Genomic DNA, 72089 nt, shown 5'->3' on the forward strand with positions numbered 1-72089 from the left:
TCATTGAACCCTCTGCCAGGCACTTTATTGTGAATAGCAGAGTAATCACGTAGATGTAGAAATACACGGACCTTTTTACCCATTTGTTTAATTCCCTCTGCAGTCAGACAATGAACATCTGTAAGGCATTTTGAAGAGTATCTAACGCTACAGTGAGTGAATCCTCTCGCACTTCGAAAACGCTTGCTCCAGCCAAAACGAACGGCACGACACCGCCGACTGAGTCACTGCCACCTACAATCAGTGTTGATTGGCGCCTTTTGTTCTGTAGGTGGTGTCGGCATGCCTTTCTAGAGCAGCTAGTTTCCAGTTTAGCACTGAGCTCATGGTGTGGGTGGAGGGGTGGTCGGTTCGGACGTAGGGGGCGTTGGTCGGGAGGGGCGGGAAGGCGGGTTCTGCGCATGCGCACTCGTATACGCTTAGTAAGGAGAGCCCGCCAGTGTTGTGCAGCGCTGGATGTGCAAGTGGTCAGCCGCCAGCAACCAGCCCCGTCTCGCACCGCCTGTACGCTCAAGGCCGCTCGTGAATCATACCTCGTGCCGTCGGTAAGTCCACTCTTTCTAACTGATTGTGTGTTTAACGCCAATAATTTGAAATCCAAATTGCAACCTTGCAGCTGTCATCCAGTGATATAATGAAGTCTGGTTACTCGTACCATACAGAACAAATAATTTTACTTGCGTTTAGTGTCCTGATTCTGCCTTACAAAACAACACAGATTGTTATAGGTGAAGCGGAAGGATGTTGTTAGGATGCCACTATCCTGCAGTTCATAGACGTGACTATTCAATACCTCTTACGTTATAAAGAGCAAACGTGACACGTCCAACTGGCTGGAATAAAACTGGATTGAAACTCTGATGCAAAAAGTTTGCTCTCAGCATCGTTCAGTCAAGTTTAGTATTTTTATAGTGAATTAGCCTCGTTGCTTTGCCGTGACCAATCGAAAATATCAATTTTTATTAAATTACTGCACAGCTAGAGTATATTTCGCGCGTCTGCTGTGTTGTTTACAAACCTTGAACACCTAAAGCTATTAAACCGAACTGCTGTTTATGGTAAAGCTTTAAAAGTTCGAAGGTGACTGCCAGACAACCATAGTCATTACATAAGATGGCGGAACCAGTGAGAGAAACAAGTTGATGAACGTCATCACTACCTTATTTGTGCGAAAATAGAAGCCAGCATAATGAAGTATGATTCTGTAAGACAGGATACAGAGTGGAATTTTCATATCAATTGTAGCTTCATCAGGGTCCAAACTGACCACAGTTTCGCAAATCTGGACGTATTTCGACACAACCGCCAGAAGCGTGTGACAGATTTGGTTGTAAAAATCATTGCCATGAGTTACATTTGTTGCAATTTAATCTGTGCGTTTAATCAAAGGTACTGCATTTATGTTCGGAAACATCACAACAAAATTTACGCAGCTGAGACATTTCCCGTAAGAGAGGTCACATCTCCGTGGGTTTAAAACTAGTTCGTAGATTATCCAGAAGAGGCGCTGCCACAGCGCTTTACCTATTACCGTTCCTAGTTTTCCTTCCGTTCGCGCCTATATGGAATGGGGTAGCGATGATATTTCCATGCCAGGTTCGTCTTTTTCAAGGATCTTGAATATTTGCCACAGGCGACTCAGATTCGTTTCAAAAATAAGAGAAACACTCATGGCCGATATCTTTCGAAAAATTAGAATGTCAGTTAATCATAAAAGCGGACGTCTCACTAATTGGTTTTAACATGTTACATGCATTTAACACGTGAAAACAGTAAGTTTTAACGAGCTGTACTTAAATATAAACTGTCAGTAAATACTTCACATTACGTGGCAGCTGCCAACTGTTGTCGCGCTAATGAAAGTACAGATACGTCTAAATTGGATGCCTCCAGTATGGACGCATTTTCTTCTACCTTTTATTAATCGACCAGGAAATTGCAAAAACGTGTGTAGGACGGCAAATACCGCCAGAGATCCCCTCACTACCTTTTTCAGTATTAAGCTTTTTTCTGAAAGTGTTCCGTAAAGTAATACAGTTCGAAATGTTAGGGCTGATAACTTATTGAGCTCATGTGAAAATCGTATGGTAGGCGCGTCATAAAATTTCTTTACCTTTATTTTTCGAATCCGTATTTCAGGAAAGGTTCAGCGTCAATGAACTCGAGTTTAGCGCCATTTTCGTCGTCAGATGAAGCCGTCTGCGTAAACATCGGTTATTACCATGCGGTTGCGACGTAGTTATCTGCCATAAGTATGCGTTCTTATCCGTTCGCACACGGTCGTATGTTTGCTTTAAGGTGTCAAGTATACCCGACCAGTCTGCGAAAAGGGATGGTCAGGATACTCTGTTTTACACAATTTTCACTTTTTTGTGCAGCGCAGCTCATCACCTTCGCCCCTCTGAGATATGGAAATACTGTGTTCGACTGCTACCACTTTCGGGCTGCGATCGCCAACCTGCAGACTAGATATTTATATACATTCATAAGGCTCACAATTACTGTTACAAACAGTCTCCCTAAATTCAGCAGAGAACCCCACATGCCACCTATCGTAACAGCTACCACATATATTGGCAATTGCCGGTATGTGTACACTTAAGACAGCTTTCAGATCTTTCTCATTTGTAGGCCTAATTGTCATGCTAAGTCAAAATAAATAAATCTTAATATGTAATAATTTCGAACATATTTTAGTGTTCATAACTTCTATTAAATTTCCCGTTATGATTTAAAGTGCAAGAGACAGAAAAAGAGCTATAAGCAAGGCTAATGGGCGACATATTTAGGAATTCCGGAATACGCCGCACCTCTTAGACGGAGACTACATACAAAACTTTGACCAAAATCGTTCTTGAATAGCGACAGTGTATTAGAGATCATTGTGACACGAATCTTAACGGATGAAAGGAAAGGTATGTGTGTTTAGCTGTTATCGACGGATTTATTACACACCGCGCGCCACTTACTAACTCGTTCTGTCACTTTCCTCTATTAGGAAATTGACGATTCTTTGTTGCCTCAGGATGTCCTATCAACCGCCTTTTTGATAAGTTTTGCCTCAAATTTCGTTTTACCCCAGTTAGCCACTAACCCTTCACTAATCAATCGCTTTACAAATCTCATCTTCTGTAGTGACGTATAGAGTAGCTATTTCTCTTCATTATATTCGATTGTCGGAAGAGAGCGACTGACAATGTTGAAGTTGTCTCCGCCATGCAGAGGACGCCCCTGGAACAGTTGAGGCCGTGCTGGCGGTGTGTAAAGGGGTGCAGTGTTTGTTTGTACACGTGGACAGTAGTGGCTGCAGGGGAAGCTGAGCGGTGCTGCAGGACAGTGCTGTCAGCGCTGCAGGGTGGCCGGAAGACGTCACGCCCGCTCTGCGCACCACGCCGTTCTGACTCACCCTCAAACTTGCGAGGCGAGGCGCCGCTCCCAAGTCGCGCCCCACTGCCTGCGAAGGACACAGCACGCTCTCCGGCTGGTGTCCTTCCAGCCTTCAGCGCTCCTGCCACCAAATGTTGAGTGGAGTGCTGGTCATATTACGAATTATGAAAGAAATGGTTACATGTACACGACACTTTAACTACACAAGTTTTATTGAAGTCTTAATCTTTGAAGTAACTCAGCTCGTAAGAAAGGAAACCCGCAATATTTCCTACAATGAAAAATGTTGGAATACCCATTAGGTGCCGGCCGAAGTGGCCGTGCGGTTCTAGGCGCTGCAGTCTGGAACCGCGAGACCGCTACGGACGCAGGTTCGAATCCTGCATGGATGTCATGTCCTTAGGTTAGTTAGCTTTAACTAGTTCTAAGTTCTAGGGGAATAATGACCTCAGAAGTGGAGTCCCATAGTGCTCAGCCATTTTCCATTGGGTATTAAATTTCAGTGCTGTGCATTTGTGCATTCATTAATCAAAATGTCTGGGTTAAACGGTTGCAAGACTACAAATCCAAAGACCTTGGTTGAGTCGTCTGCCGTTTTTGGGATCTTTTATCACATCATAACATGTCCTATTTCTGACAATGATTTGTAAATGTGAGGTATAGCGAATTACACTTTTGTTCAGAATGACCCTAAAACTGATTAGGTCAATGTGATCTTGTCTCACTGGCCTATTTGTGTTCTTAATTTGTGTCAATGATTTAGTGTTTCACTTCAGTCAGGAGGCATAATTAGGTCTGTTTGCAGATGGCATAAGCATGGTTGTGAAATCTAGCAAAGAAGCACAAACAGTGAAAATATCAAATGTGTTCGTGAGTTACTATCAGCTGTTGCACAAATGGCCTAGCTCATCCACTTTCGTGCAGCTAAAGGTACCCCTCCTCCTATTACTCTAGCTATCCAACAAGAAGTAATAAGCAGGGTAAAAAAATTCTAAATTCACAGCTGTGGATGCTGATGATGTAAAGTGCAAAAATCGTATAGTAAATCTGCAAAAACGTTACGGTTGGCTACCTTTCCCATGAGAATACCTGCCAACTTAGAGATATACACAGCGCAGCACAAAGAATCACTTTTTCGAAACCTCGCAACTGGCTCCCGTTGCGACGTGCAAGTTCGAAATTTGGCTCAAAGATGCCTACAACGTTCCTCTGTAGCGGTGCAAAGGCGTGCTGACCTGTGGCATCATCCTCGGGCGCGATGACGTTTCCAGCAGTGGAGTGTCGACACATGCGAAAGAAAGACGACAGTTGAGACGTTCGTGTGACGTGAAAGGTAAGTTAATGGTGTCACATTGACACCAAATTTCACCACAACAGTGCCCAACGTAACTGCGGACGTGTCAGACTACGGGAAGGTCATCATATGGCCCCTCCACAATGTTTTACCCCTAGTTCGGAGGATTGACAAATGCATGTCCTGTGATCGAGGAGTGGCTTCCTTTGAACGCAGCAATGGTGTAGTGGGTACCCGAATAAATCCTCTCTGCTTGTTGGACAAAATACATGCTTATTTTAATAGTGATGTAAGAAGTTACTGAAAGTAGGGACGTTCTGCAGCTTCAGTATTTTCCCACTTTTAGGGTAATAAATGGACTCCGCGATAAAATTTGAGGTTCTTTTGAGATGATCAACTCGTGGAGCCAATTTCTGACATACTGAAAAGACGAAGTGTTGCTGAGAAAGGCTATGCTGCAGGAATCGAAACATAGTTGAATCGGAAGGGCAATTCTGGCTAATATGGCGCATGGGGTAAGACATACTGAGTCCATTCAAGGTTTCCTTCGTTCCGCTTGCCACATGTGATCTGGCACTGCCATGAAGCAGAATGACTGTGATGCCTCTAAACACATTGCGGGGCGTTTGTCTTTAAAGGCGTGATCCAAATTGACTGCTTCGTAGCGTTCAACATCCATTCGGTGGCGGTGGTGACAGTGGTACACGAAGCACTCTCCACCACACACTGCAGTGCAGCTTGTGGAGCATAGTTGCACATGTTTCAGAATTCATGGTGCACCATTCTGAACAGGAACCTTTGTCAGACACCTCAAAATCTTTGTTCCTGAGTAGTGGAAACATACGCTCAGCATGTCCTACACAGGTTAAAAAAATGGTTCAAATGGCTCTGAGCACTATGGGACTTAACATCTGTGGTCATCAGTCCCCTAGAACTTAGAACTACTTAAACCTAACTAACCTAAGAACATCACACACATCCAAGCCCGAGGCAGGATTCGAACCTGCGACCGTAGCGGTCACGCGGTTCCAGACTGAAGCGCCTAGAACCGCACGGCCACACCGGTCGGCTATACAGGTTAGAGATCCGTAGTTATGGAGAAAATATTCATATTTTTTTTCTAAAACATCACTCTAATTTCTATGAACTGTTACACTTTCACCTCCCTTCATTGTTTTAAAAGACAAGCACAACGAAGTTTGAGTACACGACGTTTAAAATCTTCTGTCACTATTTTCTTCAACCTTATTTGCTATCGATTTTTTGAGTCTTATGACTAATTCGAGTGGGTGAGCCACGAATTCCTCTGCTGTACTTACTCCATCTCAGATCAGCTCTCGCAACCAGTGCCTTCAATTATTTGTTGGATGCTTTCCAGTTTCTGTCTTCCTCCATAGTTTTCAATCTCTACAGCTCCCTCTAGTACCATGGAAGTCATTCCCTGAAGTCTTAACAGATGTCCCATCATGATGTCCCTTCTTGACAGTGTACTACATATTCCTTTCCTCGCCGATTCTACGGAGAAATTCATTTCTTGCCTTACCAGTCCACCCAACTTTCAACATTATTCTATTGCACCACTTCTCAAATGCTTCTAATCTCTTCTGCTTCCGTTTTACCACATTCCATGTCTCACTGACATAGAATGCTGTGCTCCAAATGTACATTCTCAGAAATTTCTTCCTCAAACTAAGACAATTTGATACCAGTACACTTTTCTTGGCCAGGAATGCCCTTTTTGCCAGTGCTAGTACGGTGTTTATGTCGTCCTTACTCCGTCCTCCATGGCTTATTTTGTTGCTAGGTAGCAGAATTATTTAACGTCGTCTACATCGTGACCACCAATTACAGTGTTCGGTTTGTCGCTCTTCCCGTTTCTGCTACTTATTACTTTCATCTTAGACTTACTCTGTCCACACTCTGTACTCAGACATAATTTCATTCAGCAAGTCCTGGAATTCTTAACTTTCACTGAGGATAGCAATGCCATGAGTGAATTTTGAAATTGATACCGTTTCACCATGAATGTTTCTTTTATTTCTGTCATTCTTTCTTCGACGTGTAGATTCCACATCAGGGGTGAAAACTGCCTTTTTGTCTTACCTTTTTAATCCATGCCCTTCGTTTATGGTCTCCCCTCTTTCATTCCCTCTTGGTTCTTGTACGTATTGCACACTGCCCGTCTTTCTCTACCTTATCCCCAGTTTCCTAAGGATTCGTACATCTTGAACCCTCTTACATTGTCGAACGTCTTTTCCAGGTTGGCGAATCTAATGAACGTGTCTTGACTTATCTTAGTTCATGCTTCCATTATCAGCCGCGACGTCAGACTTACCTGTCTAATGCATTTACCATTCCTAAAGCCAAACTGATAGTCATCTAACAGATCCTCGGTTTCCTTTTCCATTCTTAGACATATTATTCTCGTCAGCAATTTGGATGTATGAGCTGTTTAGCTCATTGTGTGATAATTCTCGCACTTGTCGGTTCTTGGTATCTTTGGAATTGTGGGGATATTTTTCCGAAAGTCAGATGGTATATCGCCAGTCTTTCACGTTCTACAACCAACCTGAACAATTGTTTTGTTGCAAGTCTTCCAAAGCTCTTCTAAATTCTATTCTAATACTGGATCCCGCATCTCTTCCCTATCGACTCCCGTTTCTTCTTCCGTCTCATCATCGGATAAGTCTTCTCCCTCAGAGGCCCTCAATATACTCGTTCACCTATCCGCTCTTAATCTTATCGCTCTTCCTTCTAACTTCACCGAAAGTTGTTTCGACTAAATGCTGAGATAGCAGGAATTAAAATTAGTATCAGTTATGTCAGTTTAATTGCGCAGTTAGATACAATGGTACCCATAGATCATTTGCGTGCGCTTCTTTTCAATGGCGGATTCGAACACTTCCTCCGAAAACGCACATCCTCATCCACGCCACCTTGGCTCCAGGCTCAGGTTCGCGTTCACCTTGACCTCAGCTCGCTCCCAAAGGAGGTTACCCCCGGTTCGCTATACCGCTCCCGTTTTGTCGAACTTCGTTCGAAGTTCATTAATATGACCTTCATTTATACAGATTGCTCTAAGACCAATGTCGGGGCACGAAGTTTCAAATACCGGCTACATGGCCATTGTTCGGTCTTCACAGCTGAGCTCTTTGCCCTCTACCAGGCTGTTCTTTACATCTGCCGCCACCGACATTCTGCTTATGTCATCTGCTCCGATTCTCTGAGCGCCATCCAGAGCGTCGGTGATCCGTATCCGGTTCACCCTTCCGTGCACCGGATCCAGCGCTCTCTTTAGCAGCTGGTGGACGACGGGTCTCCAGTTAGCTTTATGTGGGTATCCCTGGGAACGAAGCTGCAGATGCCGCGGCCAAGACTGCGGTTCTCCAACCTCGGACGGCTTCTTGTTGTGTCCCTTCATCAGATTGTAGCAGGGTCATTTGTTGGCGCATTTTATCGCTGTTGCATGTCGATTGGGTTGCACTTACGGACAACAAGCTTCGGGCCTCGAAACCTCTTCCCGCGGCTTGGACGTCCTCTTCACGCCCTTCTCGGCGGGAGGAGGTCGTTTTGGCCCGGTTACGAATTGGACACTGCCGGCTCAGCCATCGCCATCTGCTGACGACTGCACCGGCGCCGTTCCGCCCATGTGGGCACTTGCTGACGGTCCGCCACATTTTAACGTCCTGTCCTGATTTTACTACACTGCGTCTTGATCTTGGCCTGTCAAGTACTCTGGATGCCATTTTAGCGTATGACCCAGGAGCTGCTGCTCGCGTTCTTCGTTTTATCAACTTGACAAACCTGTCTAAGGACGTTTGATTATGCTGTTGTTTTTTAATTTTATGCCTGTTAATACGTCTTTTATAGTGTTGTCCCTTATAGTTGCTGTTTTAACCTTGTTCGTAGCGATACATTCCTAACTTAGTCTGGATGCTAATGACCATTGTAGTTGTGCGCCCTGAAACCACAAAAAAAATCGTCATCTTGTTCGGAAGGGGAAACGTAACTACCGATAGCTAGGGAGAGGTGTGCGTTTTGTGACTTTACGAAATCTAAGCCCAAAATTACTCACTGAATTACTAAAATGTTGTCAAAATTTTGACGTAATTTCCACCCACAATGGAAAACTGGAACATGTTAAAATTCTGTATCATTGATGCGTTTTTTTGCATGTTCGATTTCCTTAGCTGCCGCTACCATTATCGTTTGCTCCATTTTCAGTTTACTCCTAGCTTTCAGAAAGAGTAAGACGGAAAAGCCAGTCATCTATATTCAATCGTGGTAATTGAAGCTGTAATCTGTAAAGGATATGCGGCGCAAGTTCGAACGAATAGTGGACAAAGGAACAAATACATCTACATAAACACTACGCGAGCCACCGTACGGTGCATGACAGAGGGCACTCTGTACCGCTAGCAGTCGTTTCCTTCTCTGTTCCACTCGCAGATGGAGGCAGGGAAAAACTACAGTCCGTATGCCTCCGTATAATCTTATCTCCGTCGTCCTCAAAGGAATGCACGTTGGCTAATAGCATAGTTCTTCACTCAGTCAAATGCCGTTGTCTAAATTTTATCTATAGTGCTCCTACAAAAAGTGGCCTTCCCTCGTATGATTCTCGTTTGAATTCCCGAACAATGTTCGTGCTACATGCGTGTTGTTTGACCCTGCTTGTAACAAATCTAGCAGCCGCTTCTCAATTGCTTGGAAGTCTTCTTGTAATCCGGCCTGGTGCAGATACCAAACACTCGTCAAGCGCTGATCAATGGGTGGCACCAGCGTCCTATATGCCGTCTCCTCCACAGTTACATGAAATTCTCCTAGTAGCCAAAGTCAACCATTCGCCTTTCCTACAACGCCCGGATATTTAATCGACGTGACTGAGTCAAGCGTAAAACTATCAATACTGTGTTCGAAAGTTATGGGTTCATTTTTCCTACTCATCTGCACTAATTTACATTTTTCTACATTTACAGCTATCTGCCGTTCATCAAACCAACTAGAAATTTTGTGCCATCTTGTATCTTCTCAACACCACCTTCCCAAACACCACAGCATCTGCAGCAAACAGCTGCATATTGCTGCTCCCCTGACCGCCATATTACTTACGTATACAGAAGAAAACAGCGGTCTTATCACACTTCCCTGGGGCACTCCTGATGATACCCTTGTCTTTGAACACATGCAGTCGAGAACTGGGTTCCATTACTTAAGAAATCTTAGAGCCACTCGCATACTTGGAAACGTCTTCCGTATGCTTCTACCTTCGTTAACTGTGTGGCAACATGCCAAATGCTCTACGGAAATCTAGAAATATGAAATCCGCCTGCTGCCCTTCATCCATTGTTCGCAGGATCTCATGTGAGAAGAGTGCAAGCTGAACTTCGCTCGAGCGTTGCTTCTTAAGAGTGCTGATTTTTGGACAGAAGCTTTTCCCTCTTAAAGAAATTTATTATATATGAAAGGAGAATATGTTCAAGGATTCTGCAGCAAAGTGAATATGATGGTCTGTAATTTTGCGGTTCCTTTCTTTTATGCTTCCTATGTGCAGGAGTTAATTCCGATTTTTTCCAGTCTCTTGGGACTTAGTACTGCGGGAATGGTTAGCAATAAATTAAAGCTAAGGAAGGGGCCAATGCAGTAGAGTACTCTTTATTAAACCGACTTGGAATCCCATCAGACTTATTAGTTTTCAATTCTTTCACTTGTGTGTCTACACCAGCTACGTTTATTACTATGACCTGCATACGGAAAGTGTGAGCGATGGTGAAACGACCGCAAGTTTGTCCGATTGAGCTGCGCGAATGATTTCGTAAATGCGAAATTTAAAACTGCGACATCGCTTTTTCTGTCTCCTGCTGCCACACAAGACCAACCGACGATTGATTTGACCCAAGCCTCAGATCCCCTCAGCGATTTTACGTAGGGCTAGAATTTTCTCGGGTTCTCGCCAAGGTCTATTATCGAGGTATGACGGTGATAGTTGTTGTAAGATCCGCGTATCCATATTTTTACTGACGCACAAATTTCTATTAACGTTTGTCTGTCGTCATTTGAGTTACCTTCTGAGCGAAGAGTGCAACAGCCTTCGGTTCTGCAGCAGTTTCCGAATTTCGTTGTTAAACTATGGTGGGTCTTTTCCGTCCTTAATACAGTTACTCAGCACACATTTCTTCAGGGTATGATTTACAACCTGTTTAAGCTTTGTCCATAATTCCTCTACGTCTATCGTACAGGAACTAAATGGCAATTTATTTTCTAAGTGGGATGCTAACAACTGTCTAGCTGAAATGCTTTCCCAGCTCTTTGATTTATTAATTTTAGTAACGAAAGCAATTATGATATCATGGTCATTAATCGCTGTCTCTATACAGACGCGGTCGATTAGCTAAGGCCTGTTTGTAGCTACGAGGTCTAAAACATTTCCGTTGTGTTTCCTGTCGAACTAGATGCTCAACACAGTTTACGGAAACTACCCAGATAACATGTGATTGAAACTGGTAAATACAGATAACTGGTCTGCATCAAAAATAGGTTTTTAAGAATGAGCACCTGCTATGCAATATGTAACCCAATATATAAGCAGAAGTTTACTGAAACGCTGTCTTATCAGGACAAGGCGTGAAATCTTCAATAACCAGCATCACAAAATATTCATCTTAAATTTGTCAGTAGTATAAAAAGCAGTGTCAATGCACTTGTGGACCTGACAGAAACCTATATGGAACACAGCAAAATAAAAGCTGAATTAAATGTCCAGAACCAGAAGAACGCCGGACGTAATGTAGACGAACACTGGGAGAAAATACATAACTAGACGAGTAAAATGCTAGTGAAGCATTCTAGTGTTTCATTTGGCAATTTGAACATTTGCGCATGCCCGTACAATCAGAAATAGGAAAAGAGTGACCGAACTAGATGATGATCATAACATATTCCTAAAACCCATATCCTTTGAGAGAAAATCGAAGACACTACGATATGGGTACCATTGAACCATGTATGAGCGGAAAAACAGCTAGACCACATAACAATAAAAATTATCAACTTATTTGTGCAGTCAGATACAGTGGCAACCATAGATCATTTACGCGAGTCTGGGCAGAAATAATGAATGTTTGAATTAATAAGTCCGCAAATATCGAATCAGACCACTACATCTCTGTGGCGAAATTTGAGATTGAACCCGAAGTATATAGAAAATTTAAGAAGGAAACTAACATCCCGAAAAAATGACACTGATAACCTGGAACTGGAAAATTTGAATGCAGTACTTCAAAAATAGTGCTTTAAAACGTGGAACAATGTTACAAATGACGTAATCGAACCCGTTGCCAAAGCGACGCCACCTACTGAATGGAAAAAGACAGTGAATAGCACCATAAGGATCCACAAAAAAGACAGAAAGCGTGACCAAACTGGAATGCAAAACAGTCAGGACAAAGAAACAAACTCCTAGAAAGAAGAAAAGCTATTTTAAGAGAGAATTGTTCATCAAGAATGAGTTACACAAAGTGAAAGAAGACTTTTAAAAGCATAAGATGTTTAAGAAACAACTGATCAAATTTACAACGGCCACTATACAACCTGTATACCCAAAAACAAACCAATGGCTCTCTAAACTGGAAAACTACGATGTTACGTTAAAATTTTTCTAAGATTTACGAAACTGTCATGCACCTGAATCAAAATTTATCGTTAGTAAAGCCTATACCAAAAACGACGCCTCGACAACAACAGATTTAGAAGAAATCAAAGAAATTATGTGCTCACTGTAAAACAGTATGGTAGCCGGTGAGGATGAAGTTAAAGCAGCACTTTTGCCAGTGACATAGAAAACTGTAAAGCACAGCTCGCTTGTTCAGAAGTCTAAGTAGACCCACAACTAGGGGCAAATCTAAAACTACTCCGATATTGACAACTGGGAAGCAGATGCAACAGTTACATTTGTAGATTTCAAGAAAGCTGAAAGAAAATCCCTCAACGACATTGTGAAAGAATTTGCTTTAGATCCAAAAATTCAAACATTTCCCCAGGCACATTAACAAACACTTCATCTAAGTTCAGATTTTGTGGAGAGTTCTCCAGAACTTAGAGATAAAAGCAGGAGTTACGCAGTAGAATGACTGTCACGTTTCCTTTCCAACTGCGCCCTGTAGATCGTGTTTATAGCGGAAGGAAACCGGACATTAAAGGCATCTATGTGGACTGCCTGACATCGCAGATGACGTTGTCTTGGCAACAGTCACCATGAAATGCTGATATCGACATACAAAATCTAATCGAGCAAGCACGAAAAATCGGTTTACAAATTTCCTTTCCAAAGACAGAATTTATAACAAATACTAAAATTGCCCACAGAAATTACCTATAGATCAAAATAAAATTAAGAATATTCAAATATTTAGGTCAGTGGCTTATCATAACCAGCAGTGAGGTGGACAGTATATAAGTGATATCAAATACAGTACTGTGAGAGCTGATGCCCTGTACGGCGCCGAAACAGTAAAACTACGTGGAAAGGTGGCATTCAGACTTCTGAAGATAGAAGCAAGCCTGGTTAGCATTCTTTAACCGAGGACGACTAAACAAGAGACCACGACCTAACAAAGAAATGTGACCTTGTAGAGAACATAATTCACAAAACGCGCAAAAGATGAATGTCTCTTACGCACATTTGGCTAGATTGCATGACAGAGTGGCGAAGTAAATATTTAGTAAAGTTAAGAGGCTGAAAGGACAACCAGCATGATACACAGTAAATGATCTCAAAGAAGCAAACATTAACATAATGAAGACACAACAGGAATTCATTTAGGAACAAAATTCTGAAAGTGATCTTCATGGCCGAACAAGACAGAGACAACAGCCTCGTAGCATCGAACAACTCCGGAAACAGAGATAAGAAAATATGAAACTAATGTGAGCGAAGTGGAAGGGAATGCATATAGAAATAATTGATATGTTAACATGCTCTGTGAAGGGCTATTCGAATAAATAATTATAAAAGCTGAATTCTGTTCCCAAATTTTCCTTTACAACGGGAAAACTAAGGAACCTTGACATAGCAATAACGACTGGTGATGTAGAAAAGTAGCTGAAATGGCTAAGAAGAAGTCAGGGTGCAATGGGATACCTGTTATACACAGAATTTTGCAATGAATTATCTCCATTCTTGATCTATTGCAGACACTTTGGCAGAGATGTTTCCCGTGATTCGAGAAGAGAATAAGAATTCACGTAATACTGAGACCAAGAACTACCGTTCTATATCGCTCACTAGTTGCTGCGTAATTCCAAGACATATTCTGAGGTCAAAAAAATAATCTTCAGTGGGAATCAGCATGAGCTGTTAGGTTTGTCACCCGAAAGTCGACTCGATGTCTTCAGACACGATAACCTCAGGGCGTTTCATAGAGGAAATCAGATTGACGGAACTTCTAAAAGATTTTGACATAGTACTACATCAGGACCTATTGAGGAAAATGTCCCTCTGAGATAAATACTCGTAGTTAGATTTACCACTAGATTTAAAATTATGTCTTATTATTCTGCATGGGGAGTTCTCTCCAGACTGTAAAGTGATATCTGGCATACCAGTTCTATAGTAACAGGACCATTACTGTTAATATTAGACATTGTCAGCGGACACTGTTAGCTGCATTCGTATATTCGCAGCTGATCCTGTTACTTAAGAGGTAATTCCATCCAGTAAAAATTACGATAATATCCAAATCTGATTTTCACAAAGACGAAAAAGGACACAACACGAAGTAATTATCCGAATGCGATGGGAATCTGTAGATATGATGCATGTGTATTCTGAAAATTTGGATGTTTGCGATAATTATGAAAGCTGAAGAAATGATTTAAAATTTGTGCCGTGGTCAGGACTTGAACCTCTGTCTCCCTGCTCACTAAGCAGGCCATTATACCGCTGCAGCACTGTGACTAACATCGCTGCATTGATTACCCAAGTCCAATGCCCTCCTGAACACAAACTTCATATATTCAGCTTATTTTCCTGACTGTGGCAGAAATTTTAATCATTTCTTCAGTTTCCATCATTATCGCAGATAAAGATGACTCAAATATCTCGAGGAAAATTTAACTGTAAGATTTGGTATGATTACAGGAGAGAAATTGCTTCACAAATTGAGCAATTCAATAATGCGTTGGTACCCACTGTCCCTTTTCCCTTTTGCAAGGAGTTATTGTGCTTGCCATTCCTCAGGGGTATTGTGCCAAATTCTGTCGAATTGGCCAGTAATATAGTCAGAATCGCAATGTGGTTGAAACACCCTGCCCATAATGGTCCAAAAGTTCTCAATTTGAGATATTTGATGAACCTGCTGGCCAAGGTAGGGTTTGGCAGACATACAGACAAGCAGTAGATACTCGGGGTGTGGGTGTGACCTTGTTGAAATGTAAGCCCAGGAGGCAACAAAACGTGGTGTGGAATATCGGCGACTTACCGCTGTGTTGTAAGGGTGCTGTGGATGACAAAGGGGTCCTGCTATGAAACGAAATGCCACCCCACACCATTACTCCTGGTTGTCAGGCCATATGGCGGGCGACGGTCGGCTTGGTACCCCTTCCTTGGGAACATGTCTGGGGAATTACTGCGAATGTTCCGCATTCTGTCACTGATGTACAAACAGTCGTAACTTTAGTTTTGGCTCCCTTTTCCTGTCTTCGCTTCCCTTATTTCTCGTTCCTCCAGCATTTGAGGATCCTCTTTCTTTTTCCTACCTATGCATTCCTGAAGGACAGCTCACGCGGCTGGCGCACAACAGGTGACTGGGTAACGCTTAATTCCCAGCCCTGGATCGACAGGTAGAGTTCGCACATACCCCCTGGTACAGGCCAGACCCTGGGCGGAATGACTGCCTGAGGTGCAACCTTCCCAAATTGCCGACTGGTCCCTTTGTCAGATATTTCGGAGTTACGACTTCAGGTGTAAACGATCACCTAAGGCAGGTGCGCCCCTGTGTGAAGGGGGCGCCCAGTTGGAAGAAGTGCGCCATCGGAGACACTGGCAATCGTGTGGATTGTCTCGCAATGAGCCACTCATCTTAACAATAAACATCCCCAAAACGTAAACATAATGAGGCTATCGATTCGAAAACCCTTCCCTCTGCACCAAGATTCCTTGTGATCTCATATATGGAAGAGTCAGTACTTCGCCACAGTCGATCCGTTTATTATTCAGAAAAGTGTTGATGCAGTTGCTAGCCCTGTCTAATCCTGCTCTCGTTTACGGAATGGCACTTTGCTTTTGGAGACAGCTTCTGATTCTGACACCTGCTTGCTGTCTCGCTTCTCCACGGCTACCCTGTTCATGTCGAGGCCCACAGCAGGCTGCTTGACGATCTAGCTGAGGCCGAAATACACTCTCTGATCAGGGTGTCATTGACGTCTATTGTGTAATGAAAAAGGTAGATTCCTCCATAGTGCCCACCCACACTTTCCCTCATCTGTGATAGGGTGATGCTGCCATCCAAGCGCAAAGCAGGCAATGAAATTATCACAGTCCAACTGTACATTCCAAATCCGATGTGCTGCTACGAGTGTCATCGTTTTAAACACACAAGAACATCTTGTCGACACGCAGCCAAATATGTAATCTGTGGCAGGGATGCATACGAGAGCAACTGTCAGCCTTCTCCTTCCCGCTGTATGAACTGCAATGGTTTCCATGCCACCGCCTCTCAGGAGTGTCCTGTGTATTTAGATGAACGGGCCATTCAAGAGATTCAGATAAAGGAAAAAGTGCCTTACCCAGTAGCTCGCAAATTACTGGCTAGTCGCAAACCCTGTGTTCTCCTGTCCGGCACCTACAGTTCTGTTCTTATTGGCCCTAGCCCCATGAACGACATGACCATGCAGATGTGTGAATTCAAATTTAGCTCTGAGGTTGTGAAATCGCCCAGTGTCAAGGTATCAGTGCCATCCTCCTGTCCCACTGTGCAAGAAACCGTCACTCTCACCTCAAGGGGCTAGGTGACTGACTACACAACCAGTAGACAGGAAAGGACACAAGAAGTACTCCTGTGAAGACTTCCTCCAGCCAAACACCACCTGAGTCTTCCTCTAACTGCAAAGACTCGGAGTCCGCTAAAGGCAAACGGTCTTCTCCATCCTGTTAGACAATGTCGCCATGTGGTATCTTAGCCCAGCCAGCTTCTATCTCGCCGATGTGCACCAACAACAGTTGCTCAGTGCAGGACTTCACGGACCGACCACACAAGCAAGCCAGTGCTTCTGTGGACCCCTTGGAGCACGATCCTCCTCCTGTGCCCTATAGCAGCGACTCCGGCTGTCACTCGGTGGCCTCCTCATGACTGTCCTACAATGAAACGTTCATGGCCTTCGGTCCCACAAAGAGGATTTATGGCTGCTTTCAGCATCCCCTTTTATTCTGCATTCAGGGAACCAAATTGTGCCCTCACGACTGCTTTGAGCTTTCACATTCTTACTGGTTTGTTTTGGCCTTCCCCTGAGGTCAGCATTCCATCTCACGGGGGTGTCATGCTGCTCATATGGGATGACATTCATAGTCAACCCAACTCCCTGACTAATCATCTTCAAATTGTTGCAGTTCACCTTTTCCTTCTCTGCCTGACTTTCTCCCTCTGTACCATTTATATACCTCTGTTAGATGTCACCAGGGTAGACTTCCTTCAGCTTATTGGGCAGTTACTTCTCCCATTTTTGCTAATGCGCAGTATCCCCTCTGGGGTTCTCCCAGGACCTGACAGAGGTGATCCCTTGGCTTACATTCTTAACCAACTCAACCTCTTCTGCCTTAACACTAGAGCACCTACTTTCCTTTCCAACTCCTTGCACACCTATTCCCATTTGGACCTAACCTTTGCACTGCGCAGCTTGCCCTTTGTTTTGAGTGGTCTGTTCTGACTCAAGCGACCATTTCCTGTTTGCTATCTGTTGCTAACTCCTACCCCATCCGCTTGCACGCCCAAATGGCAGCTCACTAAGGCTGACTGAGAGCTTTACTCCTCCCTGGCGACCTTCACAGGAGAAGATTTCCGCCGTTCTGATGGCTGGGTCGACTATCTCACCATTCTCCTTACTGCTGCAGAACATTCTATTTCTCACACTTCCTGTTTGATATGTTCCAGTCCCGTGGTGGACTGAGGCATGCCACGATGCAATTTGCGCATGGAGATGTGCTCTTTGTGCTTTTAACTGCCATCCTACGGTGGCAAACTGCATTCATTATAAACAGATGCATGCAAAGTGTTGTCGCATCCTTTGGGATGGTAGCAAGCTTTCATTCATTAGTTCTTTTAACAAGTCCACCCCTTCCTCTGTCGTGTGGGCCAACCTCCGATGCTCTCTGGGACCAAGATCCATTCCCCAATATCTGGCCTGACACTAGCAGACAATGTTATCGTGGACCCTATTGCTGTCTCCAACACCTTCGGTCGCAATTTTGCGGAAGTTTCAAGCTCTTCAGACTACCACCCTGCTTTCCTCCATCGAAAACGAGCAGAGGAGGCTTGGGCAATACCCTTCTCTTCGCCGAATCGTGAACGCTACAATGCCGCCTTTACTATGAGGGAGCTCGATCGTGCTCTGTTCATCCTGACCCTTAGCCCCAGGGCGAGACACCATCCACATTCAGATGGTGGAGTCGCTTTCTCTTGCTGGCAAGCTCTTTCTGCTTAACACGTACAACCACATCTGAGCAGAGGGCACATTTCCTGGACGTTGGCGTGAAGCCACCGTCGTACCCATATCTAAACCTTGGCAAGAACAAAAACCTTACTTTTAGCTATTGCTCCATCTCTCTTACCAGTTAGGTTTGCAAGGTGATGGAACATATGATTCATGCCTGGCTGATATGGCGGCTTGAGTCTTGTAATTTACTGATGAATGCATAGTGATTACGAGCACGATGTTTTGCAATTGACCATCATTACTTTGTCCACCCACATCATGAATGGCTTTCTGGGGAAATCCCAGACTGCGGACGTGTTTTTCGATTTGGAGATGGCCTAAGACACCAGCTGGAGAACTGCTGTCCACCGTAACGTGGGGCTTCCGTATCTGCCTGCCTTGTTTCCTTCAGGTATTTGTGCAAGATCGAGGTTTCAAGGTGCCTGTGGGTTGTGACGTGTCGGACACCTTTATCCAGGTATACAGTGTGCCTCAGGGTTCTGTCCTGAGTGTCATCCTCTTTGCTATCGCCATTAGCCCTGTCATGGCCTGTCTCCCGTTGGGAGTCCCCAGCTCTCTTTCAGTTGATGATTTTGCCATCTATTGCAGCTCTCCACGGACCTGTATGAGCAACGCCTTTAACGGTGTCTCTATCGTTTTTACTCCTGGAGCATCGACAATGGCGTCCCCTGACAACTGTCTGTATGAATTTCTGGCGGCGTAAATGGTTTCTCCCACCATCTCTACATCTTGAGCATGTTGCCCTTCCATTCGTTGAAATTACTAGATTCCTGGAGCTCATGCTCAATAAGAAACTCTTTTGCTCCTCCCATTTGTCTTCCCTGGTCACCTGCTGTATATGGTCCCTCAATCTCATATGTATCCTCAATGGCACTTCCTGGGGTGCCAATAAAAACCCCATCCTCCATTTGTATAGGTCCCTTCTCGTCCGTTCAAACCTTGGCTATGGGTGCATCTGCACACCTATCCCTCTTACGCCATCTCAACGCTATCCACCATCGTGGCGTCCATTCGGCTATGGGCTCCTTTTACACCAGCCCGGTTGAGTCTGTATGCTGAAGCTGCTGAACTACTGCTGTCCTACCACTGACTTCCTCCTCAGCAGGTGTATGCATGCCATTTGTCTGCCATGTGTGGCCACCTCTTCTATGCCTCTTTTTTGATGATTCCTTTGACTGTCAGTATGGGGCTTGCCCCTCTTCTGTTACCTGCTGGAGCCCGCTTCTGGCACTTGCTTTGCTGCTTAACTTCACACTACCTGCAAGTTTCCCAGTGGGTGTGAACCCCTCACCACCTTGGCTTCGTGAGGTGGCCCACGTTAACCTTGGCCTTCATTCGATTCCCAAGATCACTACTCCAGCCTTGCTCTAGCGCCTTCAGTTTCACGACCTTCTCATGGAACTTCAGGATAGTACCTTTGTCTACACTGATGGCTCTTGAACTGACCTTGTGGTTTGGTGTGCCTTCGTCATTGGCACCTGTGTCTTTCGATATCGGCTTCCGGCACACTCCACAGTATTTACAGCTGAGATCTTCACCTTGTATCAGGCCACGGAGTACATCCAGCGACACAGCATTCCCAATTGTCTTTCGCTCAGACTCTGTGGTCTCCAAAGCCTATGTGCACTGTACACTAGCCATCCCTTAGTGCAGCGGGCCCAGGAAAACTGTCACTCACTCTTTGTGGAGCCAGTGTCACGTTTCTGTGGGTCCCTGGTCATGTCAGATGCCAGGAAGCGAGGCTGCTGACGCTGCTGCCAAGAGAGCAGTACTCATACCTCAGCCTGCGAGTGCCTATAATCCATCCGATGCTCTCTGCTTTGCCGTCTGTCAGGAGGTGGTGTGCCTTTGGCATCGCGTGGTCCTCACTTCACAAGAATAAGCTTCAGCTTATTAAACCACTGTCAGCCCCCTTGGACGACCTCCTCGCGCCCCCCCCCCCCCCCCCCCCCCCGGTCGGGAGGAGATTATTTTAACTCGGATGCGTGTTGGGCACTGCCTTCTTATCTATCGTCATTTGATAAGTGGCACTACCCCACCACTTTTTACACATTGTGCCCAAATTTTAACTGCCCCCACTTCCTGCTGGAATGCCCTATTTTTTAACAATTTACCTTCCACTTTTGGTTTGCAGTCTGATTTATCAGCCATTTTAGCGAATGACGTGCGAGCTGTTCACCGCATTTTACTTTTTATCCGTCGAAGCAATATGACGGAGGCAATTTCATTTTTACTTTGGACCTCCATTTCCGTATGGTGTTCTTCTAGCCCCTTTTTCCACGTGCCTGTTTTTAGCTGTTTCCTATTGACGTATAGTCGTTTAATTCCTCACTGTGTTCGTGTTCTATGGTTTTGACTTGGGCCCGTATGACCTCAGTTGTTTCTTGCGCACTAAAGCAAAACAAACAGTTATACTTCTTACCAGGGTGTGAACCAGCGTTGCCAAGCTGCAAGATTGCTTTGGAAGGCAAGCACTTCTTTTTTAGGTATCTTTTGGTGTCTGGAAAAATCTTCGAAAAACGCTTCTTAGAAATATTTTTGTTCATCCGAGCCGATTTTTGGTAGTCATAGGTAACAGATAGTGCAGAAGCAGTGATATTTTTAAAGCTCTAGACTTAGCAGACTTCCCTATTACCTGTTCATGGTTTCCAATTGTATTCGATGCAGCAAGAAATGTTAACTTCTCTTTACGTTTTTTGTGGCCCAGGGCAGACTTTTCCTCTCTTGAGCTTAGTTTTAGACGGAAGAATTTTGTTATTTAGCCCTGTTTCACAGTTAACCTATACAGTTGGTCAGGAGTGAGATTTGCTTCTTGTAAAATTTTTCTTAATTTATCACAAAGTTTTGTATCTTTGAGAACCCGCACAAAGTTTTCCACAGGAAGTTTCAAGCTGCCTTAAGCCGTATCGCTTCTTCCTTATTTCCAACCATCCTGAAATAGTGGTGAAATCGTCTTTACCTTAAACTCATTTGTAAAAAAACAGATTTCTCTTGCAGAACAGGCCCTGAAATTGGATTTTCTTTTTGTCTTTGTCGAGTAAACCAAACAAAGTTTCACTCTTATTTCTTCACTGACTGCCGTTCAAATGACGAAATAAAGCATTTGTTTGATGAAAAGTTCTCGATTTTGACTCTGTTTCTACGGCATTCTCCAATTCCATATTCAGTTGAAAGTTTTTTAATGTTTCTATACAATAAAATTGACGTACACAGGTGGGCCCACTGCAGTGCAGATGTTACTAGACAGGAACTATTGTACAAACAACAATGGTCAGCCAATGTTGTTACAGTGCGTGCTGCATTTTAATGATCACTGTTGCTGAGTAGGTACAGCAATAGGAGTAACAGCAAGAATGTTATGCACTCTAGAACTGTCATGCTGCCCCAATTAGAGAAGTCGACAAAGAAAGAGTAAGCACACTACTCGAAACCTATCCATCTGTAATAGAAATGCATCAGTAGGCTGAGGCTAGGGTTATTTCTGTGAATTTTAAAGAAAACCCCCAAGTGTGACAGTTTCACCTGTGTTGTACATGGAAATTTGAAATAAAGCTGAAAATGTAATACATCCGAAAGTGTGTAAAACTTACATGTGGACAGCATATGAAAACTGGTTTTTACTATAGTTTTATGCAAAATTTTTCATTTCTTGAGACCAGCTCAAATCGAGCTTGAATTATACGGAACCTCGAAAAACTGGGCTTTAGCGTCTTACAATGCGGCGGCCGCTTTCCCTGAATGGGGCCTCCCGGCCAACAATGCCGTATGATCATTTTTTTTTCATACGGACGGCTAACGAAAAACGAGACAATTCGCGTTCCATGCGTATTGTCAGTAGATAGGGACAGTCAACTAAATAAGGGACGATACCATTAAATATGGGACTTCTGGTCGCCCTTCCCTAGTCAGTCTGACAAAGTATCAGCGCCTGCCCTGGACAGGGACGATAGTGGACCCCCGACTCCACCCATGTGCAACTGTGGCCGGCTGTGGTGTTGAACCCTGCCACTGGTGATGGCGAGGTAGCCATCTCTCCCAGTAGCGGCTGCATTTGCTGAGTAGCGTGCACAAAATCTACATCAGACTTGCGCCAGATGTGACTTTACCGTACACAGGGAACTGAGAGGGAACGTCATGGACGCCATCTATCCGTATGACCGACCTCCTTACGAGCTGAAATGCTGCGGAATTTATGTAGCAAATTAGTGCTAGTGTTGACCCGACGTGACTCTTCATGACAGCGTAAGTCTTGCTGTTACAAAGGTATCAGCGATTCTCACTCTGTTCTTGTTGTTTGTTTTTTATATTGTACGACACGTTCGTAAAAGCTCTTGGTACGTGCTGTTGCATTAGCAACAGATTTTCGCTCGTCACGTAAGGAAGATGTGATCCTGTCCAGCTACTTTGCCCCACTAAATTTCTGCTGAGGTCTGCTGTCTGGTCCTGCAGAAGCGCTGATGTTTTCCCCTCTCGGTGTTGAAATGTTGTTCTCCGCGCCTGCCTCGTGTCGACACCGCCGTAATGCAAGCGAGGTAACTTCGCTCTGGAGCTCTGAAAATTTAACCGTTTACTGCACTGTACGATGCGGTGCAACGTCAGGTTAGTGTGACGAGCAGGCTGGCCAGTGGTGCCGCGGTACAGCTGTTGTCCCTTACTGTCGCTCAGTCGATTTGCGCGTAACGAACAGGATCAAACGTATCCCTATTTTCGTACTTCAGTGTACTCGAGACGGCTTCCACCCCACGTGAAACGAAATCTAGCGGATTCCAGCAAACGCGGAAGGATACATGGTGTAATGTGTACTTAGTTTATTCTTATGAGAAACACAATATACTGTCTATGATCTTTCCTCTTCCGGAAGGATATGTCATTTGTTCAAACATTCAGATACCTGATTGTAAGTGCCCCTAGCAGAGTTGAGGCCGTCATAAAGGAGAGTGGTGTACATAGTCCCGTATTAATGTCCAGTAATAACTGTGGAGATATTTTTGATTGTAAAGTGTATTATCGCAGTTTCAGCTCGTCCAGTTTCCTACGGTAGCTGACGTGACTTTAACGCAGGTCGTCGCGGGCGGTAGTCGGCAATGTACACGGACGTGTTGGAGTGCGGCGGCGGCCTGCTGCTCGTGGTGGGGCAGGGTGTGGAGGCGCTGTGCGTCTCGGAGCGCGACCTGCTGGCGCCGGCCTCTCTGGCGCAGCTCGAGCTGTTCGCGCGCCACCAGTTGGCCGCCGCGGCCGCCTGCTGCTGCTGGGGCCACTCCGCGGGCGGCGTGGGCGTGGCCTGCGCGCCGGCGCATGCGCAGAGCCCGCCCGGGCCCCGGCCCTGGCGCCCCTGCACGCCCACGCCGCCTCCGCAACGCCACCTGTGCTGCCCGCCTCCTCCCCCACCTCCACCGCCGCCCCTGCCAGCACCCTACGGCGTGGTTGGCAGCCCGGCGCGGCCCGTCCAGCCGCAGTCCGTTCTCGCTACGAAACGAGAGTTTAGTTCGGCCGTGCGTCGCCTCGCGGCTTTCCTGGTGAGTACAGACTGACTCCTACTTTGACTTGACACTTCAGGAGGAGAGACAGGGCAGAGGACACATTCCGAAAGGAACAGCATGCATCTTGAATTTTCATTCTGCTATTTCAACCGCGAAAACTACCCAACGTAGGATAAGGTCGGCTGAATTGAGTCAAAATTTGTTAGTCTACATAAAAGGCATATTTTCACATGAACAAATTCTGATTGTAAATATTTAAGAACTATGCCCTTTGGCCTACTAATTCTAATATACCGGGTGGTCCATTGATCGTGACCGGGCCAAATATCTCACTAAATAAGCGTCAAACGAAAAAACTACAGAGAACGAAACTTGTCTAGCTTGAAGGGGGAACCAGATGGCGCTATGGTTGACCAGCTAGATGGCGCTGCCATAGGTCAAACGGATACTAACTGCGTTTTTTTAAAAATAGGAACTCCCATTTTTATTACATACTCGTGTAGTACGTAAAGAGATATGAATGTTTTAATTAGACCACTTTTTGCTTTGTGATAGATAGCGCTTAGTGGTCATAAACATATAGCTCACAAGTTTAGACCAACAGTTGGTAAGAGGTAGTTTTTTAAATCAAAATACCGAACGTCGGTACGTTTGAACATTTTATTTCGGTTGTTCCAATGTGATACGTGTACGTTTCTGAACTTATCATATCTGAGAACGCATGCCGTTACAGCGTGATTACCTGTAAATACCACATTAATGCAATAAATGCTCAAAATGATGTCCGTTAACCTCAATGCATTTGGCAATACGTGTAACGACATTGCTCTCTACAGCGAGTAGTTCGCCTTCCTTACTGTTCGTACATGGACTGACAATGCGTTGACTCATGTTGTCAGGCGTTGTCGGTGGATCGCGATAGCAAGTGTCCTTCAACTTCCCCCACAGAAAGAACTCCGGGGACCTCAGATCCGGTGAACGTGCGGGCCATGGTATGGTGCTTCCACGATCAATCCACCTTTCATGATACACGCTATTCAATGCCGCTTCAACTGCACGCGACCTATGTGCCGGACATCCAACATGTTGGAAGTACATCGCCATTCTATCATGCAGTGAAACATCTTGTAGTAACATCGGTAGAACATTAGCATTCTCAACACCGACGTTTTTGAGATTCCCGATTGTCGCGCAATTTGTCTGCTACTGATTTGCGGATTAGCCGCGACAGCAGCTAAAACACCTACTTGGGCATCATCATTTGTTGCAGGTCGTGGTTTACGTTTCACGTGTGGCTGAACACTTCGTTTCTTTAAATAACGTAACTATCCGGCGAACGGTGCGGTCATTTGAAGGATACCGAGCAGCGTACATAGCACACACCCGTTGGGCATTTTGATCACAATAGCCATACATCAACACGATATCGACCTTTTCCGCAATTGGTAAACGGTCCGTTTTAACCCGGGTAATGTATCACTAAACAAATACCGTCCGCACTGACGGAATGTTACGTGAAAGCACGTACTTAAACGTTTGTGACTATTGCAGCGCAATTTGTCTCAAATCGAGAAAAGTGGTCCAACTAAACCATTCATATTTCTTTACGTACTACACGAATATGTAATAAAAATGGGGGTTCCTATTTAAAAGAAACTTAGTTGATATCCGTTTGACCTATGGGAGCGCCATCTATCTGGCCAACCATAGCGCCATCTGGTTTCCCCTTCAAGCTAGACAAGTTTCGTTCTCTGTATTTTTTTTCGTTTGACGCTTATTTCGCGAGATATTTGGCCCGGTCACTATCAATGGACCACCCTGTATAATACTACGTAATGAGCTGCATTCCCTGTAGGGTCAGTTCAAAAATGTGTACGTCACATTAAAACAGCAACACATTTTACACAAATAAACCTCTTCTTCCCTGATGCACCAACACGGTTCTCATGGTACCATTCCATGCAATTGCCTTGACACTGAATCCATTCACGAAGTTCCGCCGATATTGGATCGCTGTACTTAACCCCGCACAGTTCCCAAGATCTGTCCATTATCGGCCTCTGTTTCTTCGGAGGATTCTGATGACCCTGAAGCTGGTGATTCACTCTGTAGGTATTGTCTGATCTTAGCCTGGTGTTCCTTCACACTGTCCAGCTAGGGTGACATTTTCCTCTTCTTTGCCATTTTTTTTTTTTTTTTGCGTTCATATTTTCTGAGAATGTAAGCAGTAGTGCTTTGTTTCCTAGCAAAAGATTTTGCTGTTGTCTTCTTTGGAGACGGCAACACGCCATGCAGTGAAACAGAAGACTTCATTGTTTGGCCTGCCATGAACTGAACTAGCCGGAGAACAGACAGTCTGAAGTTGTTTCCTTTGGTGTGCTTACTTGGCTCGACGATTTTTTTTTAGTCACCAGTCTTGTAACTGGTTTGATGCGGTCCGCCACAAATTCCTCTTCTGTGCCAACCTCTTCATCTCATAGTAGCACTTGAAACCAACGTCCGCAATTACCTACTGGATGTACTAGTCAGGAGGACCTCGTGTTCAGCCACTGCGTTTTCCTTCAACGGAAAAACGCCAGTTTAACGAAATCCTTTGTCAGCAATCGCTGGTATTGTCGCTCTCATCCATGCAGCCTTGAAAATGTTTCCAAATATGACATTCTTCATCTTCTTTGTATTTCTTGTTACGTATGTTCATACATTCACTGTCGTAATATGATTCCAGTGGCTTAAAAAATGACCTGACTAATGGCGCAGGCGTGTGGCTTGGTAGGCATATCATACTTACGTTTTTATGGAGCTCTACTCAAGTTTAGTGAGAAGCATGACCATCCACAAGTAAAATGGAGTGTCCAGTCATCCAGTGTGATTGAAAATGTTTCAGGCATTTGAGGAATGCTCCTTCATCAATCGATACGGAATCTGTCACTGTTAGCACAGACGCGTTTGGAAAACCTTCGTCAAATTCAGGTAAAATATGTGCCCTTTAAATATGGTCATAGGAGGAATAATGTTTCCTGCAATATTAGCATAAGATCTTTCTAGGGAAGTCTGTGCATAAACAGCATTGCTCCAGTTTCCATCAAAAACTTGTCTTGTGGGGTCGTTGTTCATTTGGCAATCTGATTCATCAGCACTATAAATCAGCTTAGGATTGCCCAGTATATAAAGGTCCTCCATACATTTCATCAAAGAAAAGAAGCCAGCCATATCTTCTTTATTCAAACCACTGCCATTGAATAGGGAAAGCCCTTCCGCTTTTCTCAACGACAAATTATGGTTTCGTTCCCTGAACCCTTTTAGCCACTTCGTTGGCGTCTGAAAATGTATGCTTTATTTTGTTGGATTCTGTGAACTCGTAAGTACCCTCCTTACAAGATTTTGAATCCAGCGGGAAGCTACATGCACATAAGCTCAGGATTCTTGTGATGAGTTTTTTCTTGTCCCTTATTAAATATTGTATGACCACCTTTTACCTTTGCTGGAGAATGTTTTCCACTTTGAAGTCGTCTTTGTAGATAAGAATGCGGCACCCCAAACGACTCCACTCCTTGGCGCTGATTTCTCCCCACCCGTAAGCTTTAATTGTATCTTGCATGTCATCCTCGGACCACAAACAGTTTTCCTGTGATATTTTCCCATCTGTAATAAAAATGAAAATAAAATAGTACAAAACGAAAACATAATTCCAATGACTAGAAATAAAAGTATGGACCCTTTTCACTCGGATTGGATAGAACGAATTTAACGAAAGTGGAGAATATTTTTTTCTCTACATAGTTAGTCCTGCGCAAGAATTTTTGCGCCGGTAACACAACATATTCTCCAGTATATTAACTTATTGTGCAACGAATACTTAACAAATTACTAAACGAATATCACATCATGTATTTGAATCAAAAGCTATTTTACAAAGTGGAATATTTCCAGAACTTACCACAAGCAGCACAGATTTTTACACAACACACCCCTAACAATGTTTTTCACTTTCCAATTCTTAGTTCACTCACCGCTGTGTGACAGCACTTCCTATAACACTTCTTGTGTGACGATCAGACGGGGATTTGTAAAATCGAACCGTTCATTTCCCGATCCGCTTAGGTCGATCTTACCCTTAGAGGGAGCGTTCCATAAGTAACGTAAGACATTTTTTCTCGGCCATTTTCTGTTGAAAAATGCAGACTTCGTTGGGTCATCCTGAAATACACAGAGGTAACAAGTGGTGGGATAGCGATATGCGAGTATACGGTAGTGCTAGTATCGCGTACACGAGACGTAAAGAGGCAGAGCGCTGGCGCAGCTGTCACTGGCACTCAGGTGACTCGTCTGGAAACGTCTCCCACGTGGTTATGGCAGGACAACGGGAACTAAGGCTTCGATCGCGGAGTGGTAGTTGCAGCTAGACGCAGGACACATTCCGCCTCCGGAATCGTTAGGAAATTCAGTATTCAGAGATCCCCAGCGCCGGGAATACAAAATTTCACACATTAGCTGTCACTACGGGCAACACAGTGGCTGACGCCCTTCAGTTAACGGCCGAGGGCAGCGGCATTTGCTTAAAATTGTCAGTGCTAACAGATTAGCAGCACCGCGTGAAGTAACCGCAGAAAAACTCTGCGGTCATGTACAGTGGCAGCAGGCGACCAACCCGAATGCTTCTGCTGACAGCACGAGATGGCCTGCAGTGCCTCTCTTGCGCTCGTGACCGTATCGGTTGCACAGTAAACGACTGGAAATCCATGGCCTGGTCAGTCCCGATTTCAGCTGATAAGGGTTAGTGTAGCGCAGACCCCACGAAACCACAGACCTCGGTTGTCAACAAGGCAATGTGCAAGCTGGCAGTGGCTCAATAATGGTGTGGGCTGTTTTTACATGGAAAGAACTGGGTCCTCTGGTCCAACTGAATCGGTCATTAACTGGAAATGGTTACGTTCGGCTACTTACGGACCATTTGCAGCCTTTCATGGGATCGATGTTACCATGGCTATGAGAAATTTCACCAGGCCACAATTGTTCACGATTGGTTTGAAGAACATTGTGGACAATTTCTGAGTGATTTTGGCCCCTCATACCGCCAGACATGGAATCCCATCGAACGTTTATGGGACATAATTGAAGTCACTTCGTGCACAAAATCCTGGTGCGGCAAGACTTCAGCAATTATGGACGGCTACACAGGCAGTATGGCTCAGTATCTGTGCAGGGACCTCCCAACGACTTGAGTCCACACCACGCCGAGCTGCTGCACTACGCGGCGCAAATGGTGGTCCGAGACGACGTCTGGAGGCGTCGCGTGACTTTTGTCACATCAGTGTATTCTCATTTCAGCCTCTACGATTTCATGAAGTTCCCATACGTGGCACCGCTACACGTAGCCTTCAAAATGGCGTCTTTAATACAGGCGCGTTGCAGGGAGATAGTTGTCAGAGAGACTCGCAGACATTCGTAGGTGATTCCAGAATGTTTACGGAGACGTGGCATTGAACAAAAGCATGTGAGGGTCGGGCGAGGCTTCTGTCGTCTCCACAGTAAAGTCGTGCCAATCTGTCTGATCTCCAGAGTGAATGGAGTGCTGTTTCTTTTCATACCCCTTTAGTTGAATCCGTGACACCCTTACAGCACAGTGACACGTCGACGATATTCTGTGCTACGTTTTGTTGCCCTTCGTGGCAAGCCGTCCTGGGCCTACATTTCAGCAAGATAATGCCTTCCCGCACACGGCGAGTTTCTACTGCTTATCTTTGTGCTTGCCAAACCCTTCCTTCGCCACCAATTTCACCGAATATCTCCCAGACAAATAACGTTTGGAGCATTATGGGCAGGGTCCTTGAACCGTCTCGGGATTTTGACGGTATAACTGGCCAATTTAGTAGAATCTGACACGATATCCCTTAGGAAGACAACCAACGACATTACCAATCAACGAATAGTCGAACAGATGCTTGCATAAGGGCCAGTAACAGGGCGCACCGACTTTAATGAAAATTTCATCGTTTTTAGGGAACATGAAGTCCAAGCAGCCAAACATAACCGTTTCCAGCCAATAATCGGTTCAATTGGACCAGAGGACCCAGTTCATTCCACACAGTTAGGGAGCCACCACCAGCTTGCACAATGCCTTGTTGACAACTTAGGTTTATGGCTTCGTGGGTTCTGCACCATCCTTGAACTTACCATACCCTCTGACCAACTTAAATCGAGATTAGTCTGACCAGGCCACGGTTTTCCAATCGTCTACCGTCCAACCGATACGTTCTGGAGCCCAGTAGAGGCGTTGAAGGTGATGTCGGCACTTAGGAAGGGCTCACGCGTCGGTCGTCTGCTGCCATAACCCACTGAAGCCAAATTTCGCCACACTGTCCGTAATAAGTTTCTCGTACGTCCCACATTGATTTCTGCAGTTACGTAACGCAGTGTTTCTTCTCTGTTAGCACTAACAGCCCCACGCAAACGCCGCTCCTTGCGGTTGTTAAGTGAAGGCCGTCGACCACTGCGTGGTCCGTGGTGAGAAGTAGTGCCTTACATTCGGTGTTCTCGGTACACTCTCTACAATGTAGATCCCGGAGTACTGAATTCCCTAGCGATTTCCGAAATGGAATGTCAGTTGCGCCTAGCTCCAACTACTATCCCGCGTTCAAATTTTGTTAATTTCCATCGTGAGGCCATAATCACGCCAGAAACGTTTTCACATGGTTCATCTCAGTACAAATCACAGTTCTGCAAATGCACTGTCCTTTTATACCTCATGTGCGTGATACTACCGCTATATATATATATATATATATATCGCTGTCCCTTGGCTTGTTACCCCAGTGCAACGAATAAAACAAAATGGAAAACTGTTTATATCGGCTCCCTAGAGCTATACCTTTACATCTTATCTGCTCAGACGTCGACCAGTACAAATTTGGAATGTTCGACATTCAAGGTACTCCCAGTCTCAAACCTATTTTCCCAAGCTGGGTCTATTAATTTATCAGTGTTTTTGGGGAGCCATCAGAAATGTGGCGTAATTCTAACTGTACATTGTCGACCCGCATGGATGTCTGAGTAGTGCTATTATATTATTCATATTTCGCATACAGTCGCTGCTCCGTTACACTACCCAGATGCTGTCTCTATCAACTACTCAGTACTAAGAATTAATGCAATTTTATATATTCTAAATTTTTCCACTGTACTTCGTACGGTGATAGTGGTCGCCGAAATCTATTTAGTGTCTTCATCAGTGTTAACCTGGATTTATATCTTGTACTCCAGATATTACTGTAAATTAAATCTCAAATTTGGTATAAGACAGCGGCAACGGTACAAAACAGGCTACAGTCGTTTCTGTTGACACCCCGCCAAATCCGTGACCTTGGCGAAGTTTATTACGTTGTTTCAAGTTTTTTTTTTTCTTTCCAAATTACTTTGATGATGGGAAATAAGGCGGTGGTGTAGGATACTGAATTGGCGGATTTGTAGAAAATCTTTTCAGCGTGGAGTGTTGTGGGGAGAACATCGGGAAAACAAGAGGCTCTCCCCTGTAACTATAAAGTACGCAGCAGGAATATTTTGATTGAGGAACAGTAAGGGAAAGTCTGTATCATTCAGGCGCAGTTGAAAGAAGCAAAGAAGGAATTGGTCAAGATCAAGGGAGACAGATCAGTGGAGGGAGTTGGGAACTGGCAATTGGTAGGGAGGCAGGGTGATAGAGAACGCGGCCCAATAGTTTCATTATAAACATTTAACACGGGTATGAACTACTGCCGGAGTTAAGTGGAGAAGAGCTTCAGGTAGAATTAGTAGTATGAAATGTGCAGCAACTTTTACTGTGATCAGAACGCCTAAGAGTGTGAAAAAGTTAAGAATAAACAAGAGCTCCTTCTCGGTGTTAGCAGTCGGAGACTTCGTGTTTCAGGAACGCTTAGAAGAGCGTACCAGCCCACCAGCATATTCAAACCAAATGCAGGGCTAAGTCAAGTGATAGAGAAATTACGGGCTTTATGTAAAGATTTCACAAGAAAGGGACCATGTAGTGATTGTGGGTGGGGCGGAAAGCAGTTTGATCACGGATGGGACATGACACAGGACAATAGTGTTTCCCTTACTTCACTAGTGCACGTTTTGTCGAGCCGTTCCTGCATAATGATTGGCCACGACTTGATGGAGATGTAAGAGGGATTAATGTGGGGTTTAAAGTGGCCCTAATTGCAGGTGACTTTGCTCATGTTGCTCTAGTATCAGTCTGTATTGTAAATAAATGGAGTTCCAGTAGACATAGCCCGCACCTAAACAGGACAAGGGAAGGAAGATTATTACAGCTGATTCACGAAATTATAAGAGAATACGCTGATTTCGTTTCTATTATATACGTTTAGTATGTAATATAGCTTTTATTTCATAAGAGGTCTCACGGACTCTTTGCACCCAGATTTGACTGTGCGGGATGGTTTACACACTAAACCAATGCTTCTCCAGTTAATGGAATTAGAGGTTATAGAGTCCCCTGATCAGTTTACGTGGATGAGGATGAAGGGTAATACCGTTAACCCTCGACAACTCTGGCCCGAAGCTGAAATGAGATTGACAGATACGCAAATCAAAACAGGTCTGAGAAACTCAGATTACAAAAGAGAAGTAGAAAAGCTGGGTCCATAGTGCGCTAACTTCAAATTTTAAACCTTTTCCTGGTACGAGTTTTTGCACATACGTTGATCAAACTTCTGTGGAAATTTGAGTTGCTTTCTGATGATCTCTCACAATTCCTAGTCGGAGGCAAACAACTATCCTCTTCCTAACCCTAATCATTACTTTTTCAATTGTTTTCTTACACGTATAGATAATGCATACAAGCTATTATTTGACCTTTCTCGGTTTTTGTGTGAATGTAACTTGACGTGTCCGTATGGACACCCTGGTCACTTAGATGCGTATTTTAAATTCTTTCTGTGACTTTTAAATTACAGATACTGTTGTTAAGCACATTTTAATACAAATAAGGCATAATTCGAAGAAAATAATCCTTATAAGCCAATTTTTAACAATAAACACAAATTAATTCGCAATCATTTGATTTAATTACATTTGTGGTATACTCAAAACACTGGACACACACCCTACGTCACAATTCTTACATTTTCTGTGAACTGATGACGATTTCCATTTGCTGTACAAACCTACACACCACCTTTTTTCTCTGTTTTCCTGATAGTATTTCATACCATTCTATGTTACAGTAAATGACACGTGAATTCTATCCCCATATAACACTGCCCGCTCCTTTTCCAGGACTCATCTCTTTAGGCAAACTTGTACAGTTTCCCTCCCGCAGTCAAGGTGAGTGGTCTTAGCTTCTGAGCTTCCTTTATATATGTCAAACTGTCAGGAAAGTAAAGCTCAGTCCTGTTTCTTGTTTCACCCATCCTATCCACTCCCTCCGTGTGTTTACTGTAAGTTGCAATAATACCAAGACATCCTTGAATTATCTTCTCTTCTGCGGGGTCTCTTTTCCAGATGATACAGATTCCTCTCCTTCACAGGCAGATGTTACAGCAACCACTGGATCCTCCAACTTTGTGACAATGCCATCATTATTGAAATGCGAAGATTCAAAGTAACCCCCTTCCTTTTCAACTAGTTCTTGCTTTGAAGAAATAGAGGTTTCGGCAACTCTTTTCTCTAATAGTGCTGTTCCTCGATAACCTTATCTTGAAAAGACTGAATAGCAAATCCTATAAAGATGTCATAGAAGAAGAAATGAAATAGCAATTGCTTTACTTCCAGTGCTAAATCGCTTATCATTTGGATGAGTGGGGCAGCAGCCTCATCAAAATGTTCTCTATATGCTTTATTTGTATTTTCTGATTTTTAATACCAACAAGCAAGCTGTGTGAATGAAAATTTTTCAGGTATTGCAAAGACATTACAACCGGCTAATATGAAGTACCAATCTATGTACCGAAACTGTGCTTAGAGTATGAAAGTTACCTTAATAAACATGCCATTCGCATGTGGGAGTTTCTAAAGTATTTAGTACAAGTAGGTGTTACGCCTCTGCTAAAGAAGGGCAATGCGGAAAGCCAGAGGCACATTTGCCTACCGTTAAGTTTCTCATATATAATAGAATCAATTACGAAAGATAAAGGACTGCAACCTTTCAAGCGAATCACTGTTTGAGTTCCGAAGTGGTGGTACAGTGTCACCCATAGCAGAATTCACGCTAGTGGTGCTTGACGCTTGTGGCAAGAATGTGTGTGGCACGGACAACTCTTAGATCTTACTACGGTTTTTAATTTTAATTATTTTCCAGTAATCAGTCTTCTGACTGTTTGATGGGGCCCGCGACAAAATTCTCTCCTGTGTCAACCTATTCATCTCAGAGTAGCACTTGCAACATACATCCTCAATTATTTGCTGGATGTATTCCAATCTCTATCTTCCTCTACAGTTTTTGCCCTCTACAGCTCCCTCTAGTATCCTGGAAGTTATTCCCTCGTGTCTTAATCGGCGGGGTCAGATATTTTCTCTGCCTCATGATGATTGGGTGTTGTGTGATGTCCTTAGGTTAGTTAGGTTTAAGTAGTTCTAAGTTCTAGAGGACTGATGACCATAGATGTTAAGTCCCATAATGCTCAGAACCATTTGAACCATGTCTTAACAGATGTCCTAACATCCTGTCCCTTCTCCTTATCGTTGTTTTCCACATTCCTTTCCTCTCCGCTTCTGCGCAGAACCACCTCATTCGTTACCTTATCAGTTCACCTAATTTTCGACATTCGTCGGTAGCACCACATTTCAAATGCTTCGATTCTCTCCTCACACTTCCATAAAATGCTGTGCTCCAAATGTAAATTCTCGGAAATTTCTTCCTGAAATTAAGGCCTATGTTTGATACTAGTAGACTTCTCTGACCCTTACTGCCAGTGCTAGTCTGCTTTTGATGTCCTCCTTCCTTCCTCCGTCCGTCATTGCTTATTTTGCTGCGTAGGTAGAATAATTCTTTCACTTCGTGACTATCAATCCTGATCTTAAGTTTCTTGCTGGTCTCATTTCTGCTACTTCTCACTACTTTCATCTGTTTTCGATTTACTCTCAATCCATATTCTGTACTCAATAGACTGTTCATTCCATTCAGCATAGCCCGTAATACTTAATTTTACTCAAGACAGCAATGTAATCAGCGAATAGTATCATTGATATCTTTTCTCCTTGACTTTTAATTACACTCCTGAACTTTTCTTTTATTTCCATCATTGCTTCTTCGATGCACAGCAAAAGACAACCTCCCTGTCTTGCACCCTTTTTAATCCGACCACTTAGTTTTTGGTAGTCTACTCTTACTCTTTCTTTTTGGCTCTTGTACATATTGTACATTACCGTCTCTCCAGATAGCTTACCCCCGGTTTTCTTAGAATTTCGATCATCATGCACCAATTTACATTGTCCAACTCTTTTCCCAGGTCGATAAATCCTATGAAAGTCTTGATTTTTCTTTATTCTTGCTTCCATTATCAATCGCAACCTCAGAATTGCCTCTTGTGCATTTATCTTTCCCAAAACTAAACTGATCATCTGGCACATCCTAAACTTTCTTTTCCATTCTTCTATATATTATTCTTGTCAGCAACTTAAGATGCATGAGCTGTTAAGCTGATTGTGCAATAATTCTCGTATTTGGAGTCTTCGGAATTGTGTGGATGATATTTTTCCGAAAGTCAGATGGCATGTTGCCAGACTCATACATTCTACACACCAACGTGAATAGCTGTTTTTGTTCCCCCCCACCCCCACCCCCCCCAATGACTTAAGAAATTTTGATGGAATGTTATCGATCCCTTCTGCCTTATTCGATCTCCAAAGCTGTCTTAAATTCTGATTCTAATACTGGATCCCCCACTTCTTCTAAATCGGCTCATGTTTCTTCTTCCACACCAGACAAATCTTCCCCTCATAGACGCCTTACATATACTCTTTTTCACCTGTCCGCGCTCTCCTCTGCATTTAAGTGGAATTCCTGTTGCAGCCTCAATGTAACCGTCATTGCTTTTAATATCAACAAAGGTTGTTTTGACTTTCCTATATGCTAAGTCAGTCCTTCTGAAAATCGCTTCTTCGATTTCTTCACATTTTTCATGCAGCCATTTCGTCTTAGCTTCCATGCACTTTATATCTATTCCATTGATCAGCGACACACATTTCTGTATTCCTGAATTTCCCTGAATATTTTTGTGCTTTCTTCTTTTATCGACCAACTGAACTATTTTCTGTTACCCATGGTTTCTTCAGTTACCTTATTTGTACTTGCGTTTTCATTTCCAGCTTCTGTGATTGACCGTCTTAGAGAAGTCAACTGTACTGCCTACTGAGCTATTCTTTATTGGTGCATAGCCTTCAAGCGTATCTCGTCATTCCTTAGTACTCCCGCGTCCCACTTCTTTGCGTATCGATTCTTCCTAACTAAAATCTTAAACTTAAGCCTACTCTTCATCACTAAGACATTGTGATCTGAGTAGGCCTTACAATCCACTATCTGATTTCCGTGCTTAACCATGATGTAATCTCGGTTCCCGTATCACCTGGCCTTTTCCAATATACCTCCTCCTCCTGTGGTTGTTGAACAGAGTATTCGCTATTACTACCTGAAATTTATTACGGAACTCAATTGGTCTTTATCCTCTTTCATTCCTTGTCCCAAGCCCATCTTCTCCTGTAACCTTGCCTTCTAGTCCTTTCCCTACAACTGCATTCCCGTCCCCTATAACAATTATATCATCCTATTCATAACGAATCCTAATCCCGTTATACCATGTTCTGCTAATTTTGATATTGCCCTATACTCACCTGACCAGAAATCCCTGTCTTTACCTTTCACTCCCCTGACTCCTATAACTAGTTTGAGCCCTTGCATTTCCATTTCCAGATTTTTCTAACTTGCGTTCCACTTTCAGGCTTCTGACATTCCACACCTCGACCAGCAGAACGTTATCCTTTCGTTGGTTTCTAAGTCTTTTTCTCATGGTCCCTTCCCCCTTGGCAGTTACTCACGGAGATCCGAATGGGGAACTAGTCGCGAATCTTCTGCCAATGGAGAGATCATCATGACACTTTCAGTTACAGGCTTCGTGTCCTGTGGATACACGTTCTCTCTTTAATGCAACTGTTTCCATTGCTTTCTGCAACTTCATGCCGGTGATAGTTGCTGATTCTTCTGCAGTTGCTTTACAGGCAGTTTCCCATACCAAGGACAAGAGTGCCCTAAACCTCTGACCGCTCCTCCGCACTCTTCGACAAGGCCGTTTGCAGAATTAGCGTGACTTAATATTCCGGAAGTCTTCGGCTGCCAAAGCTGAGTAGTAATTAAAATTTAAGCGATGGCAGATTTCGAACCTGGTGTCTAGGGCATTTTGTTTACTAATAGAAAACGCTACCTTTAGACCAGGTTTTTGATACTGTTGACATAATACTCTACTAAGCTAGTCATTAGGAATAAAAGGCATAACTAACGACTATTGCCGATCGTACCTAGCAAGTAGAGCACAAATAATAGATAACTAAAACTCTAAAATTTGTGCTTAACCGCTTACCAGAACCAAAATACATTAAAGTTCCTCAGGGCAGTATATTAGAACCAAGACTGTCCTGATGTAAGTAAACTACTTTCGCCAATAGTTTTACTAATGGGAAAAAGTCTTTGCTTATGGCAGCATTATTACAGTCGCCGAGAAAAAAAAACTCATTGCAGAGAAAACAAATGAGACCCTCGACGACATTAAGTCAGTATGCAACGATCCGTTAAGTATAAAGAAAAAGATGCCATGAATTAGTTTGAAGAGTACGAAAGGACACTGTTAGATTCAATAGAGGCACTTCTATAGACTGTGTGCAAACACACAATTTCTGTAAGTGGCTGTTGATTCACAACTGGAGGGGGAGGAACACATACAGAATACCATCAGCATGTTTTGTCCTTAAGTTTGTATCAGGTACTGTCTGTTTGGTATTGTTTGTGTGTACTATAAATTCTTAACTGTTGAACTATTTTCTGGGGAACAAATACACGAAGTACAGAAAAGGTACTAATGAAGAATAACCACACATTGCTCATTGTGAAGATCTGTTCAAAAGTTTTGTCTACATCATGTGAATATATTTACCAGTTATGCACATTAAATATAACTTTCATAATTACTACACAAACAACTCTATCCATGACAATGAAGCAGGACAAGGACTTTACTTATACTTGCCAAGAAAGAATTAACAAAATTCAAAGCAGAATTTTCTATCAAGGAATAAAATTGCATATAATTACCCAAAGAGGTAAAACAAATTTATTTCAAAAGTTACGAAGTACCTTTTGAAGAATACGAGCTATACAGTGAACGGTTACTTCGATGATACATACTAGAAGTATCGTAAAACACATTACCCAAGTAACCAATAGCCGGCCGTGGTGGCCGATCGGTTCTAGGCGCTTCCGTCTGAAACCGCGCGACCGCTACGGTCGCAGGTTCAAATCCTACCTCGGGCATGAATGTGTATGATGTCCTTAGGTTAGTTACGTTTAAGAAGTTCTAAGTCTAGGGAACTGGTGGCCTCAGATGTCAAGTCCCATAGTGTTTAGAGCCATTTGATCCCATTTGAACCAAGTAACCAGTAGTAATAAAAGGCAGCCACACAGCACTTACGCACTTTTTTTCTTGTTCATTTCCGGAAAAATCTTACTCCCAAAGCCCTCCTACGTAAAATGCAAATTTTTGAGGTCCGAGGTCCTAAACACATTACACAGGGGTTCTTAGTCAGTTTTTCAGGCAAGGGAATGATGATTTGTGATAAACAGAATGGAAACCAAATATTGCAATGATCGTGATGATAGCTGATCGTCTAGTGTTACACTATGTGATAAAAAGTACCCGGACACCAGGATGAAAATGACTTGTTCGTGACGCCCTCCATCGGTAATGCTGGAATTCAGTAGGGTGATGGCCAACCCTTAGCCTTTGACAGGTTCCGCTCTATCAGTCATACGTTCAATCAGGTGTTGGAAGGTTTCTTGGGGAATGGCAGCCCATTGCTCACGGAGTGCTGGACTGAGGAGAGGTACCGTTATCGATCGCTGATGTCTGGCAAGAAGTCGGCATTCCAAAACATCTCAAATGTGTTCTATAGGATTCAGCTCATGACTATGTACAGGCCACTCCATTACAGTGATGTTGCTGTCGTGTAACCACTCCGCCACAGGCCGTGCATTACGAACAGGTGCTCGGTCGTGTTGAAAGATGTACTCGCCACCCCCGAATTACTCTTCAGCAGTGAGAAGCAAATTGGTGCTTAAAACATCAATGTAGGCCTGTGCTGTGATAGTGCCAGGCAAAACAAGGGGTGCAGGCCCCCCTCAACAATTAATGATCACACAATGGCAGCACCGCCTCCGAATTTCACTACTGGCACTACACACGCTGGCAGATGACGTCAACCAGGCATTCGCCATATCCAAACCCTGCCATTGGAGCGCCACATTGCGTGCCTTATTTGTCACTGCAAACAACGTTTTTTCACTGTTCAATGTTTACGCTCCTTACACCAAGAGAGGCATCGTTTGGCATTTACAATGGTGATGTGGCGCTTATGAGCAGCCGCTCGACCATGAAATCCTTTTCTCACTTCCCACCTAATTGTCATAGTACTTGAAGTGGATCCTGATGCATTTTGTAATTCCTGTGTGATGGTCGGGATAGATGTCTGCCTATTTATAACGTATGACTCCCTTCAGCTGTCGGCGGTCTGTCACTCAACAGACGAGGACGGCCTGTACGCTTTTGTGCTGTGCGTGTTCCTTCACGTCTCCACTTCACTATCACGTCGGAAACAGTGGACCTAGGGATGTTTAGGAGTGTGGAAACCTCACGTACAGACGTATGACGCAAGTGCCACCCAATGACCAGACCACGTTCGAAGTCCGTGAGTTCCGCGGAGCGCCCCGTTCTGCTCCCTCACTATGTCTACCGAGGTCGCTGATATGGTGTACCTGGTAGTGGGTGGCAACACAAAGCACCTAATATGAAAAACGTTTGTTTTTTGGGGTGTCAGGATACTGTTGGTCACCTAGTGTACGTTTTGTAATGTGTAAAATAATTCGTAGTAAAATGTATGGACAATGTAGCACTAGATTCTTAGGTGAATAACAAGACAATGTTCTATACTAGGGATAAACCAAATGAAGATGAGCTATTTGAAAGAGGCTGACCTTTTATTCGACAAGATAAGGGCTGGAAATGCCATCCAGTCATCCTGGTTTAGGTTGTCCATTGCTTCCTTGAATTGAGGCAAATGTCAGAATAGATCTACATTCCTTCCATCCTTGTAAAACTGGACCTGTAAATACTTGTATATAAGGATGTTTTCGTGCTCCTTTTAAAAGTTGAATACCATGACGTGTCCAGTATCTTTATTAAAAGTAATCTACAGAAAAATGAAAGTGCCACTAGTAATACACATTTCCTGACTGATGCATATGGATAACTTGAAGTTAACACCACAGCCTATTTCCACGATCACAACATTTTAATTTTTTGCTTGTTACCTTCCATAGATGTGGGTAATTCATCTAAAAGTGTATGTGTGGCCCACACGACCAAGTTTGTCTGCGAGATTTGATCTGGAACCACAAATCTGAATAATTTCCTCAGACGTGCAACTGCATGTTCCGACTTCACAATAACCTCATACTTGCGAAGACTTCAGATGTAGAGCCTATGATTTGCTTGTGCAGCTGTGATGTATATGGACGTCTGTGCAGGCAAAGCGCAGTGATGTCACCATGAACTTTATCTAGTGAACAACACAGATCCAGTATCTGGCGGGACACACATGGTGACTGAGTCTGCTTTCTGTCTACAGGGGCCGGACAGCCCGCCGATACATGAGCCAGACCTACGTGCGCTGCTGCAGCAGCCGCGGCTGTTGGAGCCACCACCCACATCTTCACACGCTCGTCGGTAGCTGAGCCAGCTGCTGCCTCTGGCGTCGACAAACGCCTGTTCATACCGTCCCAGGTAGCTGAGAGATCCCCAATGTGGGGTGGGGATGGGGGCATCAAGTGCCTCCTCAAACTCCCCAGAATTAATGACTGAATCCCGCCACTGCTGCCTTATCAAGTGACTCTTCACACACTACCTGGTAGCTGCAGCAACTTCCACAGTTGGCTTACCACATGCCTCTACACACACTTTCCAGCACTAGAAGCCACTGTTAACACACACACACACACACACACACACACACACACACACACACACACACTCTTACTCCACAGTGGTTTCCTTAAGCCTACATTACAGGATTACTAAACATCTCTCACACATTACCTAGCAGTTGCACCAGTTTCTGCTACTGGCTTCCACACAGCTCTACACACACCCATATACTCTAGCGGCTGCAACAGTCAGCACTGCCAACTTCCCATGTGCCCCATCATACTCTCACAATCTGGGCGACCCATCTCTTTCCACTTTCTCTTCACACACTGCCCTGTAGTTTCTCTGGGCTACAACATTGGCTTACCACGTGACTCTTCACACTCACGCTGGAAGCTGTACTAAGCTCTGCTGCTGGCTTACCATGTGCCTTGCACACTGTCGTTGGTACCTGTGTCAGCCCAACTGCTGGCTCACCATGTGCCTTTCCGCACACTCCCTGGCAGCTGTGCCAGCCACTACTGCTGCCCTATCGCACAACTTTTCATGTGCTACGCAGTAGCTGTGCCTGTCTCCACTGCTGGTTTATCATACATCTTCCACACAGTATCTGGTAGTTGCGTCAGTTACTGCTACTGCCTTCTGGCTGTATCATTTGCCTTATCACGTACCTCTTCACACTTTTTCTGGTAACTGGGTCAGCCTTCACTGTTGGATTATTAAACCTCTTCACACATTCTCCAGCAGCTGCACCTATTTCTGTTGCTTGTTTACCTTGCACACTGCACACATTCACTTTTAACTACCTTAAAACAGTTCTTGATACTCTCTCCAATACGTGGCTTATCACGAACCTCTGCACACACTTCCCAACTTCACCAGCTTCTGCTGCTGGTAACCCCATGGACCTTGCCACACAACTCCAGAAACAACGCTACTTGGTGCTTCTAGTGCCCATTTGGCTCTTTCCACAACATGTGTTAGCAGTGTTGGAAGCAACTCACTTTGCTTCATTCTCCCAGGTAGCTGCGGCTGCTGTTACTGTAACGACAGTTTGATGCCAGACACAGAAGTCGATGTACGCAGTTTGTACATTCAGATGGACTTTCCACCCTCCCAGTGTTTCGTCACACATCTTTTTTATATGTTACTTTGTGATAAGTAGATGTCTCCCAAAGTGACAATAGAGTAGTTTATTCAGTAAAGCCACATTGCATGTTCCCTTTGATGGTCATACTTCATAGTTTGACCACTGGCTCTAACATGAACTTAAACTGATCTGCCCTATCTTTTAGTAACAATTCAACTAAACATTTACGCCATAAGCCACAGTATGTTGGATGGAAATGCACAGTAGTGTCCCACAGTCATTCCCCTCCCCTCCCCTCCCCTCACCCACCCGCTTCCCATTCCGTTTGTCACGAAATAAAGTGTGACATTACACAGATCAGGCAGCTAAAATCGGTGTTTGGAATACTAGGCTCTACATTATGGCAGGATATTTGGGTGTGCAGATCAACCAGTGAGATATGTCACGCACGAAGAGCAAATTCACAACACTCTGGGGCTCTTTAATAGCCTGGATCTGTATCATCATTTTCAACTAGCCTTGGTGACTTGGGTAAAGACCTGGTGAGTGGGCTCATTAACTACATGTAGCGAAGCATTCTGTTATAATGCGAAGCGGTAAGCTTAACATTATTTTAAAATGTTTCAGTATTCGCCACCACATCAGCAGATGATTTGCTGGTTATGGATGTATGCCCATTAGACCTGATAATCAGGCACACAGCAGCAGTTTACCGACTAATGAAAAACAGATTTGATAGTCAAATGAGATATGGGACGCACATATCAAAATATCTAGAATATAAAGAATAAAACTATACATCTTAACTAAATAAAATTTTAGATTTGTTTTTTTAGCATGGTCAGATGATGCCGTTCTGAGTAAGGTGACGGAGTTTCTACTTCGGCATGGGTGTTGTCAGTTCTCTTCTGTATAGGACCCCACATATTGGAGCAATATTCTAGGAAAGATCACACGAGAATTGACTCAAGTAATCTTCATAGGGTGGCAGTGTTTTCCTGGTATCATGCCAATGGTATGGCCTAGTATCATCCTATACAATAGTAAGATAACAACTATATCTACAATAGAGCCTACATGATTGTTCCATTTCACAGCTATACAAATTCTTACTCATGTATTTGTATGAGTTGAATGATTGAAGTTGTAACTCATTGTTATTGTAGTCACAATGTTTCTGTATTTTGTGGACTGTACAAGTTTGAATTTTTTTCAACTTATACAGTAAGTTACCGGTATCTCCACCACTCGGAAGTACACCAGCTGATGAATAGTATTCGGACACACCTATGTATAGAGAGAGAGAGAGAGAGAGAGAGAGAGAGAGAGAGAGAGAGAGAGAGAGAGAGAGAGAGAGGGGGGGGGTTAGGTCTCATCGACAGTAGGATCATTAGAGTCGGAGCACAGTCTCGGCTTGAGAAAGGATGGAGGAGGAGGAGATAGGCCATGCCCTTTCGAAGGAACCATCCCGGCATTTGGCTTAAGCGATTTTCGGAAATTACAGCTGCAGAATTGGTCGGTCAGGAGAGCTGACGGAATTTGAGTGGGGACTAGTTATTTTACGTCACCTAAGTAACACTTGTAAAGCTGCCCGAGTCGATGTGATTGTGAAATGTAAAAGCGAAGGCGCAACTACAGCTAGACAGGTAGACATCACGTACTGACGCACAGGGAACATAGAGGACTGCGGAGGATGGTTGTAAAAAATATGAAATCAGCACAAGGAATCTTCGTGAGTTCCAAGTTGCTGCCAGCAGTCAAACTAGCACAATGGCTGTCCACAGGTAACCAAGAATAATGGGGTACAACGGTCGACCGGAAGACACATTTTCGTAGCCAGTGCGAAGCGACACTTGAGGTGATGTAAAGAAAGACGTCTCTGGTCAGTGGACTAAGAGCAACGTGCGATTTGGAGTGCCGAATCTCATTGTACCCCGTAGCAACCCCACGGAATATGCCCATAGATTGTTACCTGCCGTCATGTATAGTGCCATCAACGAAGTACCGAGGAAGCGAGTTATTGGTTGGGGGTGTTCACTGTGGTTATGGGGTGGTCCAGTTATTGCGCCGAAGAAAACGTTAAATGCAGGACGGCTTAAACTCATTTTACAACATAGAGTACTGTGTACAGTACAGTGACATTTGAAGCGATAATTGTATCAGCATCACAGGGCACCCTTTCATAAAGCATCGTCTGTAGTCAACGGTATGTGGGCAGTAAAAGTCCTTAAATGGACTGGCCTATCTTGAGTTCCGAGCTGAACTCAATGGCATCTCCCTGACTAGTTAAAACTTGGACTTCGCTCCAGACCCTGACGTCCATCACCATTACTTCATCCAGCCTCGGCTCTTGAGGAATGGACTGCCACTCCTCCACCTCGTACCCAGAAGAGAGCAAGTAGTCGTATAGGCGAATGGTGCACGCATTCATCGTTATTGTCCGCTAATAGGTGTGGTGCATAATGAGTGGGAGAGCTAGGTCGTGAGATGGGTGTGATACATTCTTTCAAAATGCATTGCAAATTTATTACATTAAAAATACCCCTTAAAAAAAGATATTCATAAACCCTCATCCAATCATAGTTTAGGACAACATTTAATTTTAAGCAATTAAATGGATGTGCCTACACAACTTTCTCAGCAAATACAAAATGCAACTGCAGTAATTTCAGAAAACGCACCATAGTAAAACAATATACTTAAAACTCGTAATCTATATATTCTCCATAATCCATGCATGGAAAATACTGACCAGACGGAACTGAATTAAACCTCTACAAAACTGAGTTTTACATAGGCGAAGAAACATCTTTAGGAACACAGTTAATAAGTTTCACAATATTGCTCATGACTTGTTCCGTAACTGAGCTGCGATTACACACAGCAAACCAGCAAATTCACTCATAAACCCTGAACACAGTGAAGTTGCCTCAGGCTTGCTACAGCAACGCTTTTCTGAATCACAACCAGACCATTTCTGGACAACAATCGAGGCCACGCAGCACGCACTCCGCGTGCAGCCGGGTACACTGGGGTTCACAACCTGTAACAATCAATCTTAACACGATGGCTCATTCGATAGTAGAGGCCGCTGTTGACGCAAAGCCGGGGAAAAGTAGCACATCCAGGGTATGCAGAAGGCGTACTCCGGCGGGATGGGCTTGCTCAGCGGTCGTTAGGGTAGCAGACGAAGCCCTCTGTTGTCAGTCCAAGGCGGGCTGTTTCGTTTAGGAGGCGCCACAGTCGCTTCGCAACGCCCAAAACGCCGTTCAACACGACACTCGGCGGAGGCGTGTTGCGTGTCTTGAAAAGGCGATGCAGCTGGGACGACTGAGTCTGCACAATGTGTCCGGATACTTTTGATCAGATAGTGTATTACAAAAAATCTGACAACGTTTGTGTCTTTTCCAAGTTAGTGAGAAACTTTATATCACAACCATCGGCACGAAAAATGAAGTACCGATTTTTAATATTAACTGTACAAGGAGGCCAATGATCCGTATATGTGAAGAGTGGTAAAATGAAGTAGAAGCATTCAGATTCATAACACTGTTTCATTCTCTATCACGCATTAGTCGCCAACACCTGAACATCTAAAACTTCAGCAGCTACCAACCTCTGCCCTGCCTACTGATCAGGTGCTATGGTAGAAACGACACTAACACCATTACGTGAAATAACATTCTAGGGCCTTTCATGATTACATTGTTCATTTGCAGTAAAACGTGCATACTGGGCAGCTACAATGCAACAACCGCTAGGTCGATGATGTGATAAACGAAAATCAAAGTAACGTGGCAACGAAGTCAATAAATAACGTTCTATACCGGCATCGTTATTTCGCTAACTTTTCGGTAAGTGTAACTCTGTGGTCATTTGCTGCCATTACCAAAAAATTTGAAGTAAGTTCCTATTTTTAATTTCTACATTTAGTATAACTAAGACTTCAGACTTACCTTATTATGTGGAAACTAACTTTTTTATGGTACGCGTAGGAGAAATCCAGCTGGTCAAAGTGTAATACGCAGAGCTAGACGGACATAATATTGCTTAGAGAAAGTAATAGCAGTGAGGACATTCATGATGATGCATCTGTCACTTATCGATCATATTAGTATGTGAGCACCGAAAATTGAAGTACTGATTTTTAAAATTAATTATACAAGCAGGCCAATTAAATTTATATAATTCGAAAGGAACTTTGCCGTAGATGTGTACACACAGCCATTACGAGAGGCCAAAGTAAGTACACACACTGAAATTTTCCTTTGTCTCTGACATTGCTACCAGTTTGTACCACGTTAACGGTCGGGTGCTGTCGTAGAAACGACACACTAAAGGAACCACTTTTCGTGAAGTTTCACTCTAGGGTCGTTCATACTTAAATGTTTCAGACAGTTCATCAGCAATAACACACGTGTACCGGGTAGCTACTCTACCGCAACTGCTATTTCGTTGATGTTGTCAACAGCGGAAAACAAAACGCAGTAACAAAGCCGTAGTATGTCCATTATAATTATCCGGGCTGACTAGCGAGCCAGTGGGTGTGTTGGACCTTCCATCGAACTACGGACCCCCCTTGAAGATGTCTCCCGCAATCGGAGACGAAACGTTGGGAATTGACACAGAATTCATCAACCAACCACGGCATAACAGCCCGGATAATTATATTGGACATGATATTTCCGACCGTGAAAGTCTACATTTTAGTATCAAAAGCCGTAATAGACAACAAACGTTGTTTATTTGGCCTTTTTTTCACTTTGGTCTAAGAGCAAATGGAAACAATTCTATTCGTTTGCCACCGTCACCACAAAATTGTGTTCCTGATTTTCAGTATCTTCATTCTGAGTGGCTATAACGTCTATCACTATAAGGAAACGGTGTTATAGACTATGTCTCGAAAAGGAATATTAACGTGTCGGAATGAAAGTGCTAGAGAGTTTTTCTGTAGAGAAGGGAAGAGGAATAATGGAGATGCTGGTAATGGTAATTCTATCATCGTTCTGAAAGATACATTTGAATGTGCACTGAACGTAATTCCATTCTGGTAGCTGTAATTACGGTTTGAAGAATTTATAGTGCACATTTTGAAATGCAAATCATTTCGCGTCTGTGGTCACTTAACGCGATTCAACGGCGTTCACATTGTGTTGTTATAAGGGAAAAGTTGATTTGCTGCCATTAACACACAATTTATTTTTCAACACAGCGTATCAAAAACTGCCTTTAAATGATCGAACAGTTAAGGAGAAATCAAAGAATTATCTTAAGAATACACTTAACTACAATGCAGCACTTGCCACGGATCAGCTCTGCAGCCAAAATTTCAAACAGTTTAAGATATGACATTTGCTGTCACAGATCACGTCCACTAACGCAACTGGTCGAATTTTGACCACAGGCGATACTAGTTACTATTAATATCTTGTCAATAATTTAAGTGTGTAACGTATCTATACCCTCCAGCGTATAGCAGCTTTTGCGCCACGTGTACCTGATGTTCCTTGTTAATGGAAACAAGGTATCAGTTCCGAAGAAGAAAGTTTAACGACAGAATACAGATAGCTATACACTGAGGTGGCAAAGGTCATGGAATGTCTCATGTCATGTAGGACATTTTGCTCGGTGTCGTGCAGCAAATCGGCGTGGCATGGACTCAAGTCGTTAGAAGTCCCCTGCACAAATATTGAGCCTTGCTCCCTATATAGATATCTATAATTACGAAAGTGTTGCCGATGAAGGATTTTGTGCACGAACTGACTTCTCGATTAGATCCCATAAATGTTCGCGGGATTCATGTCGGGCGATCTGGATAGCTAAATCAGTCGTTCGAAATGTTCAGAATGTTCCAACCAGTCGCTAACTACTGTGGCCCAGTGACGTGACGCTTTGTCATGCACAAAAATTCCATCGTTTTTTGGGGACAGAAGTCCACGAATGGCTACAAATCCTCATCCAGAAGACCCTGTCAGCTCCTTATAAACACAGCCTACATCATTGTGGAGCCACCACCAGCTTTTGCAATGTCTTGTCGACAACTTGGGTCCATAGCCAGTGGGGTGTGCGCCACATTCGAATCCTGCCATCAGCAGTCCAACTAAAATCGGGACTCACTTGACCAGGCCACGGAATTCATCTAGGGTCCAACCGATACGGACGCTAGCCGCGCTGCAGGCGATTTCGTGCTGTTAGCAAAGGGACTCGCGTCGGGCCTCTGCTGCCACAACCCATTAACGCCAAATGTCGCGTCACTGTCCTAACGGATACATTCGTCGTGTGCCCCACATTGATTTCCGGTGTTATCACGTCGGTAACCTTTTTATGTGAATCACCCGAGTGCAAATAACAGCTCCGCCAATGCACTGCCCAAAAATACCTTGTGTAGCCGGTACTACCGCCATCTGTATATGTGCATACTGCTGCTGCATAATTTTTGTCACCTCAGTCTATCCTGATCGTTACCACGCGGTATTTTGTCAGCGCAACAACGATCGAAATAGAGAAATAATAATAAATTACTGGTGCTCTGTAGGTAGCAATAATTTTCAATAATTTGGTTGAAAAAATTTAGACTGCAGAATACTTACGATCACCAGCTCAAAAGCAGAAGATAAATTTAGTTAATGACTGACATGACTTCTGAATCACGTAATAACTAGGTTTGAATAATGCAACAACTGAACAAAAAGCATTTGCTCCAGACTAGATTCAAAGAAACGTGTTACGAACACCAATAACGGGTAAAAAGCAGCAACACTTTAAGGAAACTGTACTAAATTACATAACTTAACAGTAATTCTGTGTTTGAAAATATGGAAAAACTTGATCGAAACTAATTCCTGTTCTATAATAATTGCTTCTCAAATTACAGTCCTAAAAGGTTTCATTTATGGTAAGAACCATTTGCCAATGTCAATATTAGGAGGATATATACACATGAAATTATTTATAAAACATAAAATGATAAAATGTTCAACGTTTTATTGAGGATAACCAGTAAACACACCTATTAATTTCATAAATGCTATATATTTACGAGACGGGGAGTTTACGGATGGAGAAAGTAACTTATACAAGCACCACAGTAAAGACAGTCGGCAAGTTGGCAATACACGTGGAGGGGCTTGTAAGAGAGTTCAGGACCCTAGCAGTGAGAATATTCGTTTTCAGATATTGATCTCTTACGTCACTGCCAACTGACATCGCTTGGTGAAACTTGCTCCATACGTAGAAAGTACTACTGTAATGTAATACAGAAGGTAATTGAAAGAACTACGCCATGAGACGCACGGAAGTGACACTCCCATTCAAAGACATTAATTCCACTGAAGTCACCACGATTTCTGATGGTCTTCTGAACATTAAAAAAGGCAGTAGTCTAAACGGTTCCTTACATAGCGAGATCATTGCGGATAGCAATGCACGCTCTGCAACGTGCTCCCACGCTGGCCACAACGTTGTTAAGTGGTTCTTTGTGGCAGGGCGTTCCATTCTTTCACCAATGCCTGTGTCAACTTTAGGATCACCGTTGGTGCACGTGGAATTGCTCCAATACGTCTCCCCAACGCATGCCACACGCGTTGGATGGGATTTAAGACGGGGGTACGGGATGGATAGCCCATTAGTAGCATTTTGCTCTCGTTCCAATTGCTTATTCACCTGCAATGCGGTGGCGCATTCTTAGCCAATGAAATTAAGTCGGGGCCGAATCTTCCTCCGAAAAGACGCCTGTCGGGAAGGAGTGCAGTGTTACAATTACGTCGACCTGATAGTGTACCACGTTCAAAGATCTGGAAGTCAGTACGCCCATACAACAATTTGCCTCCGTACACCTTAACACCTGAATCACCAAAACGATCGTATTCGTCATCGTTCCTTCTTGCATTAGGTACTCTCATACAGAGAGGTAAAACCCGTATATGTTAAGACCGGTGTCTGTCTGGTCCTGCCAAGTGTTTAGCTCGTCAGATGGTCTGCTAATGTCTTACTTCATATAGTGCAATACAATCTTTAAAACGGATCGTAAGCTTCTGACAGTCTGGGCTAAATAGTGTTCAGGACTGACGTTGCATTTAACTTTTAGACACCCGATCCACTAAACTAATAACTTGTATTATTTGTACCAGACTTAATTTTAAAACTAAACCTATGACTTGACGAAAGCTAATCCGAACCCAGTTTTCGAAATCCTTGCGCTGTATCTCTCTCTCTTCCTCTGTATTCAGTAGGTATACAGATGTTGCTCGTTTGACGTAATATCTTTTCTCTGCCTGTTTTAATTTTTTAAAAATATTTTCGTGGCTACTTAAGCATCTGAGCCATTACTTACAGTGACTATCCTGCTCATTTAATGATAGTTTAAGTAACTTGTTAGTTCCTGAATTAAAATAATAATCTTGTATGTAGTTGGATGACATAATGTAGACTCCGTGATGAGATCTGTGCGAGATGGTTTCCTGTAAATGCTGAATTTGGGTTTCATATTCTTCAGCAATGGTTTGGTAAAGTGAATTTACCTTCATTACATTCATGTTGAACAGAAGGGCTTACTTTGGGTGAAAAGGACTGAGCTCCGAGGTAGCCTCATTAATCCCGTTGTCCACAACTCGTGGTCAAGTGGGGATTTTCTGTCGGGGGCTGGGTGTTGGTGTTGTCTTCATGTCATTATTCGTGGAAGTGGCTAAACTGGAGTGTGTAGAGACTGGGACTTGTACGGGCGCTCATGACCGTGCAGTTGAGCGTCACACATACCAAAACGTCATTAATCTCAAAGGCATTCCTTTTTAACAATAAAACGGAATCTTTAACATAACGTTAATAATACAGTATTTCATTAGCTAACTCAATGATTTTATCAAACATTTTTGCTGCATATCGTTAATGAAATTTTCAGCCATGCTACAGACTGTCGTTTTTCTGTGCTCAGCTTTCATTTACAGGGTGTTAAAAATGTCATACATTTCTACAGGAGATAGTAGTCAAAACTAGAAGGAAATTTCCCATAATTATGCCGGGAAGCCATTAATGACAAGTAATGTGTAGTATTTACAGATAAGGTAGGATTCGCAAGAGATGCCATAATACAAGGGATGTTCAATAAATACCGCGACATTTTTCTTTCCTCGGCCAATTTCGGTTGGAAAAATGCCGAATTTCTTGTGACAAGTCGTGGAACATTTCCCCTTCAGCCCCGAAGTTCAGCTACAGTAAGGCGTGGCGCCTGTAACGGAGCACCGTTCAAAGCAGAGAACTGTCATAGAGTTCCTTTTCGCGGAAAGCCAGAGCGTCAGATATCCATAGGGAGGCTGTGTTGAAAAATATGGTTTTGTAGTTTTAAGAGTGCAGAATTTGACTCCCGAATTAAACCAACCAACTTAAAAAAAAAAACGTTGTATTGCTTAATTATCGCAGTATACACGTGTAGGTAGATTCAAATGCTCGAGTGATCATGAAAGTGAGACAAACGCACCGAAATTCTTCCAATCCATATGTGGCAAACCAGTTCTTAACAGTATTGGTTAAAAACGGTCTTGGTTGCAATTTTAGTTCAACTACGCGTTTCGCCTTATTTAGGCATATTCAGGTTGAACTTAACTTGGTATTTCTTAGAACTATCGTTTAGACTAGCCAAAGGGCATCGTCGAATACGACAGGCCAACATGGCCTTCGTTAAACTCGGTAAACTTTTCTAGATGGACGCGAGTGACTCAGACCTGCATAACGCGTTCCCGTTCACAGGAGCGATTCTGTTACCTGTGAACGGGAACGCGTTATGAAGGTCTTTGAGTCACTCGCGTCCGTTTAGAAAAGTTTTTACCGAGTTTAACGAAGGCGATGTTGGCCTGCCCTTTGGCTATACTGTCTAAACGATCGTTCTAAGAAATACCAAATTAAGATTAACCTGGAGATGCCTAAATAAGGCGAATCGCGTAGTTTGAAGATAAAGATCTTAATTTGCAACCAAGATTGTTTTTAACCAATACATACGCATCGCTTTAGTGTCAAAGTATATTCAGGAATTGTCAGTTACATGGGGCCATAAAATTTATCAGACTAACAGGTGATGGATATCACTGACTTCTGTGCAATTTGTTACCAGCACTTCTGGACACGATTACCCTTGCAGAAAAACACTTGTCTAAGCACACATCCTATCTTCATGGGTATTGCGACAGTACCTCACTTTTTATGGACAATGGCCGAAAGAGGTCTGGTCCCATAAGACTTCTGGCTGTAGGGAAATTATTGTATGCTCATCCAATAGATAACGTGTAAACATTGCAGGAGCACGAGATCAATACATGTGACGCAATCCATTGTTTGACAGACGTTGTGATTCATAGTAAAGAAGGGCTGAAGGGTGTAAGGATTTGTAGTAACCACTTGCAGCACTGCCTATAGTATCTACTATAGTAACGTAAGGCAGATGGGAATGAGACGACTGGTTGGCCCTTACTTCATATGTTAAGTTACTTGGCATAAAATTATAGGAACGATTCTGCTAATATTGGGAAATACTGCTCCTGTAGCAATATGGACACTTTTTAAACCCCCATTATAATAAACTTTCAGTGTCAGAGATGCAAAGGCACGTGTTCCACGAATGATGAAAACAGTAGATTGACTGAGAACCAACCGAATTTCTAGTATTGCTATTATACACGGTGATTCAGCTGCCGCTACAGCTGGGTTTTATGCAGCCCGCAATGCATGCGAATACCACACACAATGTTTCCATATTCGGTTGCTCGCTATGCACAAGCTCTTAGTCCTACAGAAAAAGTGGACCTTTTTGTAGGAAGTTTAATGTAATTAAATTTTGTACTAAGATAAGTTTTCGTTGGAGGCCACATTTTTTCGAGCTATTCAAGAACGCATTTGAAAGTAACGCTTGTACGTTTTTCTTGAATAATTCCGAAACTTACATCTCTAGCGAAAACCCATCCAAGTACAAATTTTAACTAAGATTTCCTACTAAAAGGTCCTGTTCATTTTTCTGTAGAACTAATAGTCGGCATGTAGTGAGCGACAGAACATAAAAATGTTAAATGTGTGTATACAAGAAAAAGTACCACCACAGCTGTATCGTGAGAATGACATAAATACTGAGGAAAGATAGCCCACGAGTACTAGTAAAAAGTACTCCGTAATGAATGTACCAAGGAAATCTAATACTCAATTGGCAACGGTGGGTCCTGAGGATGACGACAATGTGCTGTTGAAACTAATCGTGTGAGACAGTCACTCAAGCTACAGCTGTGGTGGTTCTTTTTCTGATATATACCATCAGCTGAAGTCCCTCATCCATGCAATAGAATGGACGTCCATAAATGTTGCATGTGGTATTCGAAGGCGTTGCGGGTTGCATAAAACATAATGGTAGGGGCAGATGAATCAACCACTATGAATGGTGTCTGTTCTTTCTGACACGTCCCATAAAACACACTACACACAAATCTTTACGTCTTGATCGTATTTTATATCTGATACATATTCAGTGTGGATGCACCCTGTGTCTGACTTCTTGCAGGAAGTGCTGCGTGCAGTGATGATGGCGGACAGGAGGGGCGCTACGAAAGTAGTGTGCGACAAGTTGGGCGCTTGGGTTGAACGGGAAGCGTTATCGGATGGCCGAGGCGCCTAAGGCGACCACTGGAGTAGAGGAGAAATCCGGGTTCGAGTCCCTGTCCGGCGTAAGTTTTCACTTGCCGCTACTGAATTATTTCAATGCCCTCATGTGGTTAAGGTAGATATTTTTCCGTCATCGCGAATTTTTAGTATCCAGACTCTTCTGAAGTTACTTCAGTTTGCCTATACAATACAGTGCAACGTATTATATTCGTAAAGTTTTCTAACATTTCATCATCTTTTAAATCAGACATTCGCTTATGACGCTTAGGAAATCTACATTGGTTTGCCTGCTACATCTTAAACTGTCAATAAATAACGTAAGAATTACTGGCTGTTACTGTCTTCATATGGATACTTTCTAACGTTAAGTTCCCTTCATCAAAATATGTGACGGATGTCAATTATGATGCAACTGATTTTCATTCATTGGTAATTATTTTCAGAACTGGACGCAGCCAGGCGTTCAAAATTAATAACGGAAACGCAGCAATAGTGTCTTCTTGATACAAACCTTCCTTCGAGGGACGAACAACTCCTGTTAAAAGATCCCGGTGGCCGGACCAGGTGAAAAGTCGCTCCTGTTGTACCTGAGTGGGAGGCTGCCGGCCTGGCCTGGCATTGCAGTGGTGCCTTTGCACGTTCTCTGGTGCAAAGCGGTGCACCGCAGTCAAGTCAACGAACTGCAGTCTCGTACCACACCTGCCTGTGCAAACTAACTTTTCTATCGTTTCAAACGTTTAAAATCTAATCATAAGATGAAGGTAAAATGAAAAATAAAACCTGCCTTGTATTTTACTCCTAGTCCATTCCCTCATGGTTACTTCCCCTATAATTTGATTCTAATAAGCCCTGAGGAAATCAATTATATCTGTAAAATTTGTCATTCAGAACCGAAAGAAAAATTATAGTACAGATATCCTTCCCACAAAGCCCTTTGACATTTCGCATAGTCAACTGAAAAATTGTATCGGATGAAAAAAATTTGTATCACTTTTACCAAAAGTTCATGAAACGGACTGTAGTTACCGTATTAAAGTGTGGCAATGTCCTCTCATGGTGGCCATGTGTAGAGGAACAGCTTTAAGCCGTGTTTAACAATCAAAATGGTGACATAGTTGCCACGCCAAATTTCTGGAAAATAAAAAATCTAGAGTTGTTCTGCTTCTGTGTGGGTATCATAAAGTACTACAGAGTACTGGCACATGTCAGCCATAATTTTCGCTAGTAATTTGTTTCCAACTAAAAGTAGTTAACAGATTGTGGCATGCTTTACCATTGTTACGCATCACACAGCATGAGACAGCAATCTCACACAGTAGCTTTTCTGAAATATATAGTACACTCATGCACCAAAGGCACTATAGCACTTACCAGAGGTTATGAGAAAAAAGAACTCGACAATCACCTCTACTTCAAACGCTGATTCACAACGCTATTACGCTTGGCAATCACACAACACAAAACTGCTAGTGCAGCAACAAGAACGAGCAGTAGTTAGTAAGCACGTATATGTGATGTACTGACCCGACACAGTTCATTATTTCAGCTGTAACGTGACTGGTGTAATGTAGAGCGATTTTTTTAATATGCAGTTTAGTTAAGCCCTCGACGCAGGTGACATGCATACAGTGTGCCATCGCGTGTTACGGACTCGTCTTCCAGCGAGATGATACCCGATTCAGATTGGAAGAGGGAAAGTAAAGCAAGCGTTTCTCATCCTTATCTTCTGGACCAGCACTGGTTAACTCTGAAGTACGTATTTGTTTTGGTTACGTTTTGACTTAGAAATTATTCATGATTTTTGAATAATGTCTTAAGTCACATTTTTTCTTGCTTTATTAAATTGCACGAAGCTTTTCTGAGCCCGTCGGTACGTCTTCAGGTGAAAATCGTCCAATACACATTTACATTACCTCTTGAGTGAGGTAAAATGCCTTTTCCTGTTACGATAAAGTTAGACATCATATTTTGTATTTCATGAATCAAAGACGATACCTAACGAGAAACAGTGGTAAAACAGTGAAAATTATCGAAAAATAGTGACATTTTTAACCTTTTGAGATCAGCTTACGTTAGTTTCTTCATTTTGTCATGAACGTGACGTTATGCACCATGACAGAATGGAAGCTCTTAAAAATTCTGCGACATCCAGAAGCAGATGGTCCCAGAAGACCAATATCGATATTTTTTTTTAGAGGTGCATATAGGACCTGAAGATAGCATTTGAATTGCCGAAACTGGTAATGAAAGTAAAATAAAATAACTTCTTAATTTGCACGGCTGTTTGGTGAATTTTTTTGTTAAATATTTCACCAGCCGTTGTCCCATGACCACAATAGATCAGCAGAGAATGGATAAATCTACGTATGCTGAACTCAAAACGTCAAAAACGTCCTTTCCTGTTTGGTAGGTTCTAAACCCATTCGTCTGCTGTTATATTTTCCGCTCTATATTCACGAAATATATGATCTGACATCACATCGTTCAGAATACACACACAGACTACGAAAATCTTATCAGTAAACTGCTGAAGTATATGTAACAAAGTTCCCGAATTTAGTGCCATCCAGGAAAGTTCTCGCGCTCAAATTATTCTTGGGACCGAGACCTGCTGTAACCCGAGGTGGAGAACTGAGATATTTAGCGAGTTACGGAAGGTATACAAGAAAGACTAGTTACAAGTCATGACCTTACCGACAGTGTCGGTATAGAAACAGGAACTAGCGATCGTCATATTGTGGCAACTATGATTACGAAAGTTAATAAATCAGACAAGAAGGCTAGGAGAGTGGTTCTGCTAGATAAAGCAGATAAGCAGTTGTCATTTCACTGTCCGAGATGCTAACATCACTTAGTTCCAGTAAGATGAATGTAGATAAATTATGGGCGAAGTTTGAGCACATTGTAAATCCTGATCTGGAGAATCGTGTGCCTGTTGCACTCTGGGTTCAAATGAGAGCGCACAAACGACAAGCGAAGTTTAGGTTAGTACGTCTATGAAAGGATACGTGCTCGAAGCGTACAAGTACCACCGTCAGATGTAGAGAACGCAAGAAGATTCTGTCCTATGTAAAATCGCTGACTGGATATAAGGTTTCCTTTCGGTCGTTTTTTTTGACCAGTCTGGTGTGAAAGTTGAAGATAGAAAACGAAAGGGGCAGTTTTAAATTTCACGTTCAAGAAATCGCTTACACAGGCCAATATCGCCATTTGACCAACGGACAGACGCCCGTATGGACGAAATAGTAATAAACATCTGGTTTTTAGCAACTGGCATGTCAAGACTTCAATTCATATAGGACGAACAAGTAGAAATTTCAATATTAGGCCCACAGAAGAGCAATAAAAAGTGACAGCTGTCGCTCTACATTCGCAAAACATCTTTTGGGTATGGACCACAGTCCAATATCCATCAGCACTGACTAAAAATTTCTCAAATACAGCGACAGCCGCCCACAGAAACTAATACCTGAATAAAACAAGTAAGTTTAACTGCAACAGTCTAACATTCCCACTAGTAAATTTTCTATGCAAATGTGTTTTATATTTGAGTTTTCTGTGGTTGCAAACGAAAAACTGAGAAAGAAAAACAGCTGTAATACAAAAACCTATAATCCACAGTAACCACTGCATGCTTTGTCAGGTAAGTTATTCCTGCTTTCAAATTTGTGAGTGATTTACAAATAAACTGAAATTCTATATGCACAAATAGAAATTTTTCCCTTTATTTAGAAGGCAAATGATTATGATGTAAAGTCAACGAAACGTGGCTGCGTAGGACCGAAGAAAACTTTGTATGCTCGAAGCAGAAACAATACAAAAACGAATTAGCGAGCAAACACGACTACAAGAATGAGCTTCAACCTAAAGTGTTGTAAGTCACATACACACCCGAAAAAATGCTTGTATGTGGAGCAGAAGTATTGCACATGCGCCATTTCATCGTGAATATTTCCGCTCTCAGGGGAAAAGTCTAATATACTGCTCGTACAAGGCATGTTAAACTTAGTTCCAAAAAGATGATAAAGCTGTTTAAGTTGTTCATTTCGCAGTAGTTATTTATCCAGTCCAGTCCAATCCAATCCTAGTAAACGAAGAATGGTAATGGAGAACGTTCTAAGTGCTTTTCTTTTTTCTAAGAAAAATAGCATTTTTAGTGCTATTGTGTTCATGGTATTCGATTGCATGCCCGTGGATTTGTCAAGTGCTAAATCATAGAGAATGTTTAAATTAATAAACATTCATTTGTCAAACAGTGCTTCTCCCAGGATTTCTAAACGCTATTGCAATGCATACAACTGGAGTCTTCGATTTTAAAGACTCTTCTCAAACGTTGTCAATACAGGCTTGTAAGAACTCCAAATGCAGTATGATTGAAATATCTCATACCCAACTGTCTCAAATAGCTATTAAAAATTCTTACTCTCAAACAGAAGATTGGGAAAATGTCTACGTATTCAAGAGGAAAGACGGCGGATGCAAACTGTGCTCTACTGGTACTTTATGTGAAAGGCTAGCGATGTTTATCAGTCGTAAGACAGAAAGACCTGTTGACGATGTTGCCATTTCCTAAACAGCTCGGAGGTTTTACAGTAAATTTTGCCATATCTGATCTCAGGAATGGAGTTGTATAAGATACAGAAGTCAACACAGATTTTTGCTGAATTTAATTTCATCTTGTAAACATGTGTAAAAACGAATTTTTTTGTTGACTAGTTCTGCTACTTAAAATATGTCTGCTGTACTACTGTATTTCTACTGTCATAAATAAAATGTGGTGCCTCTGTATTAATGGCACTTAGAAGTAGTGCGTTTCGTGGTGTGGCAATTGAAATCCATAATGAATTATTTTCAAATTTGTCACTATTTTTTTCTTTTTTGCAGTGATGAGGCGATCACCATAGTTCTATGCTACGAGAACACTTCCTCAGTATTGCGGATAGAAATAAGTTATGCTCAAAGAGAATTTTTTTTTTCTTCTCCCGACATATTTGAGATTTGGCTGAAAGTTTTCTACTTCCACTTTTAATGTATCGAGTAACTAAAAATTTTAGCTCTGAAAGACATATTTAGCATCAAATGTTATAAAAACAAGTGTAGATTACTACCTAAAATTTAGTGAATGTCTAATGTAAGGTTATACAATTACACGGCAAATAAGTTAAGGAGACTAAAATAAAACGTTTGTGGCAAATAAAATTTCAGTTATAACTAAGTTAAGATGTAGATTATTTCATCTTCTAATTTGATATATTGTATATTGAAACATATTGTAAATAATTCTATATTAAAAATATACAAATTTTTTTTCTAATGTTTCATGTGTAAAATCTGTCGAACTTTGAAACAGTTCCCAGTGGAAGTTTACTTGTTGGGGATATTTCTTACTCTTAAAACTTTACTTATTTATACCCACCAGATTCAGGGCGCTGTGAAGTTGTAGAAACTAAGAAACTCTTAGGAAAATTGTGGCCTCACAAAAGCAGTATGAAAGATGACATTATACCGCGACATCCAAATAGATTCACTGCCTGTGTGCTGAAGAGACGCTTGAAGGTCAGTTTACATGTTTATAGAACGAACAACGGACTCACCATGGGCCTACTAAACATTATTAGTTCAATGGTGGTTAAAACCAGCCGATCAGTAGAAAGTAGGAAAGATTACGAGGCATGAATGTGATGGAAAGAAAAAAAAATGTCATGTAAGTCTTTGCAACACATAGTAACGGAGCGCAGATTCATGGAGTGAAAAAAATGACTGATAAGAAATCATTAGAAGAGCGGAAGATAAAACGTGAATTCACGAAGAGATTGTGGGAGATGGAAAGGTAGACGCCATTAAAGCAACTGCCAAGCCTTAACGCGCTCCCTACCTTTTAAACGTAGGTGGTAGCCACACGGTGTGACCTCAGCACCTATTGCCCATACATCCTTTGAAACAAATTTGGACTGCGGCTGACGAAGTTGGCAATCGATAGAAATACATACAGTATCGCACAAAACTTTTTGAACATTCGTGATTTTGAGGTAAAAATGGAAATTAGAACCATGAATGTTAGAAATACTAACAAATCATATTTCGAATAATCTTATTGAAACAAAGTACACGCAGTCAAATTTACGCTCTTCAGAGTAGCCTCCTTTGGCTTTAGTCACTGCTCTGCATACGCGAAGCATTTCTGCTGTAAGCTTCATGAGGGTTTCTTCGGTGATATGCCACCATTCCTCTTGTAGTCTGCCCCAGAGGTGATGGACGTTGATAATGATTCAACTGTTCTGTCCAAGTGATCACAGAGCAGTTCAATAGGGTTACAGTCGGCGGATTGGAGGGGCCAGATCATATTTTTCAGTTCCTTCTATTTTTATGATTTTTCCAAATATGCTTTCACAGTTTTGAAGTGTGTTTAGGGTAATTATCTCGCCGTAGGACGAATCCCTTGCCAATAAAACGTCTTCCACATACCTGTAGAACGCTATGGTAACCCTGTTTCTTCATTGTTCCGTTCATTTGTACAAGATCACCTGTCATACCGCTGCCAAAACAATCCCCAGACCATGAGTGAACCCTTTCCATGCTTTTGTGATGGAGATACACATTGTTGTAACATTCGTTATCTGGCAACCAGCGAACAAACCTGTGTCACTTTGTAACAAAGACCCCATATTTTGATTCTTGGATTTGTCATTGAAAGTACCTCTTTCCACTGATTTACTGCCCAGCGTTCATGTTGTCTTCCCCTGTGCAGCCTCTTCTGCCTATTAACAGTCGTTAGTAATGGTTTCCCAGCCGCCACACTCCCGTGAAGCTTCACTGCCGGAAAAGGTCTTTTCGCAGTACTTACTCATTGTCTTTTTCTCTATCACGGTTAAGTTCTGCTGTTAAAACTGACGCAGATTTGAAGCGACCACGGTTACTTGTGACTACTGTATATTTGTAATCATTGATGTGACTTATAGCCTTTCTATCGAGGTCAGTCCATATTCTGGCCAGTATCGGCGTGCCTCTGCAAGGTATAATAGACATATCCCAAGGAAATATGTTCTCAATATGCTAATTGTCGCATAGTAACCCCGGCTGCACGTAAAGACACAATTTCAGAACGTTTTTCTTTTGAAAGCGCCTTTCTTCGTCCCATCATCGATGTTTACACTGAGCACTCACTGAAGTTCACCTTTTGATATCTCTCTATAACTACACACCAATTTATTACATGAAACAGTGTTTACAGATTTGTTGACGTCCTGTGAACACCATCAGGTGAGGAAAGATTCATTATCCTGCAATGCTTGGAACCTGAATAGCATAAGAACAGGAAGTTTTGTTTTGAACGATTTTATTTTTAAAAACCTGGAACACTACTCCTAAACGTTATATTGAGCATGACACTGAGGAAACAATACGGCTAACTCTTATCTGCATCTGGTAACCAGCTTTTTTTTATCTTACTTTCAGGGCGTTCAAAAATTTTTGAGAGATAGTGTATTACTACTATTTAATTTGCAAATTGTTTCCTATTGTTACTTTTCCTGTGTAACACAGAATTAATTTTATGTTGAAAAAGGTAAGTACATGTTGACAAATTTCTGTTCGGAAGAAGGACGTACAGGTATCCTTAACGATAAAAATAATGCTCTTCCTTGTGTGATGGGCAGCTGAATAACTATTTTTTTTCGAATTTTTATTGGGAGTGAGTGAGTGAGTGAGTGAGTGAGAGAGAGAGAGAGAGAGAGAGGAGCTGTTTTTATACGGGCTGCAAAAGAATTACTAAACCCACGTGTCCGTAGCTGAGTGGTCAGCGTGCCTGACTGCCACGCAGCGGGCCCTCGTTTGGTTTGTGGCCGCGTGGGAGATTTTATTCGCTCAGGGTTGCTTAACAGAACATCATTTCTTCTTCATCGTCGACGGGAAAGTCGCCAAAGTGGCGTCAGATAAATTATTTGCTCTAGGCTGCTGGAAAACCCCTGATGGAGTCTTTCAGTCAATAATGTTATACAGTCATGGATCTACGTCTATATATATGCTCCGCAAAACATCACGTCGTGCGGGGCGGAGGGTACCGTTTCCCAACACCTTCCATTCGCAAATAGACTGTCTACATGCCTCCATACGATCCCTAATTTCTCTTATTTCCCTTTTCGTTACGTGAAATGTACTTTGGCGGCAGTAGAATCGTTCTGCAGTGGGCTTCGAACGCCGGTTCTCTCAATTTTCTCAGTACTGTTCCGCGAGAAAAACGCGTTCCCTCCATTTCAGCTCACAAAACGTCTCTATAACACTCAACTGCTCAAAAAGCCTACCAGTAACAAATCTAGCAGTCCGCTGGGACTTGCTACGATGACTTCCTTTAATCCGACCTGGTAGAGCTCCCAAACTCTAGATCCGTACTCAAAAATGGGTTGCGGTAGTGTACTGTACGCGACGTTCCTCACAGATGAATAACATTTTGCTAAAATTCTCCCAGTAAACCGATGTCGACCAATCGCCTTCCCTGCCACGTGCTCGTTCCATTTCAAAGATATAAAAATAAAATAAAGAGAAAAGTTTGTTATATGATGCAAATGTCACAGGTGCACCGCCTCCACGTCAGGTTTCTACGTTCACAGTTGGTGTAACTGCTTCATATGCAACACGTTGACACTGTTTAACATTTTTAATGTTCGGATAATAAGTTGCCGTCTCTTTAATCTAAGAATAGATGATCAAAGAAGCTAGTCGCTCTCTCTGTGTAATGTCTTGTCTGTATAGACGTGTAACTGTTGTCTTTAAGATCCCTTCACCTTCACACACAAGTCTATACAGTAAAGTAAGACCCTCCCAGTTCTTGGCTGATCCGTGATAAGACAGGCGAAAAATTAGACTTATGGAGGATTATTAGTATTATCTCTATTTTCATTCGCGCTCTCTCTTTCTCTCCTTTATCTATGTATAGTTTTTAATATAAGATTTCATTACGTGATATGGTGATAAAAAGATTCAGCCAAATAGAATCTTTGGTGGAGCCCTTCGTCTTGGTAATCAGCGGCTGGCTTGCTGTAAGAGATCTTTACATTTATTATTACTGTTAAACACTGCAGTCAGTCGGGAGAATCAATCGTTTGGACAATTTGTTCCTTTTACGAAAGATTCCGAATTCCAGATGTGTACGAAGCCTTTTTGGACGATTTAACACAGACTCAGGGATTGCAGGCTCTCTTCGACACAGCTGCAACTTCCCCACTAATTACTGGGTCAACGTGATCAACAAATGATTCAGAAAAAACTCATTCGTCCATTCACTCCAGAACAAAAAAGTCACAAACCTTATTTATGGAGGAAATCGTGTATTAAATCCATCTCCATTACATGTCCAGATCTTCGGTGATTCCACGCCTTAATTATTTTTCCTTCTACAATTTATTCCTCTTCAAAACAAACACAAATGTTAATTGGTTCGCTTTAGCGAGAAGAAAAGCAGAATATGTGTCTCTCAGAAACACGTCAATCCCTCAACAGATACTTCAGAAGCTGTCCTAGTTACCACTCTAACAACCATGGAGAATGCATATATGCATCTCTGTTATTTCAAATAATAAACGCAGTAAAAAATACTTTGGCGTCGACGAGCATATATTACGAGAAAATCAGATCAGACAACTTTTCCAAAGTGAATGAATGTGGATGGTTTGATTGAAAATGATTAATTGGTGCGTGGTAGAGGGTATTTGCTGTGGGGACATTACAACTGGAAGCTCATTTTCAATACAACTACATCTTAATGTCGGTGTAGGAAGATAGGTTTCCATTCCTGTTAGCAGCGTATAAATAATTAAATTATTTTAGATCGTTATTTTGTGTTTACGTTAAAGTTTCTATCGATGTTTACAGGTTCTTGATGGCGAAATACACTATAACGGAGTTAGCTGATGCACAGTCCAACAGTAAATCAGAAAGGTTTTCCAGGGAGAAAGGTATCAAATCGTGTCACATTTGAAAGACTTGATGACCGTCTTCGTAAAACAGGATCCCTCAGACCAGAACGAGGGGTAACTGGTAGAGCGCGCAGTGTGTGAACTGTCTGAGGACAGCCGCAGCATCAGCACACTATCTGTTTCCAAGAAACTAAATACCTCCAGCATCCACTGCACTATCAGTGCAAGACCTGTCAGCTATTGACTTTCCACAGCGCGTGGAAATGTGCTAATGGTGCTTAATCTAAATTGTAGCCATCCCTGACGTGTGTTTTGTTCAATAACGAGGCTGTCTTCACAAGGGTTGGAATATTCAATAGCCACAATAGTGTGGGAGTTGGAAGTTCCTAAGGCAACTCGTATGCTCAGCCACCAACAAATATTTACCATAAATGTGTGGGCTGGTATCTTTTGACCGTATCTGCCTTCTCACACGTTAGGTGAACGAAATGACCGCAACTCTGTCCCAGAAGTTCTACTGGAAATGTTGGAACAGTCAAGCAACGATTATGGTTCCAGCATGACAGGGCCCCATCACACTTTGCCGCTGACGCCAGAAAATATTTGCTATTTTGGGAGCGATGGACCAATACTGCGGCCACCTCTTTCTCCAGGCCCACTCCTGCAGAGCGGGGATGTGGAGGGCGTGTTAGGCAATCATTAGCACGCAGATGCCAGTTCTATGTTACATTTCCAGCAACATACGGCAATATGAAAACCGTTTCCGAATATCACTAAAGTCATATACTTTCAACAAACCCTATCGGGAAAACAGTGCACCTGTGACTTTTTTCACATATAAAATGTTCCATTTTATCTCCAATAAAGTCTAAAATTTTGTGTACAAAGGCTTTTTTAATACCTGTATATTATCTCAATCAAAATACAATGTCAGAAAACTAAGAATTAAACAAATGAAGGAAATGGAAATTTGATTACCTCGATCAAGTTTCACGACTCTATGGTTATAGCTTAAAATGTTTTGATGAGAGTGATCCGTCACATGTTGTGCCTCGTAACAGGCGAGTGTTCTGACTGAACACTTTGGAACGTTGGTACCTTGATGGAACACCATGTTTATTTTCAAGGTTATAGAAATATTTTAAAAATGGGAAAAACTTGTTCTATTCAGAGATTACTTGAATTTTAAAACGTGACTAGGGATACCGTAGTCATAATAAAATAAAAAAATAGCATCGTCAAAATGTCGTAAAACACGCCATGTTATTAACAGTTTGTCGTGGAGCACTTTTTCATTTCCAGCGGAAGACCCTGCCGTAGAGGTTATAAAGTATCACGTCATTGGAGAACAGCTTTTGTCAGAGACTATATGTTTCCTGACTCTCTCAGATGACGAGTCGGCTGATCAAATTAAAGTTCCTGATTCGCTTCTAAGATTTCTTTCTCCTCTTAGAGGCATTCATTCTTAAGGTTTCCTTGTTGAAAATGACACTATACACTGACTGGGGTATGTAGTGTGCAAATGCTGCGCGCGTGGTTAATAGGGCCTGCTAGGCCGGTGAAATCTTGTCGTCCTAAGGTCGCCGAAATTACACACGCACACAAATCTTTATATACATAGGAAAGCAAAGATAAACACAAGGCAGCAAAATCATAATGTTCGTTGGCAAACTGGTTGAGATGGACCTCCATTCATTTGCGGCAACAATTTGTATCGGGTTCGAAACAAATTGTCATTGACAAGGCGTTACACTTGTCTCCGAGCTCTGTCGGCTAGGGTCTTTTTACTATCACCGTTCTTAAGGAGGGTTACGATTGTACATCATTGCCACACAAACAAAGTGGGCAGCTTTATTCGCGGTGTTGTCAGGAGAGAGTCCAAACGCGACATACATCGATTTCAAAGCCTTCAATACCTATACCTTGGTCAGTTGGATTGCCGCACCTACGTTTAGCCAGTAGACGCAATGGTAAAATTATAAACCTTGTATTGAAGGAAAGTGAAAGAAAAATACGTTACAAGAATTATACGGTCTTCCTATTGCAATGAATCACAAAAATTTCACCGCATAGTTTCACAAACAACTTTTCACCCAGAGAAACTTAATGGAATAAGAATTCAAAAGAAAATTGGATATGTTGCATGAAAATCTGAGTGATCGCACACAAAGACTACTGAATACAAACGATAGCTACTCGAACAAAAGAAGAAGAAAAATAGTTCAATATATGTAATGAAACAAAAGTAACTTGAGACAAAAATGTGGAGAAAGAGAAAGTACGTATACTCAACGAAATAATCAGAATAACCGACAGAAAAACGAATACAACATCCGAAAAGATACATAAAGTAAATCAAAACTGTCGTTAACTAAAGAATATGAGTACATACCTCAAATAGCCTCTTGACTATAAATGTTGCGTTGAGGAAGTGTACAAAATCGGCTTCAAAGGAAAAACCCTCTGGGAGACAGGTAGCTCACCCTGACAATGAGAATTTCTTCAGGCTTCATAAGTTTGCTGATGGCACGTATCGTACACAGTCTTGTGATGTTCCCCACACACACGTGCATCGCACGCTACACAGTTGCTTTTCGTCATTCTTCTCATCTTACAGCTGCAGTCCCAGCGAATGCGGCGATCTTTAGGCTGAGAGGGCCGGGTTGGTATGTGGCTCTTTGACATGCGTTGCGAACCGCTGGAGGAGGGGTGAAGTTCCTCTCCCTTTTGTTTTGAGCACCGTTCCAAGATTTTTCTAGCCTCAACACGTTTTGTATTCTCTGCTTCACGTGCCGATGTTGCCCTAGAATATCTTTTCCTTCGTTGTGCCATCCCGCTGACAAAGCATCTACAAGGGGGAACATGAAATCCAGTCGAGACAGGCCATTCCTGTCTTAATCAGCTCGCGTTTTTATGGTACAAAATGTATTGGCAGTTGTCTTTAGAGGACGAGATTGTGGCTAACGACTAGGAAGCTACTGAAGAACTCTTCTTCCATTCTCGTTACTTGTGTTCTGCACACTTTTCAGACCAGTATTTTTGGGATGAATAGTTGACTGTTTTGCCTTCTTGTTTTCCCCAACAAACGCTTCCTTCCCAGTTTGGTTCACCGTTGCGGTGAGTGTTTCTTCGTCCCGATCTGATGCACAGTGGAGAGCGTCATCGAAAATGATGTCTTCTTCTTTGACGTTGTATTCTTCGTCATAATCATCAGATGATATGTCAATATCTGATTCCGTTGCATCAATAACTGTCAGTTTTGAGTAATTCTTCAGGACCTAAAACGAAAATGACAGTTATGGAATCGGTATCAAAATCCACTTGAAACCAAAACGTTATTGTCAACAAACATCCAATCATGCCTACTGCAAATTGGTCGCTCATTGCTAAACGTTCGTCGAATCGACGAGTCCATTTTGTTCGTGAATACTGCACGTTGGTCGTTTCGACGAATCAACGTTTACGTGCACAACTACACCTCCGTCGATTCGACGCTGTAGCTTCGAGAAGCAGCGCAGGTCACTTCTGCCGGCGGAATCACAGGGCAATTTGGCACCCACCAGGCGCCGCTGCGAGGACGGCGCGCCCCTCCTGCCCGCAACAATATGGGGGAAAGAGGGGGGGGGGGCGCTTACTGAAGGGAAACGTGTTCGTCGAATCGACTGACAATAGTATTCTAGGGTTTACTGGTACAGATGATGATCTACACCTACATCAACATACATACTCCGCAATCCACCAAACGGTGCGTGGCGGAGGGTACCTCGTTCCACAACTAGCATCTTCTCTCCCTGTTTCACTCCCAAAAAGGGAAAAATGACTGCCTATATGCCTCTGTACGAGCCCTAATCTCTCTTATCATTGTGGTCTTTCCGCGAAATGTAAGTTGGCGGCAGTGAAATTGTACTGCAGTCAGCCTCAAATGTTGGTTCTCTAAATTTCCTCGGTAGCGATTCACGAAAAGAACGCCTCCTTTCCTCTAGCATTTCCGTAGCACTCGCGTGAAGGTCAAACCTGCCAGTAACAATTCTAGCAGCCCCCCTCTGAATTGCTTCTATGTCTCCCTCAATCCGACCTGATAGGGACCCCAAACGCTCGAGCAGTACTCAAGAATAGGTCGTATTAGTGTTTTATAAGCGGTCTCCTTTACAGATGAACCACATCTCCCCAAAATTCTACCAGTGAACAGAAGACGACTATCCGCCTTCCCCACAACTGCCATTACATGCTTGTCCCACTTCATACCGCTCTGCAATGTTACGCCCAAATATTTAATCGACGTGACTGTGTCAAGCGGTACACTACTAATGAAGTATTCAAACATTACAGGATTCTTTTTCCTATTCATCTGCATAAATTTCCATTTATCTATATTTAGAGTTAGCTGCGATTCTTTACACCAATCACATATCCTGTCCAAGTCATCTTGTATCCGCCTACAGGCACTCAACGACGACACCTTCCCTTACACCACAGCATCATCAGCAAACAGCCGCACATGTTATCCACCTTATCCAAAAGATCGTTTATGTAGATAGAAAACGACAGCGGACCTACCACACTTCCCTGGGGCACTCCAGATGATACCCTCACCTCCGATGAACAGTCACGATCGAGGACAACGTACTGGGTTCTATTACTTAAGAAGTCTTCGAGACAATCCCCATACTTGGGAACCAATCCCATATACTCGTACCTTAGTTAGGAGTCTGCAGTGGGGCACCGAGTCAAACGTTTGCCGGAAATCAGGGAATATGGCATCCGTCTGATACCCTTCATCCATGGTTCGCAAGATATCGTGTGAAAAAAGGGCGAGTTGCGTTTCGCAGGAGCGATGCTTTCTGAAGTCGTGCTGATGCATGGACAGCAACTTCTCTGTCTCAAGGAAATTCATTGTATTCGAACTGAGAAAATGTTCGAGAATCCTGCAACAATCCGATGTTAAGGATATTGGTCTGTAATTTTAAGGATCTGTCCTTCTGCCCTTCTTATACAAGGTGTTACAAAAAGCTACGGCCAAACTTTCAGGAAACATTCCTCACACACAAATAAAGAAAAGATGTTATGTGGACATGTGTGCGGAAACGCTTAATTTCCATGTTAGAGCTCATTTTAGTTTCGTTCCACCTACGCTCAATGGAGCACGTTATCATGATTTCATACGGGATACTCTACCTGTGCTGCTAGAACATGTGCCTTTACAAGAATGACACAACATGTGGTTCATGCACGATGAAGCTCCTGCACATTTCAGTCGAAGTGTTCGTACGCTTCTCAACAACAGATTCGGTGATCGATGGATTGGTACAGGCGGACCAATTCCATGGCCTCCACGCTCTCCTGACCTCAACCCTCTTGACTTTCATTTATGGGGGCATTTGAAAGCTCTTATCTACGCAACCCCGGTACCAAATGTAGAGACTCTTCGTGCTCGTATTGTGGACGGCTGTGATACAATACGCCATTCTCCAGGGCTGCATCAGCGCATCAGGGATTCCATGCGACGGAGGGTGGATGCATGTATCCTCGCTAAAGGAGGACATTTTGAACATTTCCTGTAACAAAGTGTTTGAAGTGACGCTGGTACGTTCTGTTGCTGTGTGTTTTCATTCCATGATTAATGTGATTTGAAGAGAAGTAATAAAATGAGCTCTAACATAGAAAGTAAGCGTTTCCGGACACATGTCCACAAAACATATATTCTTTCTTTGTGTGTGAGAAACGTTTCCTGAAAGTTTGGCCGTACATTTTTGTAACACCCTGTATACAGGCGTCACCTCGTTTTTTTCCAATCGCTCGGGACTTTACGTTGGCAAGAATTTCGCGATAAATGCAAGCTATGTAAGGAGCCAATGCAGTAGAGTACTCTCTGTAAAACCGAATTGGAATCCCATCAGGACCTGGCGATTTATTTGTCTTCAACCCATTCAGCTGCTTCACAACCCCAGGGATGCCTATCACTATGTTCTCCATACGGGAATCTGTACGAGACTCAAACGGCGGTATGTTTGTACGATCCTCCTGCGTGAAAGATTTCTCAAATGCTAAATTTAAAATTTCAGCTTTCGTTTTGCTGTCTTCCGTTGCCAGGCCAGACTGATCAGTGAGTGACTGGATGGAAGCCTTCGACCCGCTTACCGATTTTACGCACGACCATAATTTCCTTGGGTTGTCAGCAAGATCTTTTGCTAAGGTATGACGGTGGTAGTGGTTGAATGCTTCGCGCATCGCTCTGTTTACAGCAGCACGAATCTCTACTAACTTTTGCCTGTCCTCATTCTCCCGATCTTTCTTGCACCGCGAGTGCAACTGTCTTTGCTTCCTGAGCATTCTCCAAATTACGCTGTTAAACCGCGGTGGGTCTTTTCCGTCCGTAACCCACTTTTTCGGCACATACTTGTCCAATGCGTGATTTACAATGTGTTTAAAATTTGCCCGTAATTCTTCCACGTCCATCGTACCGGAAGTAAATGAAGTAGATTCATTTTCTAAGTAGGATGCTAACAACTGCTTATCTGTTCTTTCTAGTGAGAATACTCTCCTAGCCTTCTTGACCGACTTTTTAACTTTTGTAACCACAGTAGTTATGGCAACATCATGATCACTAATCCCTGTCTCAAAACTGACACTGTCGATGAGATCTGGTCTGTTCGTGGCTACCAGATCCAAAATATTTCCATTACGCATTGGCTGCCGATTTAGCTGCTCCAGACAGTTTTCGGATAATGTCTTCAAAAGTAACTGACACGACGGCTTGTCTGTACCACCTGTAATGAATCCATAGACATCCCAGTCTCTATACTAGGTAGGTTGAAGTCGCCTCCGACTAATATAGCCTGATCCGTGTACTTCTGCGATACAGAATGTAGACTCCCTTTGAATGATTCTAGAACTGCCACGGTGCAACCTGGTGGCCGGTAATCAACTAACTCCTAGGTGGCTGCACATTCGCGTTGCGGTTTGGCCTTCTTAAGTTGGCAGTGAACTGTGAATGCACAAAATGCAGCAGTAGTTTTACCCTGCATCACATTTAAAACAAAGATTTTACCACAGCGCCTTGACAAGTTCACTATCTAGGAAAAGGTATCTGGAGCCTTAACGCCTACCAGAGTCTCCAATATCCCGATATCGCCTCAACCACAATCTCTCAGAAGAGCCACACCGTCCCCGCGCCACTGACGCCGTCAAACTCCGTCCCTTCACAAGATCAATTACCTGATCAGAAATCGCCAGTTGTCAGTGAAGCAAGGCTCGCGAATAAAACACTCTGGCTCAAAGTGAGATGGTGGACGTATTCTACGTTTCGTTGTGCACTGCAGTTGCCTGTTACAGGACGAATCGTGTACTTTCAATCGGAACTCGGCATTCAGAATGTAAATAAATGCCGCAGACTACTGATGCCACATGCGGGACAACAACGTCAGCGGCTGTTTTATAAGAAATGTATTCCGTAATGACGTTCTACTTCGAGCAAGGTGATCCTACAAGTAAACTAAACGCTTTAGCCTCTCCAGATATGTCCCTATGACGTCCAAGTATAAAAAGGATGTAAGTATGCAATTCAGAATTTTCTCATTTTTCTAATGAACAGTCGCCTCAGAAGTTTCGTACTGTATTTTGTTAGAAATGTATTACCTTTTTTGTTATTATCATTTTTATTACTAAACAACTCCACTGGACTGTTTCAAGAAGCCATCAATATTTACTCTTCATATATTTTCCGTTATTGGGAAGTACCACATCAAAACCAGTCGACGCCAACAGGCTAAAGGCACAAAATGTTACAACTGAGTTTCTGTGCTGCTGGGGGCATGCCATAACAAATGAACCATCCTCTGTTCACTACAACGTGGAATCAACTTCAGAAATCAACATTATAAAATAGTTTTGAACACAGAAGTTGCTGGCACAGTGACTAACCTCAGCCAGTCACTAAAGAGACAGTAAACAGGAAAACAGGATTGCCCTCAGACTTCTGATCCTGACAACTAGCTTAATACAATGTCCGCTGGCGCAGTTTGAAGAATATGTTTTCTTTAGCAGTGCGTTGCTGCACACACACACACACACACACACACACACACACACACACACACAAAACAGTTCTCTAAACAGCATTCTCGAATTCTTCCTTCTTCCATGATGCGGGCCTTACGTTCTATTCTCTCTCAACTTCATTAATAATGACACGTAACGTAATATGCACTATCCAATCAAAAGAATCCGAAAGCCGCTATGTAATGTGGAATCGAACACTAGATGGCACCAGAGGACCTGCCAGCATAAATGGAGGCGGAAAGTATTGTTTAGCGAAGCAGTGATAGTAGGATGGATCGATCAGCAGACCTCAGTGACTTCGAACGTGGACTACTCATCGGTTGTCACACAAGAACAAATCCGTGACGACCA

General features: G+C 42.9%; 1 long non-coding RNA gene across 1 annotated transcript; it reads left to right on the forward strand.

Annotated features, from left to right (window-relative positions):
- Positions 1–23720: 23720 nt before the first annotated feature.
- Positions 23721–54564, forward strand: LOC126284964 (uncharacterized). Its single transcript, XR_007551585.1, has 4 exons — positions 23721–23901; positions 40750–40904; positions 53669–53831; positions 54213–54564. It is a non-coding gene; the product is annotated as an uncharacterized LOC126284964 (long non-coding RNA).
- The last annotated feature ends 17525 nt before the right edge of the window (positions 54565–72089 follow it).

This window comes from Schistocerca gregaria, chromosome 1 (genome assembly GCF_023897955.1).
Source record: "Schistocerca gregaria isolate iqSchGreg1 chromosome 1, iqSchGreg1.2, whole genome shotgun sequence".
Lineage (NCBI taxonomy): Eukaryota > Metazoa > Arthropoda > Insecta > Orthoptera > Acrididae > Schistocerca > Schistocerca gregaria.